The sequence below is a fragment of the Gadus morhua genome, chromosome 23, assembly GCF_902167405.1.
Source record: "Gadus morhua chromosome 23, gadMor3.0, whole genome shotgun sequence".
NCBI lineage: Eukaryota > Metazoa > Chordata > Actinopteri > Gadiformes > Gadidae > Gadus > Gadus morhua.
In genome coordinates, this window is record NC_044070.1 from 3,744,559 (window position 1) to 3,816,647 (window position 72,089).

General features: G+C 41.4%; 1 protein-coding gene and 1 long non-coding RNA gene across 2 annotated transcripts; one reads left to right on the top strand and one right to left on the bottom strand.

Annotated features, from left to right (window-relative positions):
• Nucleotides 1-2,670: 2,670 nt before the first annotated feature.
• On the bottom strand, nt 2,671-24,223 carry LOC115537571 (uncharacterized). The gene is made up of 12 exons (XM_030349576.1): nt 24,082-24,223; nt 23,161-23,187; nt 21,985-22,074; nt 21,064-21,090; nt 19,918-20,013; nt 18,997-19,023; nt 8,659-8,754; nt 7,738-7,764; nt 6,584-6,673; nt 5,663-5,689; nt 4,501-4,596; nt 2,671-3,606 (listed from the first exon to the last, which is right to left on the bottom strand). Exons 1-12 carry the CDS (start codon nt 24,151-24,153, stop codon nt 3,511-3,513), a joined length of 771 nt encoding a protein of 256 aa, XP_030205436.1. The 5' UTR covers nt 24,154-24,223; the 3' UTR covers nt 2,671-3,510.
• A 35,418-nt stretch (nt 24,224-59,641) lies between these two features.
• On the top strand, nt 59,642-68,569 carry LOC115536851 (uncharacterized). Its single transcript, XR_003974725.1, has 3 exons — nt 59,642-59,683; nt 65,657-65,751; nt 68,249-68,569. It is a non-coding gene; the product is annotated as an uncharacterized LOC115536851 (long non-coding RNA).
• The last annotated feature ends 3,520 nt before the right edge of the window (nt 68,570-72,089 follow it).

Here is a 72,089-nt window from a genome sequence, read left to right on the forward strand (position 1 = left end):
TACGCAATACACACAGGGTTTAAAGTAAAAACGTACCTTTGATGGGGCTGATGTATTTCGAGACACACAACGCGCTGTCCTTCTTCTGCCTCACTTGATGTTGTGCTGCACAAATCGGGTCTATTCTGCCTCGCCTCACTGCAAAATATCGTGTCAAGTTAGTCCTTACAAATATATAGCATTATCAGAACTCATTTTAGCTGTGGCCTAAAAAGATATTATGTTAGTCACCAACACAGCTTAAAGGTGAACTGAACTGAAATTGGAAGTTTAGTTGATATAACAGATGTATTGTCCACCTTCTCAATGGTACAATTACTAAAAAGGGCTGAACTTACTAAAAGGGATTCAGTTGTACAATGTTGACATTTGCTTCAATCTTAGACCTGAGGGATATAACAGACAGGAGATTCAATAAACTCTGAGTCTAACCCTGAACTCTGAGTTCACGCTCAGATACAGGGATTCACCATAGCAATGGGTAAATTAAAAAAAAGGACCCAAAAAAGGACCCCCATTAATGCATGTTTATGCTGACAGTGCACATTTAATTATGGGTGGAATGTGAGTGTTTGTTAAAGTTAGCTGAAATAAAGTCACTGATTGCTTTTGAGCCAATATCCAAATAATTATGTAACATTTTTAATTTACTGTATTTTAACCTCAACGCCTTTCTAAATGCTAATCACCAAACACGTTACTGGATCATATTGTGAGATTACAAACATGCCGCATGTCTGTGATCTATATATTCTTTAAATCTTCATCTATATGTGTCATCTTCAGTTATTCCTAGGGCGGCCATTTCCTTCACATCAAAAAGGAGCACACTTTTCATACACAGGGACACGCAAGCAGATATTTGTTTGATATGATCCAGTTTTAAATGTTAATGTTCTGCCACCAGATTACATATAGATGCATACCACATAGCTAAATATACAAGATACAGCTCATGACAACGTGCCCTTCCAATTCAGATTACAGGGGTCTAATAAACATCATACAGAAACTGTTCTTAATGTTTTTATCTGGATAGATAAAGGCTAACATAAGTTCTCTGTCGCTGAGAGCTTGATTGACAGCCTGGTGGTAGCAACTGCCGCGGCCCATCAACAAATGGCTCATTTGAATATTGAAATTAGCCATGTGCTTATATATTGCGACACGAAAATGTAATCAATGAAATTACTGCTCTGACTGAGTCTGTTGTTTTAGAAATTGGTCGCTTTTAGCGATAAAAACAGAATACAATGTTCATCAATGCACTAATAAAAAATAATAGGGATGTTATACATCTATCGAATCAGCCAGACCTGGTCTAAAATCTGTACAAAGCTCATAAACGATAATTCGGGATTATAGAGCAACAATATTTTATGCAAACAACACAACCTACCCATCGAATAAAAGTGCAGCCTATCGCTAGTAAAGAGCCGTTTACACGAGCTCTGGTCCGGCTGTAACAGTCGTGATGCCAACAACGGGAATTCTCACAAAAAGGTGCTGCGTTTGTTTTAAAACAAAGCAAATTAACCCTCTCCCACAAACCTAGCTTCACAGCGGAGTGTTTTCAGGCCAGGGGAGGGAACTACTGGAAGTCAAACGTTGGGTTCAAGATCATCTTGTTAAACGGCTTAAAAACACAGACAGGATTTGAAGCGATATTTCCGTCTCAATCATGTTAACGCTTGTTATTTTCCTTTGACGGTCAAAAATCCACGTTCACAGACAGTCACACAAAGACACACAAAGAGGCTGCAAGGGCGCCAAATATGTTTCTAAGCAGGGCAATTCCTGATATCGACATAACAGCGTCACTCTCTTCATCGCTAAACGACGACAAACATAATAAATATATTAACAGTGTGTGTAGTTATCAGATATCTCCCTAAGGTTTTAGAGTAGGCCTAACCTGTTAGTTAGCAACCAGCATGAACCTTAATTCATGCTGGCAATAAGATAAAATAAGATAAGACAAGACAAGACAAGACAAGACAAGACAAGACAAGACAAGACAAGACAAGATAAGACAAGATAAGACAAGATAAGATAAGATAAGATAAGATAGAAGAGCAGCAATAAGAAGAAGAATAGATAACAATAAATAATAAGTACAAAAAGCAGTCTTACTTTTCCAAGTTCATCCCGCTCGCTAGTCCGGCTGGTCCGCACTGCAAGCCCACTGCAGTACCCGCGTTGCGTATATTTTCGCGGGAAATTGTGTATGTTTTCGCGGGATTGTGTGTAAAATGCAATGTCACTTGCAGCCTGTGGTGGCGCTGTCCGACACACACGGCATGGTCTCACAAACACGTCCTGGTTTGTGAGACCAATATGTGTGAACGTCAGAAAGGCAGGGGGTGGGCCATAACAGTATAACAACTATATTAACTCATAACACTAGCAAATATGTAATCACACATATATTCAAAATGACTTAAACAATTAATATTCAATAATTATAACAATACAAAGTTTTAGGTTTACGAGACCATCAAAATTGGTCTCTTAACCCGATTGGTCTCGTAATGCTGGTGAGTAACCCTGAAAATTGGTCTTGTAAACCATGTATGCCTACACACACACACACACACACACACACGGCTGCATTGGGTCGAGGGTTGACGTGATGAAAGTACGACGGCTGGTTCACATCTTGATGGTGGATGAAACACAGTAGCCTTTCAAAATGAACGGCGCTTCGAGGGAAATGTTGACGGCCAGACTCAAAAGAACCCATCTGTGGTGGAAATATTAATCATGACTATAATACACAATTATAAACATTACAGTAACCTTGTTTGTCGTTTAGATTCTCCCTGGAACTTAAGATACCTCCATTCCCCTCTAACTGAGAGAGGTTAAGATCATTCACATTTGCACTCCCAGTGCAGCCACTAAGTGTGATACTGAGGCCAGGCCAATCGACTGACTGTTGTGTAGATTCCTTTAATGGTCTTGCCGCCTTGCCGACGGGTCCACTTCCCCCATAGTGTATTGCAGTTTAACTTGGCCTCTCCCGTCAATCCTAAACTCTCCACAATGGTCACTCCCACTTATCTTTGTTACCTGTGTATTCACTACCCACAATGCAAACGTTTCCCTATAAGAATATCGTTCACCCATTGTCTCCCTGAATGTATCCTTGGTAACTTTCCCATGATCATGCTCTAATATCAAATCAAATATTTTGCTGGCCGACAATAAGTTTCTCTTCATCACTATCTTAGGAAAACATTGAGTAATTGAAAGAACTTCTTAATAAAAATTATCTTGACAACCTATCCTCTTCTTCAGACCGCTTTTATTTTCGCTTGTTTGAGTCAAGAAAGGATTCAAACAGCTAACAATACCATGCAAATCTTGAATAAGTGCGTAACCAAACCTTTCAATGAGATACAAATATGGTAGGCATATAAACAAACAATTAAAACTACTCATCGATAATGCAAATTAAAAGGAAGGCATAACTTTTCAATATTTGAAGACCAGAATGCAGCTCTGATGCTAACTGAAATGATGTGAACCAGAAACCAGCAACGTGGATGGGTGTGTTGATGTTGTGATGGAACTCACCTCTTTACCGCTCATAACTCTTCCTGCCTGGTAAAAAAACAAAAACATTGGGGAGAACAATTGTACTCACATTAGTATGATTGGCGTCCTGCTAACACATGATCTAGACTGCTTCGCGACCGAGCCACCTCTACTGCCCACCCGTACACAGATAGCCCTGTTCATACATGATCTAGACTGCCAAGCCCTCCACATAGAGCCCAGTTCAAGGACACACGAGTCTGATCGGATTGTCCTGACGCTGAGGAACCCAGCTGGGGTTAAATCACTTCAGCTCACTTTAAAAGTTAACACACTTCTGGAGAGAAAGAGAGGCTAATGCTTACAAAGATGAAACTTGGTGAAACCGAAGCCATCCGAGTTCCGCACCATTTAAAAACACGCAGGTAAGACTTATGATCGCATGAATAGGGCCCTCTAAGGAGGGACTCCACAGAGAGCCCTATTCATGCGATCATAAGTCTTATCTATCTATCTAGTCGTATCTATCCAGAACCTTTAAGACCAGATGCGACACATGAATAAGGGGCGCTCTCTACGGAGTCCCTCCATGGAGTACCTATTCATGTGAACAAGAGTCGTATCCGGACTCGAATGTTCTGGATACGGAACCGGACGGTGGGAACACAATTGACCGACTTTGACGATCGATTACGGTGATTTTAATGTTTGTTTATCGGCCTTACCGTGGCTCGGGTCTGTGGCGGACCCATCTCCTCTCCCTCCCAAGGCACATCCATCTAACCTACTTATCTACCAGTTGCCAAATGACTTAATTTGTTGTTTTTGCTGCTTACCTCGAGCAACGTGTTGTCACGACCTAACCAGCTAGTTGTGTTGCATCAACCTAGCCTGCCAGCCTATCAGAGGCTGGTGTCATAGTAGCCACAGTAGGATTGGTTGATTAGCGTCAGGGCGTACCTGGGCTGGTCGGCCCGTGCTCTCCATGCTGCTGCCGCTGGAAGCTGCCGTTGCCGGACGCTTTGCCGACATTATCGGCAGACGAGACAACGCGTTCTGCAAACACACACACACACACACACACACACACACACACACACACACACACACACACACACACACACACACACACACACACACACACACACGGCTGCATTGGGTCGAGTGTTGACGTGATGAAAGTACGACGGCTGGTTCACATCGTGATGGTGGATGAAACACAGTAGCCTTTCAAAATGAACGGCGCTTCGAGGGAAATGTTGACGGCCAGACTCAAAAGAACCCATCTGTGGTGGAAATATTAATCATGACTATAATACACAATTATAAACATTACAGTAACCTTGTTTGTCGTTTAGATTCTCCCTGGAACTTAAGATACCTCCATTCCCCTCTAACTGAGAGAGGTTAAGATCATTCACATTTGCACTCCCAGTGCAGCCACTAAGTGTGATACTGAGGCCAGGCCAATCGACTGACTGTTGTGTAGATTCCTTTAATGGTCTTGCCGCCTTGCCGACGGGTCCACTTCCCCCATAGTGTATTGCAGTTTAACTTGGCCTCTCCCGTCAATCCTAAACTCTCCACAATGGTCACTCCCACTTATCTTTGTTACCTGTGTATTCACTACCCACAATGCAAACGTTTCCCTATAAGAATATCGTTCACCCATTGTCTCCCTGAATGTATCCTTGGTAACTTTCCCATGATCATGCTCTAATATCAAATCAAATATTTTGCTGGCCGACAATAAGTTTCTCTTCATCACTATCTTAGGAAAACATTGAGTAATTGAAAGAACTTCTTAATAAAAATTATCTTGACAACCTATCCTCTTCTTCAGACCGCTTTTATTTTCGCTTGTTTGAGTCAAGAAAGGATTCAAACAGCTAACAATACCATGCAAATCTTGAATAAGTGCGTAACCAAACCTTTCAATGAGATACAAATATGGTAGGCATATAAACAAACAATTAAAACTACTCATCGATAATGCAAATTAAAAGGAAGGCATAACTTTTCAATATTTGAAGACCAGAATGCAGCTCTGATGCTAACTGAAATGATGTGAACCAGAAACCAGCAACGTGGATGGGTGTGTTGATGTTGTGATGGAACTCACCTCTTTACCGCTCATAACTCTTCCTGCCTGGTAAAAAAACAAAAACATTGGGGAGAACAATTGTACTCACATTAGTATGATTGGCGTCCTGCTAACACATGATCTAGACTGCTTCGCGACCGAGCCACCTCTACTGCCCACCCGTACACAGATAGCCCTGTTCATACATGATCTAGACTGCCAAGCCCTCCACATAGAGCCCAGTTCAAGGACACACGAGTCTGATCGGATTGTCCTGACGCTGAGGAACCCAGCTGGGGTTAAATCACTTCAGCTCACTTTAAAAGTTAACACACTTCTGGAGAGAAAGAGAGGCTAATGCTTACAAAGATGAAACTTGGTGAAACCGAAGCCATCCGAGTTCCGCACCATTTAAAAACACGCAGGTAAGACTTATGATCGCATGAATAGGGCCCTCTAAGGAGGGACTCCACAGAGAGCCCTATTCATGCGATCATAAGTCTTATCTATCTATCTAGTCGTATCTATCCAGAACCTTTAAGACCAGATGCGACACATGAATAAGGGGCGCTCTCTACGGAGTCCCTCCATGGAGTACCTATTCATGTGAACAAGAGTCGTATCCGGACTCGAATGTTCTGGATACGGAACCGGACGGTGGGAACACAATTGACCGACTTTGACGATCGATTACGGTGATTTTAATGTTTGTTTATCGGCCTTACCGTGGCTCGGGTCTGTGGCGGACCCATCTCCTCTCCCTCCCAAGGCACATCCATCTAACCTACTTATCTACCAGTTGCCAAATGACTTAATTTGTTGTTTTTGCTGCTTACCTCGAGCAACGTGTTGTCACGACCTAACCAGCTAGTTGTGTTGCATCAACCTAGCCTGCCAGCCTATCAGAGGCTGGTGTCATAGTAGCCACAGTAGGATTGGTTGATTAGCGTCAGGGCGTACCTGGGCTGGTCGGCCCGTGCTCTCCATGCTGCTGCCGCTGGAAGCTGCCGGACGCTTTGCCGACATTATCGGCAGACGAGACAACGCGTTCTGCAAACACACACACACACACACACACACACACACACACACACACACACACACACACACACACACACACACACACACACACACACACACGGCTGCATTGGGTCGAGTGTTGACGTGATGAAAGTACGACGGCTGGTTCACATCGTGATGGTGGATGAAACACAGTAGCCTTTCAAAATGAACGGCGCTTCGAGGGAAATGTTGACGGCCAGACTCAAAAGAACCCATCTGTGGTGGAAATATTAATCATGACTATAATACACAATTATAAACATTACAGTAACCTTGTTTGTCGTTTAGATTCTCCCTGGAACTTAAGATACCTCCATTCCCCTCTAACTGAGAGAGGTTAAGATCATTCACATTTGCACTCCCAGTGCAGCCACTAAGTGTGATACTGAGGCCAGGCCAATCGACTGACTGTTGTGTAGATTCCTTTAATGGTCTTGCCGCCTTGCCGACGGGTCCACTTCCCCCATAGTGTATTGCAGTTTAACTTGGCCTCTCCCGTCAATCCTAAACTCTCCACAATGGTCACTCCCACTTATCTTTGTTACCTGTGTATTCACTACCCACAATGCAAACGTTTCCCTATAAGAATATCGTTCACCCATTGTCTCCCTGAATGTATCCTTGGTAACTTTCCCATGATCATGCTCTAATATCAAATCAAATATTTTGCTGGCCGACAATAAGTTTCTCTTCATCACTATCTTAGGAAAACATTGAGTAATTGAAAGAACTTCTTAATAAAAATTATCTTGACAACCTATCCTCTTCTTCAGACCGCTTTTATTTTCGCTTGTTTGAGTCAAGAAAGGATTCAAACAGCTAACAATACCATGCAAATCTTGAATAAGTGCGTAACCAAACCTTTCAATGAGATACAAATATGGTAGGCATATAAACAAACAATTAAAACTACTCATCGATAATGCAAATTAAAAGGAAGGCATAACTTTTCAATATTTGAAGACCAGAATGCAGCTCTGATGCTAACTGAAATGATGTGAACCAGAAACCAGCAACGTGGATGGGTGTGTTGATGTTGCGATGGAACTCACCTCTTTACCGCTCATAACTCTTCCTGCCTGGTAAAAAAACAAAAACATTGGGGAGAACAATTGTACTCACATTAGTATGATTGGCGTCCTGCTAACACATGATCTAGACTGCTTCGCGACCGAGCCACCTCTACTGCCCACCCGTACACAGATAGCCCTGTTCATACATGATCTAGACTGCCAAGCCCTCCACATAGAGCCCAGTTCAAGGACACACGAGTCTGATCGGATTGTCCTGACGCTGAGGAACCCAGCTGGGGTTAAATCACTTCAGCTCACTTTAAAAGTTAACACACTTCTGGAGAGAAAGAGAGGCTAATGCTTACAAAGATGAAACTTGGTGAAACCGAAGCCATCCGAGTTCCGCATTATTTAAAAACACGCAGGTAAGACTTATGATCGCATGAATAGGGCCCTCTAAGGAGGGACTCCACAGAGAGCCCTATTCATGCGATCATAAGTCTTATCTATCTATCTAGTCGTATCTATCCAGAACCTTTAAGACCAGATGCGACACATGAATAAGGGGCGCTCTCTACGGAGTCCCTCCATGGAGTACCTATTCATGTGAACAAGAGTCGTATCCGGACTCGAATGTTCTGGATACGGAACCGGACGGTGGGAACACAATTGACCGACTTTGACGATCGATTACGGTGATTTTAATGTTTGTTTATCGGCCTTACCGTGGCTCGGGTCTGTGGCGGACCCATCTCCTCTCCCTCCCAAGGCACATCCATCTAACCTACTTATCTACCAGTTGCCAAATGACTTAATTTGTTGTTTTTGCTGCTTACCTCGAGCAACGTGTTGTCACGACCTAACCAGCTAGTTGTGTTGCATCAACCTAGCCTGCCAGCCTATCAGAGGCTGGTGTCATAGTAGCCACAGTAGGATTGGTTGATTAGCGTCAGGGCGTACCTGGGCTGGTCGGCCCGTGCTCTCCATGCTGCTGCCGCTGGAAGCTGCCGTTGCCGGACGCTTTGCCGACATTATCGGCAGACGAGACAACGCGTTCTGCAAACACACACACACACACACACACACACACACACACACACACACACACACACACACACACACACACACACACACACACACACACACACGCAAATGTGGTTTACGAGACCAATCTTGCAAATTCATGCGTGGCGGTGGTTTATGAGACCACACCTAACGCAGCATCTGGGGAACTTCAAAGACATATCAAAATTTTTCATTTTATCTGCAGAACACAAATCTGACTTCAAAATGATCATTTCTCTTTTAGAAAAAAATGTGACTTACAACAGGCTTACGGGGTCACACAAATCGTGGTTTGTGAGACCAACAGTGTTTATGAGGCCTGATTACATATTACACACAAACACAAACCAGGTTATGGTATGCGAGGACTGACCAACATTACAAGGCCTGTTTACATATAACACACAAACACAAACCAGGTTATGGTATGTGAGGACTGACCAACATTACAAGGCCTGTTTACATGTAACACACAAAAACAAACCAGGTAATGGTATGATAGGACAGACCAACATTAAAAGGTCTACAAGAATATAATACTACATTTAATCTCTTAAAAACCCTTTTAAAGTCCCACTCCAATCCTCCTTTTTAGCTATTTCATTCTCAATGGTCTTTAAATTGTTGTTATGAAGTTTTTAGCCTAAATAATAAAACCTGTGCCATTTTCCAAGACTCTCCTTCTGCTGATCGCCAGTTGCTCATTAGCAATGCGACTCTGAGTCGTAGGGCTTTGACTCCGAACTTCGTGATTCGAATATAATTCGAATATCAAAAAATAAATCAAAATTCGAAGGAATATTAGGCAGCCCTTAATATTCAAACCTGTTATGGGCAGGCCAAGAGGAAGAAACGTCGGAGAACCCGACGCAGTATATTCATAATATTGTAATGACCACGGAAGAGGCAGTGAATGAAGTATTGATTAGACAGCGATTTATTAGAAACCTAATAAACTGTTGGATCACGCAAGACCGGTAACCATAGCAACGCCGGTAAACAAACCTCGCAAAGCCCAATCCAGGGCTGAATCCGAATACTCATACTTATAGTATGCATTTTGTAGTACGCCACAAATATAGCGCGTACGAATGCTCAGTACGCATTGTGTAGTACGGAAAACGTTTCCGAATGCGTACTACCGCCAGTATACAACGGTAGGTCACTACACTATCCCACAATGCAACCGGAGTCTGGTAACAAACGAAGAAGAGATGGCTGACCCGACACTACCAACAGCGGCTTAGAAAGACGTTGTAGAAAGCGGCGAAAAAAAGAGACATTAAAAAGAGTAAAAAAGTAAAGTAAGTAATTAAGTAAAAAGAGCATTTTTAATTTAATAGCAACGATGACAAGACGGAAAACAGGTAACTTATCAAGGTAATTTTGCCGGCATCTGAGGGGAGATGCGTCATCTCCAAACATCCGGTGGAGTTTCGGCGATGTTCGGAAGCGTTCGGAGGCGTTCTACGCATAGCTGTAGACCGTACTACACTGTCAAGTGTAGTACGGTCAAGTAGTAGACACTGAACAGAAATAGTATGTACTAAGTATTCCGATTCAGCCCAGGTCTTACTGAAGTCATTTAATGGTCAAAATATTATTAATAAATATTTGAATATATTCGAATATTAATATTAATAAACAAACAAACTCCGAATATGATTTTTGGGCAAAAGTCAAAGTGAGTCTTTGGCGGAGGTGGTGCTGCTGCTCTGCACCCTCCCCCTCACACGCCACGTATCAACCGAGGAAAAAAATAATAAGTTAGTAGCAAGTTTAGCATAGTTTACAAGTCAAAGCAATCTGATCCCTGCATCCGATGCTCTCTGCTGTTGTCCCCCTGGCAGGGGAGCCTTCTGCCTGCCTACTGCCAGCCTGCTCTGGATGCTGAGCAGCGATCAACCAAAACTGCAAGCTTTGGTTGCTGCTATAGTGTCAGTACAAAGAATACATACAAAACTGCAAGTTTTTAGTATCGCATGGTAGGTTGAGGTAACTGGAGTGAGAGGTTTGATATTATGTTGGATGGAGAACAAAGGTCCTGAGTAGACTCAATTCTGTATATTGTAGATGTGTTGGATCTGTCCATATTTGGGCATGGCTCAAACTTATGACATTATCTGTGTGGTGGTTTCCCCAGAGGCCAGACACTTCCGAATGAATGAAAAATAATGAAAGGAGCATCAGAACATAACGTGTACTGATCATTCAGTCACGTCTCCTGGATCAAGTAAATAAACCTTTTCAACGCAAGACATCCTGGACTCCCGTCTACTCTCTCCACTGACATATGGGGCTGCATGATTAAAATCTCTAACAGCACGTAAAGTAATAGTAATTGTGCTTCTTGAATGGATTGTTTATTTCTTCTGATTGTTTATGGAAGCTGATAATGCAGTATTAGTATTTTTCCTTTATGATTTGTTAAGGTTATGAATTTGAGACTGAACCTCCTTCTGAATTAACAAAAGAAATTAAGAAAAGAAAAGGAAAACGAACTGAGTTGTCTGCGCGTCATCTATTGTTTTCTACTACTTCCATGTTTGGCATGTTGAGGAAGAGTAACAAACACAAGCTGTTGTATGACACCATAGATATATTCTAAAAAGACAACACAAACAATGGAGTTCAAATGCAGCAGTTGTTGGTGTTGGAGCCTTACTCACCCATAAAAATGTGGTGGACGTTAGAGGTGGATGTTTTGGGCCGATATCCGATACCAATCACAGGGTCTATTTAAAGCCTTCAATTTTTTGTGCAGCATTACATATTGATGTAACTATTCTAAAGAACATTAACTATCACAATAAAATATTTAAATCTCAATAAATTTATTCCATCGGGGTAACGTGCAACATCGAACATATATATATTTAAAAAAAACGTTAAACATTAAAAACACTAAACGTAATAATATATGATAACAATCAAGAACTGAACAAGTTGAACAACGCTGGCTAGGTAGATATAGTTACTCAATTTGGTTGGCGGCGGCGCTTAAACGTCAGCCACTTATTTCTAACAAAGTACCTGATATTTTGGATCGTTCTTTTTTTTAGTGCTGGCTCACATTCTTTGCAGAGGGAACACTCCTGCTTGGACGCCAAATTGCCTTTAATTACATGAGACTTGAAGTGTCTCATCACAGCATTTTCTTCTGCTTTTGTCCATTGTCTTCGTGTATTGGCTTTAGGGACTGAAAACAAACAAGATGACATAATTGTTTGTTAGTATGGCTAACTTCATTTGATGATGACCTTTCTCTATAGGCCTAGAAACTGCCGAAGGTTATGCACTGGAAATTATAAACTTGATATGTATTAAAATTCAACTTGATCGTACCCTTAAGTACAGGAAGGAGTCTGTCACCTTCAGGAGTGTACATGTCTGAAAAATGTGTAACAGGAGAGCATAGTAGATGCATTTTAATAAATAGTATCTGTTGTTCAATTTTGTAATGCAATATATTGAACATTATTTACAGTTGATTATTTTGTAAATATTATTGAGCAATTTCAATAACACTAATTTCCAACATCAGTTCGCTCAATGAAAGCAGAAATAGATCAGACAGGTTAAATTGTATTGAAAGCTCATATCCTGATCCAAGAAAAGTTTCAGGGTTCTATTTTCAGTCAAAAATGTGTCTTTAGATTTCTGTTTCACATTTATCTGCAGCCTTCAAAGAAGATATGTTATGGCCATTTCCACTGTTCATCGTTTATTCTTGGTTTCTGCTAAAATAGATTTATTGGCATCAATGTTCCAAAACGTCATTACTTTTATTATACTGTACATTTTACATTGAACTCTAGGGATCAGCCTCTGTCTGAAGAAAAAAATAACGTCACATTTTACAATGCGGTAACCGAGTTACTAACGCAATTACTTTTTGGGAGGAGTAATTTGTAACTATAACTAATTACTTTCTTTACACAACACTGGTTGTATATGATTCTGCCTTGACACTTCAAGACATTTGCTGATGATGGAATGGGTAATAAATTAATCAATGGAGTGTCTAGAGCTAGTTTCCAGTAGTATGTAGTTTGTACTATGTGTACCAACATGCTAGATCACATTCAAAATACATACCGTTCAGTTCACGAGGACAATCTTCCACTGCTTTGTTGTCAGTGGTTTGTTCCTGCTCACTCTCATCGTCATCATCATCTGTGAAATCTGGACGAATAATGGGAAAGTGCTTTAATTTGGTTATAAAACAAAAAAGGTTACATCATGTCATGAAGATCCCATAAAACCACGATTTCTTTAAATACATACTATAACCCCTTTAAGTCTACATTTTACAAAAAGAAGATGAGAATTAAAATACCTTCAATTTCATCAAGAGATTTTCCTTTAAGCTCATGCATCTTTCGCTTTTCCAGTGCAAGGAGCAACTTGGAAATTCTTGCACTCTGTATGGTAGGCTCTGACAGACGGTAGAACTCTCTATGTACTGATATATATCGTGCCCCATAAAATCAGCAAGGCAATATTTAAAGTCATGCAAAACTGATGTGACATACTGCATTTTACTGTATGACCTTGTATGCCTAACTCTGTCCTTATAAACCATCACTGGGCCACACACAAACACACACAAGTCTTTGTACTAAAGAATTGGTTACATTGTTTCACTGTTGTCCTCATATGCCAAACACTGGCCTCGCAAACCATGATCATGCAAACACAAAAAACACACAAGCCATACTGAATCCTAGTCACATACAGAAGCAGTATTTAGCATTGTTTCATGTCACTGTAAAGCACTTCCTGTGTTTGGATCTACTCTGACACAGCGTACTGACAAATATCTTTGGGCAAGATTGTGGGGGACACAAAATCTGACCACAATTGACCAAACACTACTGAAACTGACCTAAAAATGGCCTAAAACTGACCAATAACTAAAAAAAAGCTAATTAATAAGATAAAAGCTTATTGTGATTTGGGAGCCTTTACGAATTGGCTCCAATGCAAACACACCACTTCCTATCAATAAATAAATAAATAACAGTTGATGAAAACAAGCGTAATAAAAAAAGTGAAATTATTAGATGAAAATTTGAAATGATGGTAAAAAATGTGTAACAGGAGAGCATAGTAGATGCATTTTAATAAATAGTATCTGTTGTTCAATTTTGTAATGCAATATATTGAACATTATTTACAGTTGATTATTTTGTAAATATTATTGAGCAATTTCAATAACACTAATTTCCAACATCAGTTCGCTCAATGAAAGCAGAAATAGATCAGACAGGTTAAATTGTATTGAAAGCTCATATCCTGATCCAAGAAAGGTTTCAGGGTTCTATTTTCAGTCAAAAATGTGTCTTTAGATTTCTGTTTCACATTTATCTGCAGCCTTCAAAGAAGATATGTTATGGCCATTTCCACTGTTCATCGTTTATTCTTGGTTTCTGCTAAAATAGATTTATTGGCATCAATGTTCCAAAACGTCATTACTTTTATTATACTGTACATTTTACATTGAACTCTAGGGATCAGCCTCTGTCTGAAGAAAAAAATAACGTCACATTTTACAATGCGGTAACCGAGTTACTAACGCAATTACTTTTTGGGAGGAGTAATTTGTAACTATAACTAATTACTTTCTTTACACAACACTGGTTGTATATGATTCTGCCTTGACACTTCAAGACATTTGCTGATGATGGAATGGGTAATAAATTAATCAATGGAGTGTCTAGAGCTAGTTTCCAGTAGTATGTAGTTTGTACTATGTGTACCAACATGCTAGATCACATTCAAAATACATACCGTTCAGTTCACGAGGACAATCTTCCACTGCTTTGTTGTCAGTGGTTTGTTCCTGCTCACTCTCATCGTCATCATCATCTGTGAAATCTGGACGAATAATGGGAAAGTGCTTTAATTTGGTTATAAAACAAAAAAGGTTACATCATGTCATGAAGATCCCATAAAACCACGATTTCTTTAAATACATACTATAACCCCTTTAAGTCTACATTTTACAAAAAGACCATGAGAATTAAAATACCTTCAATTTCATCAAGAGATTTTCCTTTAAGCTCATGCATCTTTCCCTTTTCCAGTGCAAGGAGCAACTTGGAAGTTCTTGCACTCTGTATGGTAGGCTCTGACAGACGGTAGAACTCTCTATGTACTGATATATCGTGCCCCATAAAATCAGCAAGGCAATATTTAAAGTCATGCAAAACTGATGTGACATACTGCATTTTACTGTATGACCTTGTATGCCTAACTCTGTCCTTATAAACCATCACTGGGCCACACACAAACACACACAAGTCTTTGTACTAAAGAATTGGTTACATTGTTTCACTGTTGTCCTCATATGCCAAACACTGGCCTCGCAAACCATGATCATGCAAACACAAAAAACACACAAGCCATACTGAATCCTAGTCATATACAGAAGCAGTATTTAGCATTGTTTCAGGCCATTTTAAAGCACTTCCTGTGTTTGAATCTATTCTGACACAGTGTACTGACAAACCACTTTGAGCAAGATTGTGGGAGACACAAAATCTGACCACAATTGACCAAAAACTACTAAAACGTACCTAAAAATGCTCATGCTATTGTGATTTGGGGGCTTTGATAGACAAGACATCAGACATGATCAAATCTCAAATCAAGCACTTACAGTACGCAATACACACAGGGTTTAAAGTAAAAACGTACCTTTGATGGGGCTGATGTATTTCGAGACACACAACGCGCTGTCCTTCTTCTGCCTCACTTGATGTTGTGCTGCACAAATCGGGTCTATTCTGCCTCGCCTCACTGCAAAATATCGTGTCAAGTTAGTCCTTACAAATATATAGCATTATCAGAACTCATTTTAGCTGTGGCCTAAAAAGATATTATGTTAGTCACCAACACAGCTTAAAGGTGAACTGAACTGAAATTGGAAGTTTAGTTGATATAACAGATGTATTGTCCACCTTCTCAATGGTACAATTACTAAAAAGGGCTGAACTTACTAAAAGGGATTCAGTTGTACAATGTTGACATTTGCTTCAATCTTAGACCTGAGGGATATAACAGACAGGAGATTCAATAAACTCTGAGTCTAACCCTGAACTCTGAGTTCACGCTCAGATACAGGGATTCACCATAGCAATGGGTAAATTAAAAAAAAGGACCCAAAAAAGGACCCCCATTAATGCATGTTTATGCTGACAGTGCACATTTAATTATGGGTGGAATGTGAGTGTTTGTTAAAGTTAGCTGAAATAAAGTCACTGATTGCTTTTGAGCCAATATCCAAATAATTATGTAACATTTTTAATTTACTGTATTTTAACCTCAACGCCTTTCTAAATGCTAATCACCAAACACGTTACTGGATCATATTGTGAGATTACAAACATGCCGCATGTCTGTGATCTATATATTCTTTAAATCTTCATCTATATGTGTCATCTTCAGTTATTCCTAGGGCGGCCATTTCCTTCACATCAAAAAGGAGCACACTTTTCATACACAGGGACACGCAAGCAGATATTTGTTTGATATGATCCAGTTTTAAATGTTAATGTTCTGCCACCAGATTACATATAGATGCATACCACATAGCTAAATATACAAGATACAGCTCATGACAACGTGCCCTTCCAATTCAGATTACAGGGGTCTAATAAACATCATACAGAAACTGTTCTTAATGTTTTTATCTGGATAGATAAAGGCTAACATAAGTTCTCTGTCGCTGAGAGCTTGATTGACAGCCTGGTGGTAGCAACTGCCGCGGCCCATCAACAAATGGCTCATTTGAATATTGAAATTAGCCATGTGCTTATATATTGCGACACGAAAATGTAATCAATGAAATTACTGCTCTGACTGAGTCTGTTGTTTTAGAAATTGGTCGCTTTTAGCGATAAAAACAGAATACAATGTTCATCAATGCACTAATAAAAAATAATAGGGATGTTATACATCTATCGAATCAGCCAGACCTGGTCTAAAATCTGTACAAAGCTCATAAACGATAATTCGGGATTATAGAGCAACAATATTTTATGCAAACAACACAACCTACCCATCGAATAAAAGTGCAGCCTATCGCTAGTAAAGAGCCGTTTACACGAGCTCTGGTCCGGCTGTAACAGTCGTGATGCCAACAACGGGAATTCTCACAAAAAGGTGCTGCGTTTGTTTTAAAACAAAGCAAATTAACCCTCTCCCACAAACCTAGCTTCACAGCGGAGTGTTTTCAGGCCAGGGGAGGGAACTACTGGAAGTCAAACGTTGGGTTCAAGATCATCTTGTTAAACGGCTTAAAAACACAGACAGGATTTGAAGCGATATTTCCGTCTCAATCATGTTAACGCTTGTTATTTTCCTTTGACGGTCAAAAATCCACGTTCACAGACAGTCACACAAAGACACACAAAGAGGCTGCAAGGGCGCCAAATATGTTTCTAAGCAGGGCAATTCCTGATATCGACATAACAGCGTCACTCTCTTCATCGCTAAACGACGACAAACATAATAAATATATTAACAGTGTGTGTAGTTATCAGATATCTCCCTAAGGTTTTAGAGTAGGCCTAACCTGTTAGTTAGCAACCAGCATGAACCTTAATTCATGCTGGCAATAAGATAAAATAAGATAAGACAAGACAAGACAAGACAAGACAAGACAAGACAAGACAAGATAAGACAAGATAAGACAAGATAAGATAAGATAAGATAAGATAGAAGAGCAGCAATAAGAAGAAGAATAGATAACAATAAATAATAAGTACAAAAAGCAGTCTTACTTTTCCAAGTTCATCCCGCTCGCTAGTCCGGCTGGTCCGCACTGCAAGCCCACTGCAGTACCCGCGTTGCGTATATTTTCGCGGGAAATTGTGTATGTTTTCGCGGGATTGTGTGTAAAATGCAATGTCACTTGCAGCCTGTGGTGGCGCTGTCCGACACACACGGCATGGTCTCACAAACACGTCCTGGTTTGTGAGACCAATATGTGTGAACGTCAGAAAGGCAGGGGGTGGGCCATAACAGTATAACAACTATATTAACTCATAACACTAGCAAATATGTAATCACACATATATTCAAAATGACTTAAACAATTAATATTCAATAATTATAACAATACAAAGTTTTAGGTTTACGAGACCATCAAAATTGGTCTCTTAACCCGATTGGTCTCGTAATGCTGGTGAGTAACCCTGAAAATTGGTCTTGTAAACCATGTATGCCTACACACACACACACACACACACACGGCTGCATTGGGTCGAGGGTTGACGTGATGAAAGTACGACGGCTGGTTCACATCTTGATGGTGGATGAAACACAGTAGCCTTTCAAAATGAACGGCGCTTCGAGGGAAATGTTGACGGCCAGACTCAAAAGAACCCATCTGTGGTGGAAATATTAATCATGACTATAATACACAATTATAAACATTACAGTAACCTTGTTTGTCGTTTAGATTCTCCCTGGAACTTAAGATACCTCCATTCCCCTCTAACTGAGAGAGGTTAAGATCATTCACATTTGCACTCCCAGTGCAGCCACTAAGTGTGATACTGAGGCCAGGCCAATCGACTGACTGTTGTGTAGATTCCTTTAATGGTCTTGCCGCCTTGCCGACGGGTCCACTTCCCCCATAGTGTATTGCAGTTTAACTTGGCCTCTCCCGTCAATCCTAAACTCTCCACAATGGTCACTCCCACTTATCTTTGTTACCTGTGTATTCACTACCCACAATGCAAACGTTTCCCTATAAGAATATCGTTCACCCATTGTCTCCCTGAATGTATCCTTGGTAACTTTCCCATGATCATGCTCTAATATCAAATCAAATATTTTGCTGGCCGACAATAAGTTTCTCTTCATCACTATCTTAGGAAAACATTGAGTAATTGAAAGAACTTCTTAATAAAAATTATCTTGACAACCTATCCTCTTCTTCAGACCGCTTTTATTTTCGCTTGTTTGAGTCAAGAAAGGATTCAAACAGCTAACAATACCATGCAAATCTTGAATAAGTGCGTAACCAAACCTTTCAATGAGATACAAATATGGTAGGCATATAAACAAACAATTAAAACTACTCATCGATAATGCAAATTAAAAGGAAGGCATAACTTTTCAATATTTGAAGACCAGAATGCAGCTCTGATGCTAACTGAAATGATGTGAACCAGAAACCAGCAACGTGGATGGGTGTGTTGATGTTGTGATGGAACTCACCTCTTTACCGCTCATAACTCTTCCTGCCTGGTAAAAAAACAAAAACATTGGGGAGAACAATTGTACTCACATTAGTATGATTGGCGTCCTGCTAACACATGATCTAGACTGCTTCGCGACCGAGCCACCTCTACTGCCCACCCGTACACAGATAGCCCTGTTCATACATGATCTAGACTGCCAAGCCCTCCACATAGAGCCCAGTTCAAGGACACACGAGTCTGATCGGATTGTCCTGACGCTGAGGAACCCAGCTGGGGTTAAATCACTTCAGCTCACTTTAAAAGTTAACACACTTCTGGAGAGAAAGAGAGGCTAATGCTTACAAAGATGAAACTTGGTGAAACCGAAGCCATCCGAGTTCCGCACCATTTAAAAACACGCAGGTAAGACTTATGATCGCATGAATAGGGCCCTCTAAGGAGGGACTCCACAGAGAGCCCTATTCATGCGATCATAAGTCTTATCTATCTATCTAGTCGTATCTATCCAGAACCTTTAAGACCAGATGCGACACATGAATAAGGGGCGCTCTCTACGGAGTCCCTCCATGGAGTACCTATTCATGTGAACAAGAGTCGTATCCGGACTCGAATGTTCTGGATACGGAACCGGACGGTGGGAACACAATTGACCGACTTTGACGATCGATTACGGTGATTTTAATGTTTGTTTATCGGCCTTACCGTGGCTCGGGTCTGTGGCGGACCCATCTCCTCTCCCTCCCAAGGCACATCCATCTAACCTACTTATCTACCAGTTGCCAAATGACTTAATTTGTTGTTTTTGCTGCTTACCTCGAGCAACGTGTTGTCACGACCTAACCAGCTAGTTGTGTTGCATCAACCTAGCCTGCCAGCCTATCAGAGGCTGGTGTCATAGTAGCCACAGTAGGATTGGTTGATTAGCGTCAGGGCGTACCTGGGCTGGTCGGCCCGTGCTCTCCATGCTGCTGCCGCTGGAAGCTGCCGTTGCCGGACGCTTTGCCGACATTATCGGCAGACGAGACAACGCGTTCTGCAAACACACACACACACACACACACACACACACACACACACACACACACACACACACACACACACACACACACGGCTGCATTGGGTCGAGTGTTGACGTGATGAAAGTACGACGGCTGGTTCACATCGTGATGGTGGATGAAACACAGTAGCCTTTCAAAATGAACGGCGCTTCGAGGGAAATGTTGACGGCCAGACTCAAAAGAACCCATCTGTGGTGGAAATATTAATCATGACTATAATACACAATTATAAACATTACAGTAACCTTGTTTGTCGTTTAGATTCTCCCTGGAACTTAAGATACCTCCATTCCCCTCTAACTGAGAGAGGTTAAGATCATTCACATTTGCACTCCCAGTGCAGCCACTAAGTGTGATACTGAGGCCAGGCCAATCGACTGACTGTTGTGTAGATTCCTTTAATGGTCTTGCCGCCTTGCCGACGGGTCCACTTCCCCCATAGTGTATTGCAGTTTAACTTGGCCTCTCCCGTCAATCCTAAACTCTCCACAATGGTCACTCCCACTTATCTTTGTTACCTGTGTATTCACTACCCACAATGCAAACGTTTCCCTATAAGAATATCGTTCACCCATTGTCTCCCTGAATGTATCCTTGGTAACTTTCCCATGATCATGCTCTAATATCAAATCAAATATTTTGCTGGCCGACAATAAGTTTCTCTTCATCACTATCTTAGGAAAACATTGAGTAATTGAAAGAACTTCTTAATAAAAATTATCTTGACAACCTATCCTCTTCTTCAGACCGCTTTTATTTTCGCTTGTTTGAGTCAAGAAAGGATTCAAACAGCTAACAATACCATGCAAATCTTGAATAAGTGCGTAACCAAACCTTTCAATGAGATACAAATATGGTAGGCATATAAACAAACAATTAAAACTACTCATCGATAATGCAAATTAAAAGGAAGGCATAACTTTTCAATATTTGAAGACCAGAATGCAGCTCTGATGCTAACTGAAATGATGTGAACCAGAAACCAGCAACGTGGATGGGTGTGTTGATGTTGTGATGGAACTCACCTCTTTACCGCTCATAACTCTTCCTGCCTGGTAAAAAAACAAAAACATTGGGGAGAACAATTGTACTCACATTAGTATGATTGGCGTCCTGCTAACACATGATCTAGACTGCTTCGCGACCGAGCCACCTCTACTGCCCACCCGTACACAGATAGCCCTGTTCATACATGATCTAGACTGCCAAGCCCTCCACATAGAGCCCAGTTCAAGGACACACGAGTCTGATCGGATTGTCCTGACGCTGAGGAACCCAGCTGGGGTTAAATCACTTCAGCTCACTTTAAAAGTTAACACACTTCTGGAGAGAAAGAGAGGCTAATGCTTACAAAGATGAAACTTGGTGAAACCGAAGCCATCCGAGTTCCGCACCATTTAAAAACACGCAGGTAAGACTTATGATCGCATGAATAGGGCCCTCTAAGGAGGGACTCCACAGAGAGCCCTATTCATGCGATCATAAGTCTTATCTATCTATCTAGTCGTATCTATCCAGAACCTTTAAGACCAGATGCGACACATGAATAAGGGGCGCTCTCTACGGAGTCCCTCCATGGAGTACCTATTCATGTGAACAAGAGTCGTATCCGGACTCGAATGTTCTGGATACGGAACCGGACGGTGGGAACACAATTGACCGACTTTGACGATCGATTACGGTGATTTTAATGTTTGTTTATCGGCCTTACCGTGGCTCGGGTCTGTGGCGGACCCATCTCCTCTCCCTCCCAAGGCACATCCATCTAACCTACTTATCTACCAGTTGCCAAATGACTTAATTTGTTGTTTTTGCTGCTTACCTCGAGCAACGTGTTGTCACGACCTAACCAGCTAGTTGTGTTGCATCAACCTAGCCTGCCAGCCTATCAGAGGCTGGTGTCATAGTAGCCACAGTAGGATTGGTTGATTAGCGTCAGGGCGTACCTGGGCTGGTCGGCCCGTGCTCTCCATGCTGCTGCCGCTGGAAGCTGCCGGACGCTTTGCCGACATTATCGGCAGACGAGACAACGCGTTCTGCAAACACACACACACACACACACACACACACACACACACACACACACACACACACACACACACACACACACACACACACACACACACACACACACACACACACACACACGGCTGCATTGGGTCGAGTGTTGACGTGATGAAAGTACGACGGCTGGTTCACATCGTGATGGTGGATGAAACACAGTAGCCTTTCAAAATGAACGGCGCTTCGAGGGAAATGTTGACGGCCAGACTCAAAAGAACCCATCTGTGGTGGAAATATTAATCATGACTATAATACACAATTATAAACATTACAGTAACCTTGTTTGTCGTTTAGATTCTCCCTGGAACTTAAGATACCTCCATTCCCCTCTAACTGAGAGAGGTTAAGATCATTCACATTTGCACTCCCAGTGCAGCCACTAAGTGTGATACTGAGGCCAGGCCAATCGACTGACTGTTGTGTAGATTCCTTTAATGGTCTTGCCGCCTTGCCGACGGGTCCACTTCCCCCATAGTGTATTGCAGTTTAACTTGGCCTCTCCCGTCAATCCTAAACTCTCCACAATGGTCACTCCCACTTATCTTTGTTACCTGTGTATTCACTACCCACAATGCAAACGTTTCCCTATAAGAATATCGTTCACCCATTGTCTCCCTGAATGTATCCTTGGTAACTTTCCCATGATCATGCTCTAATATCAAATCAAATATTTTGCTGGCCGACAATAAGTTTCTCTTCATCACTATCTTAGGAAAACATTGAGTAATTGAAAGAACTTCTTAATAAAAATTATCTTGACAACCTATCCTCTTCTTCAGACCGCTTTTATTTTCGCTTGTTTGAGTCAAGAAAGGATTCAAACAGCTAACAATACCATGCAAATCTTGAATAAGTGCGTAACCAAACCTTTCAATGAGATACAAATATGGTAGGCATATAAACAAACAATTAAAACTACTCATCGATAATGCAAATTAAAAGGAAGGCATAACTTTTCAATATTTGAAGACCAGAATGCAGCTCTGATGCTAACTGAAATGATGTGAACCAGAAACCAGCAACGTGGATGGGTGTGTTGATGTTGCGATGGAACTCACCTCTTTACCGCTCATAACTCTTCCTGCCTGGTAAAAAAACAAAAACATTGGGGAGAACAATTGTACTCACATTAGTATGATTGGCGTCCTGCTAACACATGATCTAGACTGCTTCGCGACCGAGCCACCTCTACTGCCCACCCGTACACAGATAGCCCTGTTCATACATGATCTAGACTGCCAAGCCCTCCACATAGAGCCCAGTTCAAGGACACACGAGTCTGATCGGATTGTCCTGACGCTGAGGAACCCAGCTGGGGTTAAATCACTTCAGCTCACTTTAAAAGTTAACACACTTCTGGAGAGAAAGAGAGGCTAATGCTTACAAAGATGAAACTTGGTGAAACCGAAGCCATCCGAGTTCCGCACCATTTAAAAACACGCAGGTAAGACTTATGATCGCATGAATAGGGCCCTCTAAGGAGGGACTCCACAGAGAGCCCTATTCATGCGATCATAAGTCTTATCTATCTATCTAGTCGTATCTATCCAGAACCTTTAAGACCAGATGCGACACATGAATAAGGGGCGCTCTCTACGGAGTCCCTCCATGGAGTACCTATTCATGTGAACAAGAGTCGTATCCGGACTCGAATGTTCTGGATACGGAACCGGACGGTGGGAACACAATTGACCGACTTTGACGATCGATTACGGTGATTTTAATGTTTGTTTATCGGCCTTACCGTGGCTCGGGTCTGTGGCGGACCCATCTCCTCTCCCTCCCAAGGCACATCCATCTAACCTACTTATCTACCAGTTGCCAAATGACTTAATTTGTTGTTTTTGCTGCTTACCTCGAGCAACGTGTTGTCACGACCTAACCAGCTAGTTGTGTTGCATCAACCTAGCCTGCCAGCCTATCAGAGGCTGGTGTCATAGTAGCCACAGTAGGATTGGTTGATTAGCGTCAGGGCGTACCTGGGCTGGTCGGCCCGTGCTCTCCATGCTGCTGCCGCTGGAAGCTGCCGTTGCCGGACGCTTTGCCGACATTATCGGCAGACGAGACAACGCGTTCTGCAAACACACACACACACACACACACACACACACACACACACACACACACACACACACACACACACACACACACACACACACACACACACACACACACACGCAAATGTGGTTTACGAGACCAATCTTGCAAATTCATGCGTGGCGGTGGTTTATGAGACCACACCTAACGCAGCATCTGGGGAACTTCAAAGACATATCAAAATTTTTCATTTTATCTGCAGAACACAAATCTGACTTCAAAATGATCATTTCTCTTTTAGAAAAAAATGTGACTTACAACAGGCTTACGGGGTCACACAAATCGTGGTTTGTGAGACCAACAGTGTTTATGAGGCCTGTTTACATATTACACACAAACACAAACCAGGTTATGGTATGCGAGGACTGACCAACATTACAAGGCCTGTTTACATATAACACACAAACACAAACCAGGTTATGGTATGTGAGGACTGACCAACATTACAAGGCCTGTTTACATGTAACACACAAAAACAAACCAGGTAATGGTATGATAGGACAGACCAACATTAAAAGGTCTACAAGAATATAATACTACATTTAATCTCTTAAAAACCCTTTTAAAGTCCCACTCCAATCCTCCTTTTTAGCTATTTCATTCTCAATGGTCTTTAAATTGTTGTTATGAAGTTTTTAGCCTAAATAATAAAACCTGTGCCATTTTCCAAGACTCTCCTTCTGCTGATCGCCAGTTGCTCATTAGCAATGCGACTCTGAGTCGTAGGGCTTTGACTCCGAACTTCGTGATTCGAATATAATTCGAATATCAAAAAATAAATCAAAATTCGAAGGAATATTAGGCAGCCCTTAATATTCAAACCTGTTATGGGCAGGCCAAGAGGAAGAAACGTCGGAGAACCCGACGCAGTATATTCATAATATTGTAATGACCACGGAAGAGGCAGTGAATGAAGTATTGATTAGACAGCGATTTATTAGAAACCTAATAAACTGTTGGATCACGCAAGACCGGTAACCATAGCAACGCCGGTAAACAAACCTCGCAAAGCCCAATCCAGGGCTGAATCCGAATACTCATACTTATAGTATGCATTTTGTAGTACGCCACAAATATAGCGCGTACGAATGCTCAGTACGCATTGTGTAGTACGGAAAACGTTTCCGAATGCGTACTACCGCCAGTATACAACGGTAGGTCACTACACTATCCCACAATGCAACCGGAGTCTGGTAACAAACGAAGAAGAGATGGCTGACCCGACACTACCAACAGCGGCTTAGAAAGACGTTGTAGAAAGCGGCGAAAAAAAGAGACATTAAAAAGAGTAAAAAAGTAAAGTAAGTAATTAAGTAAAAAGAGCATTTTTAATTTAATAGCAACGATGACAAGACGGAAAACAGGTAACTTATCAAGGTAATTTTGCCGGCATCTGAGGGGAGATGCGTCATCTCCAAACATCCGGTGGAGTTTCGGCGATGTTCGGAAGCGTTCGGAGGCGTTCTACGCATAGCTGTAGACCGTACTACACTGTCAAGTGTAGTACGGTCAAGTAGTAGACACTGAACAGAAATAGTATGTACTAAGTATTCCGATTCAGCCCAGGTCTTACTGAAGTCATTTAATGGTCAAAATATTATTAATAAATATTTGAATATATTCGAATATTAATATTAATAAACAAACAAACTCCGAATATGATTTTTGGGCAAAAGTCAAAGTGAGTCTTTGGCGGAGGTGGTGCTGCTGCTCTGCACCCTCCCCCTCACACGCCACGTATCAACCGAGGAAAAAAATAATAAGTTAGTAGCAAGTTTAGCATAGTTTACAAGTCAAAGCAATCTGATCCCTGCATCCGATGCTCTCTGCTGTTGTCCCCCTGGCAGGGGAGCCTTCTGCCTGCCTACTGCCAGCCTGCTCTGGATGCTGAGCAGCGATCAACCAAAACTGCAAGCTTTGGTTGCTGCTATAGTGTCAGTACAAAGAATACATACAAAACTGCAAGTTTTTAGTATCGCATGGTAGGTTGAGGTAACTGGAGTGAGAGGTTTGATATTATGTTGGATGGAGAACAAAGGTCCTGAGTAGACTCAATTCTGTATATTGTAGATGTGTTGGATCTGTCCATATTTGGGCATGGCTCAAACTTATGACATTATCTGTGTGGTGGTTTCCCCAGAGGCCAGACACTTCCGAATGAATGAAAAATAATGAAAGGAGCATCAGAACATAACGTGTACTGATCATTCAGTCACGTCTCCTGGATCAAGTAAATAAACCTTTTCAACGCAAGACATCCTGGACTCCCGTCTACTCTCTCCACTGACATATGGGGCTGCATGATTAAAATCTCTAACAGCACGTAAAGTAATAGTAATTGTGCTTCTTGAATGGATTGTTTATTTCTTCTGATTGTTTATGGAAGCTGATAATGCAGTATTAGTATTTTTCCTTTATGATTTGTTAAGGTTATGAATTTGAGACTGAACCTCCTTCTGAATTAACAAAAGAAATTAAGAAAAGAAAAGGAAAACGAACTGAGTTGTCTGCGCGTCATCTATTGTTTTCTACTACTTCCATGTTTGGCATGTTGAGGAAGAGTAACAAACACAAGCTGTTGTATGACACCATAGATATATTCTAAAAAGACAACACAAACAATGGAGTTCAAATGCAGCAGTTGTTGGTGTTGGAGCCTTACTCACCCATAAAAATGTGGTGGACGTTAGAGGTGGATGTTTTGGGCCGATATCCGATACCAATCACAGGGTCTATTTAAAGCCTTCAATTTTTTGTGCAGCATTACATATTGATGTAACTATTCTAAAGAACATTAACTATCACAATAAAATATTTAAATCTCAATAAATTTATTCCATCGGGGTAACGTGCAACATCGAACATATATATATTTAAAAAAAACGTTAAACATTAAAAACACTAAACGTAATAATATATGATAACAATCAAGAACTGAACAAGTTGAACAACGCTGGCTAGGTAGATATAGTTACTCAATTTGGTTGGCGGCGGCGCTTAAACGTCAGCCACTTATTTCTAACAAAGTACCTGATATTTTGGATCGTTCTTTTTTTTAGTGCTGGCTCACATTCTTTGCAGAGGGAACACTCCTGCTTGGACGCCAAATTGCCTTTAATTACATGAGACTTGAAGTGTCTCATCACAGCATTTTCTTCTGCTTTTGTCCATTGTCTTCGTGTATTGGCTTTAGGGACTGAAAACAAACAAGATGACATAATTGTTTGTTAGTATGGCTAACTTCATTTGATGATGACCTTTCTCTATAGGCCTAGAAACTGCCGAAGGTTATGCACTGGAAATTATAAACTTGATATGTATTAAAATTCAACTTGATCGTACCCTTAAGTACAGGAAGGAGTCTGTCACCTTCAGGAGTGTACATGTCTGAAAAATGTGTAACAGGAGAGCATAGTAGATGCATTTTAATAAATAGTATCTGTTGTTCAATTTTGTAATGCAATATATTGAACATTATTTACAGTTGATTATTTTGTAAATATTATTGAGCAATTTCAATAACACTAATTTCCAACATCAGTTCGCTCAATGAAAGCAGAAATAGATCAGACAGGTTAAATTGTATTGAAAGCTCATATCCTGATCCAAGAAAAGTTTCAGGGTTCTATTTTCAGTCAAAAATGTGTCTTTAGATTTCTGTTTCACATTTATCTGCAGCCTTCAAAGAAGATATGTTATGGCCATTTCCACTGTTCATCGTTTATTCTTGGTTTCTGCTAAAATAGATTTATTGGCATCAATGTTCCAAAACGTCATTACTTTTATTATACTGTACATTTTACATTGAACTCTAGGGATCAGCCTCTGTCTGAAGAAAAAAATAACGTCACATTTTACAATGCGGTAACCGAGTTACTAACGCAATTACTTTTTGGGAGGAGTAATTTGTAACTATAACTAATTACTTTCTTTACACAACACTGGTTGTATATGATTCTGCCTTGACACTTCAAGACATTTGCTGATGATGGAATGGGTAATAAATTAATCAATGGAGTGTCTAGAGCTAGTTTCCAGTAGTATGTAGTTTGTACTATGTGTACCAACATGCTAGATCACATTCAAAATACATACCGTTCAGTTCACGAGGACAATCTTCCACTGCTTTGTTGTCAGTGGTTTGTTCCTGCTCACTCTCATCGTCATCATCATCTGTGAAATCTGGACGAATAATGGGAAAGTGCTTTAATTTGGTTATAAAACAAAAAAGGTTACATCATGTCATGAAGATCCCATAAAACCACGATTTCTTTAAATACATACTATAACCCCTTTAAGTCTACATTTTACAAAAAGAAGATGAGAATTAAAATACCTTCAATTTCATCAAGAGATTTTCCTTTAAGCTCATGCATCTTTCGCTTTTCCAGTGCAAGGAGCAACTTGGAAATTCTTGCACTCTGTATGGTAGGCTCTGACAGACGGTAGAACTCTCTATGTACTGATATATATCGTGCCCCATAAAATCAGCAAGGCAATATTTAAAGTCATGCAAAACTGATGTGACATACTGCATTTTACTGTATGACCTTGTATGCCTAACTCTGTCCTTATAAACCATCACTGGGCCACACACAAACACACACAAGTCTTTGTACTAAAGAATTGGTTACATTGTTTCACTGTTGTCCTCATATGCCAAACACTGGCCTCGCAAACCATGATCATGCAAACACAAAAAACACACAAGCCATACTGAATCCTAGTCACATACAGAAGCAGTATTTAGCATTGTTTCATGTCACTGTAAAGCACTTCCTGTGTTTGGATCTACTCTGACACAGCGTACTGACAAATATCTTTGGGCAAGATTGTGGGGGACACAAAATCTGACCACAATTGACCAAACACTACTGAAACTGACCTAAAAATGGCCTAAAACTGACCAATAACTAAAAAAAAGCTAATTAATAAGATAAAAGCTTATTGTGATTTGGGAGCCTTTACGAATTGGCTCCAATGCAAACACACCACTTCCTATCAATAAATAAATAAATAACAGTTGATGAAAACAAGCGTAATAAAAAAAGTGAAATTATTAGATGAAAATTTGAAATGATGGTAAAAAATGTGTAACAGGAGAGCATAGTAGATGCATTTTAATAAATAGTATCTGTTGTTCAATTTTGTAATGCAATATATTGAACATTATTTACAGTTGATTATTTTGTAAATATTATTGAGCAATTTCAATAACACTAATTTCCAACATCAGTTCGCTCAATGAAAGCAGAAATAGATCAGACAGGTTAAATTGTATTGAAAGCTCATATCCTGATCCAAGAAAGGTTTCAGGGTTCTATTTTCAGTCAAAAATGTGTCTTTAGATTTCTGTTTCACATTTATCTGCAGCCTTCAAAGAAGATATGTTATGGCCATTTCCACTGTTCATCGTTTATTCTTGGTTTCTGCTAAAATAGATTTATTGGCATCAATGTTCCAAAACGTCATTACTTTTATTATACTGTACATTTTACATTGAACTCTAGGGATCAGCCTCTGTCTGAAGAAAAAAATAACGTCACATTTTACAATGCGGTAACCGAGTTACTAACGCAATTACTTTTTGGGAGGAGTAATTTGTAACTATAACTAATTACTTTCTTTACACAACACTGGTTGTATATGATTCTGCCTTGACACTTCAAGACATTTGCTGATGATGGAATGGGTAATAAATTAATCAATGGAGTGTCTAGAGCTAGTTTCCAGTAGTATGTAGTTTGTACTATGTGTACCAACATGCTAGATCACATTCAAAATACATACCGTTCAGTTCACGAGGACAATCTTCCACTGCTTTGTTGTCAGTGGTTTGTTCCTGCTCACTCTCATCGTCATCATCATCTGTGAAATCTGGACGAATAATGGGAAAGTGCTTTAATTTGGTTATAAAACAAAAAAGGTTACATCATGTCATGAAGATCCCATAAAACCACGATTTCTTTAAATACATACTATAACCCCTTTAAGTCTACATTTTACAAAAAGACCATGAGAATTAAAATACCTTCAATTTCATCAAGAGATTTTCCTTTAAGCTCATGCATCTTTCCCTTTTCCAGTGCAAGGAGCAACTTGGAAGTTCTTGCACTCTGTATGGTAGGCTCTGACAGACGGTAGAACTCTCTATGTACTGATATATCGTGCCCCATAAAATCAGCAAGGCAATATTTAAAGTCATGCAAAACTGATGTGACATACTGCATTTTACTGTATGACCTTGTATGCCTAACTCTGTCCTTATAAACCATCACTGGGCCACACACAAACACACACAAGTCTTTGTACTAAAGAATTGGTTACATTGTTTCACTGTTGTCCTCATATGCCAAACACTGGCCTCGCAAACCATGATCATGCAAACACAAAAAACACACAAGCCATACTGAATCCTAGTCATATACAGAAGCAGTATTTAGCATTGTTTCAGGCCATTTTAAAGCACTTCCTGTGTTTGAATCTATTCTGACACAGTGTACTGACAAACCACTTTGAGCAAGATTGTGGGAGACACAAAATCTGACCACAATTGACCAAAAACTACTAAAACGTACCTAAAAATGCTCATGCTATTGTGATTTGGGGGCTTTGATAGACAAGACATCAGACATGATCAAATCTCAAATCAAGCACTTACAGTACGCAATACACACAGGGTTTAAAGTAAAAACGTACCTTTGATGGGGCTGATGTATTTCGAGACACACAACGCGCTGTCCTTCTTCTGCCTCACTTGATGTTGTGCTGCACAAATCGGGTCTATTCTGCCTCGCCTCACTGCAAAATATCGTGTCAAGTTAGTCCTTACAAATATATAGCATTATCAGAACTCATTTTAGCTGTGGCCTAAAAAGATATTATGTTAGTCACCAACACAGCTTAAAGGTGAACTGAACTGAAATTGGAAGTTTAGTTGATATAACAGATGTATTGTCCACCTTCTCAATGGTACAATTACTAAAAAGGGCTGAACTTACTAAAAGGGATTCAGTTGTACAATGTTGACATTTGCTTCAATCTTAGACCTGAGGGATATAACAGACAGGAGATTCAATAAACTCTGAGTCTAACCCTGAACTCTGAGTTCACGCTCAGATACAGGGATTCACCATAGCAATGGGTAAATTAAAAAAAAGGACCCAAAAAAGGACCCCCATTAATGCATGTTTATGCTGACAGTGCACATTTAATTATGGGTGGAATGTGAGTGTTTGTTAAAGTTAGCTGAAATAAAGTCACTGATTGCTTTTGAGCCAATATCCAAATAATTATGTAACATTTTTAATTTACTGTATTTTAACCTCAACGCCTTTCTAAATGCTAATCACCAAACACGTTACTGGATCATATTGTGAGATTACAAACATGCCGCATGTCTGTGATCTATATATTCTTTAAATCTTCATCTATATGTGTCATCTTCAGTTATTCCTAGGGCGGCCATTTCCTTCACATCAAAAAGGAGCACACTTTTCATACACAGGGACACGCAAGCAGATATTTGTTTGATATGATCCAGTTTTAAATGTTAATGTTCTGCCACCAGATTACATATAGATGCATACCACATAGCTAAATATACAAGATACAGCTCATGACAACGTGCCCTTCCAATTCAGATTACAGGGGTCTAATAAACATCATACAGAAACTGTTCTTAATGTTTTTATCTGGATAGATAAAGGCTAACATAAGTTCTCTGTCGCTGAGAGCTTGATTGACAGCCTGGTGGTAGCAACTGCCGCGGCCCATCAACAAATGGCTCATTTGAATATTGAAATTAGCCATGTGCTTATATATTGCGACACGAAAATGTAATCAATGAAATTACTGCTCTGACTGAGTCTGTTGTTTTAGAAATTGGTCGCTTTTAGCGATAAAAACAGAATACAATGTTCATCAATGCACTAATAAAAAATAATAGGGATGTTATACATCTATCGAATCAGCCAGACCTGGTCTAAAATCTGTACAAAGCTCATAAACGATAATTCGGGATTATAGAGCAACAATATTTTATGCAAACAACACAACCTACCCATCGAATAAAAGTGCAGCCTATCGCTAGTAAAGAGCCGTTTACACGAGCTCTGGTCCGGCTGTAACAGTCGTGATGCCAACAACGGGAATTCTCACAAAAAGGTGCTGCGTTTGTTTTAAAACAAAGCAAATTAACCCTCTCCCACAAACCTAGCTTCACAGCGGAGTGTTTTCAGGCCAGGGGAGGGAACTACTGGAAGTCAAACGTTGGGTTCAAGATCATCTTGTTAAACGGCTTAAAAACACAGACAGGATTTGAAGCGATATTTCCGTCTCAATCATGTTAACGCTTGTTATTTTCCTTTGACGGTCAAAAATCCACGTTCACAGACAGTCACACAAAGACACACAAAGAGGCTGCAAGGGCGCCAAATATGTTTCTAAGCAGGGCAATTCCTGATATCGACATAACAGCGTCACTCTCTTCATCGCTAAACGACGACAAACATAATAAATATATTAACAGTGTGTGTAGTTATCAGATATCTCCCTAAGGTTTTAGAGTAGGCCTAACCTGTTAGTTAGCAACCAGCATGAACCTTAATTCATGCTGGCAATAAGATAAAATAAGATAAGACAAGACAAGACAAGACAAGACAAGACAAGACAAGACAAGACAAGACAAGACAAGATAAGACAAGATAAGATAAGATAAGATAAGATAAGATAAGATAGAAGAGCAGCAATAAGAAGAAGAATAGATAACAATAAATAATAAGTACAAAAAGCAGTCTTACTTTTCCAAGTTCATCCCGCTCGCTAGTCCGGCTGGTCCGCACTGCAAGCCCACTGCAGTACCCGCGTTGCGTATATTTTCGCGGGAAATTGTGTATGTTTTCGCGGGATTGTGTGTAAAATGCAATGTCACTTGCAGCCTGTGGTGGCGCTGTCCGACACACACGGCATGGTCTCACAAACACGTCCTGGTTTGTGAGACCAATATGTGTGAACGTCAGAAAGGCAGGGGGTGGGCCATAACAGTATAACAACTATATTAACTCATAACACTAGCAAATATGTAATCACACATATATTCAAAATGACTTAAACAATTAATATTCAATAATTATAACAATACAAAGTTTTAGGTTTACGAGACCATCAAAATTGGTCTCTTAACCCGATTGGTCTCGTAATGCTGGTGAGTAACCCTGAAAATTGGTCTTGTAAACCATGTATGCCTACACACACACACACACACACACACACACACACACACACACACACAATAAAAAAACATACACTTCTTGGTCAAATATAGGCAAAATCTCCAATGATTGTGTCCTGCATATGTTTGTCAGAAGGGGGGGTTTCTCAGTCTCTGTCTGTGAGAATGTGCAGTGGCTTGTAAACACTGAATCTTTGTTTTGTTTTTTTGCATTGATGCAGGCAATTACCTAGCTAGGGCACTGAGTTTGACAGATTTACTTTCCTTTGCGTATCAATCATTTAATACACTAATAAAATAATGTAAAGTAGTGTTATAATAATTGAATACACTATAATAATACACTATAATAATTTACAATGATAATAATAATTATAAACCTGCAATATGATTAGATGATGCATGATTTACACACACCTCAAGTTGCATACTAGCAGTTTCAGTTGACTGATTGTCCATGAGCACTTAACTTATCCATCTTTCTATTTTCTAGATGTTTTCTCTTTCTGTCAGACTCTGCGTGATCACAATAAAAAGGAATCCTCTCCACATGTCGGAATATATATTGGCAGGTAATCTGGTTCAAGATTCCGTCTTTGTGAATAGCTCTTTTAGCAGGAGCGGCAACTTGGAAGTTTTATTTAACAATGTTTACCTATGCCTTCTATTTTCAATGGGTGAGTTGAATTGCACATACCTGGACATAATTTGACTTTAGAGATTGCCATTTCATTGCCGTTTCCTTCCTCCTGTGAGTGCCATTTGGAGGCCCAGTAATGGAACGCCTGGTCTGAAAAGTCAGGCGCCTGGTGCGGTGATTGACACCTGCTTCCCTTTGCTTAAATTACAAATGCCAAAAGTGAGGGGTGAAGCTGTCAACCACAAATGTGGGAAGGGACTTCAGGGCTGGTACCCATGTAAGCTAGAGGGCACAAGTTGAAGCTGTTGAAGTTGTGATACAACTGCATACGTACACGCATGCATACACACCCACACAGTACAAAAGTTTGCATTGCCAGAGCTTAGCTTGTCAGACAATCTTTGCTTGCCGGCCATTCACTCTCCGACATGTAGCTAGTCAGCGACACCCAAACCCCCGACACACACAACCACTCCTTTTGGGACTTTCTGCAAATGTTATCGTCAAAACAGAACGTTTTCTCTGATTGCACCAAATCACTGGGAGACATTCCCTGAGAGAGCTCCTGGGGAGAGCAGCTGTGACATTGCGGCACGGATGGCTGTTTTTTTTTTTTATGCTAATCCACGCCCTTGCGAGATGTTCTCCAGAAAGACGTGATGTTATTTAGAGTGCCAATCATTACCTATGTAATCACGGCATAACTATTCTGTTTGGAGTTCAGAGAAAAGCATGGGTGAATCTGAATAACTGGATAAGATATACTTCCCCATGAAACAACTTGTATAGCATCTGTGTAAAACTTAGAGAGACGCAAAGAGAAAGCAAACCGCGTAGCATTTAGGATGATGCGACGGTTGGCTGGGATTGAAGTGAGAACCTGCTGTTCCAGTTTGTTCTTTGACTATAAAGGAGTGAGATGTTGCTTGACAGGCTGCCGTAGCTTAAATAAAGTGGTCACACAGTCAGCCATATAATTATTTAATATCGTCTCTAAATTTTCCAATTGTTTTATTATAAATATTATATTTGCTGTGTTATAGTTGCTTTGATCATTATTGTTTAGGACATTTTTCATGGAAGTTAAATATCTGTGCATTGGTAAGAATTCTAGTCACACTGTTACATGTTTCCCATTTCAAGGACAGCTTGTGTTTTAGTTAGGCTTATAAGGAAGTGCACAATATTAAGACTTATTGTAATCTCCCCTTTCTTATTGATGAGCCTGGGCGGGAAGCAGCCGTCGACTGATTTCCAGTTTAATTAAAACGGCCCATCAAGGACACGAGACGCAACCCTGCTCCATTGAGTGGAGCGCATTGTCCGCTTCCTGAGTTCCGTCATCATCACCCTGCAGCCTGCTGATGGATCACTGCATGTCAGGGGGGGGGGGGGGGGGGGGGGCACAGAGTTATCTCATAGCCTACTCAGGTTTCCATTGCCTCATCCAACCCCTGACACACACACACACACACACACACACACACACACACACACACACACACACACACACACACACACACACACACACACACACACACACACACACACCCTTCCTCCCCGACTACATTTCAGCAAATAAGTTTAATATCTGTGCCCACATGACTATTAGTTCAAAGAGGCCACTGGAATTTACCTTCCTGATATGAAATGGCAATTGGACATACACCGTTTTCTTAAATATTAGTCCATGCATGGTTGATGAAAGTCAAAAAGCATTAAATAAGCTTGGCCCCAGAATTTGTTGGATTTTTTTTTTTTAACACAATATTGAGTAAATTAAATTAAATTAAATTGAATATAAAATGGTGACAATTAGACCATAAAGCCAACTTGTATTCTAAGATATTTTACATTAAAGGATTACATTTAGAGATGAAAAAATACATTATTTGTGTAAAATAAATGAATTCACAAACAAGCCCAATTTACAATGAGAAAAGGGGAAACTTTACTGATAAATAAACATAGCTTGTAATATTTACATTTGCATTATTCTTTTATTTAAAACAAATGATTTGGATATTTAATTGCAGAGATGAAAACGTACTACACAAGCTCTAACAAAATGCTTTCTTTGAACTTGACCAAGGGCCCTAGACCCTTGGCCCCTGAGATCATCATCACCCCTGGCAACCACAGGTCATCAGGGTCATGCAGATGAGGTCACCATCAGCCAGCACTAAAAGCACACATAATTCATTAAATGCTGTGTAAATAGTGCAGTAGGTTCAGCCCCAGACTACTTACATGTTGACACATGTTGACACGTACTCTCTAAGATGCAGTCCGTCTTTGTGACTTTGGGGGGGTTAGTGAGTTTTTTTTTTATTTCTGCTTCCGAGAATGCCACATGCTGCCATGGAGCTTACCTTCCGTTCCTTTACATCGATACTCTAACACATACAAATACAAAACAACATTTTAAAGGAAGGTAAAGGTGTGTAGGTTCAGTTATTAAGTGTATCAATGTTGAAGTTCTTGCAATGGTTAAAAAATCTTGAAAGCATACAGTTCAACTGGTCATAAAATAGGCAGGGAGACAGAAAAGCATGCAGCGATAGAAAGGGATTCATAATGAAATAATCCACAGTTGTACCTAAAGATCCTACTCAATAATCGTCCCCTGTGTAATTCTTTTTTGTGTAAACATTTTATTCAAAATGTATTTATCCTGAGCTAAAATGAATGTATAAAGATAAAAGATTGAAGTTTGTGCAGGTAAAACGTGTTTTCGTCAGTTACAAATTTCTTATTGGTAACCAAAAGAAACTCCTGTCCATAACTAAAATCTAGGGCTACACAGTAAGATTACCAAATGCAGCTTCATTCCATTGTAAGACATCTTCTCTTTCATCATCAATATAATTTCATGACATAATTTTTGTTATTATTTAGACATTTTACAGTGCAATGGTATTTGGTAATGTTGATGGTATATTTCCGCTCATTTTCAGCATGTCTATTACAGCATTACAGTATCACATTAAAGAATGGGTCATGCCCTGTGACCGGGGGAAAGGTTGGAATAAAACCTTTGAAGGTTTTCTCTCTCTCTCCTTTTGTCTCTGTCTCTCTTACGTCAATCGTCTCCCCCTGTGACCCACAGACACCACCTGGTGTCACTATTGGGTGCTGAGAGCGACACAACAATGGGCCAGGGAGTGGGGGATATATGGGCAGGATGGACACACACACACTTGCTTTGCTGAAATAGTGGCTCAAAAAAAGACAGTCAGCAAGAAGTATCATTATAAGAATATTAGAATTCACATCAGTTCTGTACCGCATGCATCAATAGTCACTCTGTGTCTTCATTAGTCGTTCAGCTTTATCAAACACTCCAATTAGCCAATGTTGTGTTTGATAGTTTGCAAAATGAGGTGCTCTGCATTCCCACGATGAAGCTACTCACTTGGACTAGATCAGATGCATTATTTGTGTGAGTGATGTGTGTGTGTGTGTGCGTGTGTGTGTGTGTGTGTGTGTGTGTGTGTGTGTGTGTGTGTGTGTGTGTGTGTGTGTGTGTGTGTGTGTGTGTGTGTGTGTGTGTGTGTGTGTGTGCTAGCAGTATTCCAGTTAATGCCAGTAATCATGGTGGAAGAGAGAGATGTGCTTGTCCTGTTCACTTTAATCATGCGTGAACCTTGGCCAGCCTTCATATGCAAGAGCCCCCACAGGATTTGTGTTCCTCCAGAAATCCATATCCATCTGGGCCAGGTGAATGGAGCCCTGACTGTGACAAGAGGGTTTGCAGAGAAAGGACCGTGGCGTGGACTGAGTGGCGTTGATTTAATGTTCATTGAAGAACAATGTTTGTGCTCCAACGACCCCTAGCAGAACTCTGGCTACGATGGCAAACTTCTGATTGCCTGTCTTTGCAAATCAAACATGCATGTCTGCTGCAGCAACATCGGGAAAACGTGAGAGTTCTATTGAATGCAATTCATGTAGATAATATTGAATTCCACAGCACATCATAAACTGACTAGATTCTCAAAGTCAACCCTTTCTTCTTAAAGAAAAATAGGAATAACTGTCAGAACTGCTCCTCAACAGAAAGAAGAAGGCAATTTCACAGTGCAAACACAGGGGTCTTTCAAATGCTTCCATACATACTTTAACACAATCATGGTGCTATGCACCACAGGGCAAATACTTTTGTGTAAGTCTGAAAAAAGTATCCACCATGCCAGCTGTCAACCTATTTCCTTGACGGTTGTATAGTATCCAGGGCAAGTGTTATATCATTTCACTCAATCAAATCTGAAATGTATTCATTTGAAATGAAGTTGAATCATTTTTTGAAAAAAAGAATTCATGAAAAAAAACACGAGTTCTGAATTCACACTTTCGTAAAGTTTGAGGATGTCTAGCAGCAGTTTTGAACAGATGTCTATACATATCACATTTTTTGGGGTACTTAAGAGCGACAGGCATGTGAATGGGTTGATAAGATATCAACTTTTTGTCAGATTTGACTCAACATCGACGAATAAATCCCCTGGTGAAGTGAGACATCATGAAACATTCATATCCCACTGTACACCTCCCAAACTGGGATTCAACGCCTGGTTGCAGTAATACCAGACAATTCATTTCTCTATGTTTGTCTTATGAAACAATGCATCCATGCTTTAAATGTCTCTGTCTTGCCGCATTCCTTCATGTTGGGTGAGATAAGGTACTTCTGCATAAAGCCATATCGCCCTTGAGTCCCTATTCGAAACATTCTTCACAGGGCTCCTGGCACTTCCCTAACAAACGACCCTAGGAGTCAGGACCCTGGAAAGGCCATACTGAAAACAGATTAGAGCTGGAGGTATGAGGGGATAATGATGTAGGATTCTCGGTCATCAAGGTGTGTGCATTGCTTACCATCTCATTACAGAGGTTATAAGGAGGAGATTCTTTCACCCTCAAGGGTCTCCCGGCTCCACCCTCCCAACCAACACTCCCTGTTTGGATTCATTATATAGGACTTTTAGATGGATTTAAAAAACTTCTATATTATGTATGTATATATATATGTATATAGATACATGTTATTTCCATGTATGTCTATGTCATTGTTAGTCAGTGTCTACATAATGTATGTATATATATTTGTATACACAAATTAATTCTTTCCCTACATGTCTATGTCATTGTTAGTCAGTGTAAATGATGAGGCCGCTGATCAAGTGCCCTCAACTCTTCGGATGCAGTCAAATAAAGCCAACAGGAAACTGATATTTATAGCAACCGCTGGACTTTGCATGGTAAGATCATTTTCAGAGATTGGAATGCACGGCGGCACCGGTCGGCTGGCGTGAAACACGCAGCGGTGTCTGATTTCACTGAGCTCATGTGTCCGGATCATCATTCCGCACAAGCGTCTTGTCAATATTATCAACCTGAGATAATTAGGTGCCATTCTCTCGGTAATGAAAGCTGCAGACCGGTGGAAATGGCTGTATCGATGTGCAACACTATTGACTTTTCCAGTAAAGGGGAGGATTTACCAAAAAATAGATAAATAAAAATAAACATTTGTTTGAAGTCTACACCATCCGTCCTGGTCCGACTGTTTATTTCCTTTGGTCGTATTTGTTTGAAAGAAGTGTCATTTCATGACTTGTTTAGTGGGTAACATCATTATGTTTACCACTTGAGCCAAGCTTAGATAAGACCACCTAAGTATCCCCCAATAGCGTGTGTGCGTCCATCTGCATAAACCAACATGGTCTCACAGGAATCCGTGAAATGACGGGAATCCGTGTGTGAGCCACGGAACATCAGCGTCATTAACTTGCATTGGAGCGAATTCTGTGGCCACATCACGGAAATCGGCGTGTTTCCGTGATGTGTCCACGGATTACGAGTTAAGCGTCCGACCGTAGTCATTTCACGGATTCCTGTGAGACCAGGTTGGCTTAAACACACGCAAACTAAACACGTAACGCATAATACAGTCCATGGCAATGTATATTAACGGGGGGACACATGCATATTAGGAACACAAGTCGATAACGATAATGCATACAATACTGATAAGAAACAATGTTTATAATGTATTGCGTATATCACTAAATAGAACCACAGTTACCGCATATCATATGTGTGTTAAGTTTTCTTTGCGGAAATGTATTTGCGGACTCAGTATCTCTGAAGTTGTGGAAGAAAACCTTATTCCATGTGTGAATTAGGCCATATTATTTGGCCATAAACTCAAAAGTACGCAAGTCATTTTTGCGCAGGTAAAATAGCGACATCGCCATAGAACCGCCCACAAAGCTACTTGCGCTTGGCGCTTCTCACTTGCGTTTCAGACCGTTAAAATAGGGCCCATTGTGTGTTTGTGTGTGCGTGTGTCTGTGTGTTTGTGTGTGTATGTGTGAATAGGTGGGTCCGGATTTTAATTCATGCATATGAACCTGTGCTGTGTGACTGTGCATTTCATCTTAATGCATGAATAATGGGGGCTGGTTGTTCCATATACATGCAGGCGTGCATTTGTGGCCCAAATGTGACCCCTTATTTACTGATCCATCCAGCCCCTCCATAAAGCCCAACCTTGTCTCTTCAACTGAGTAGCCTATACCTTTAGAGTCCAAATCCTTGGTTCCGCCCCCACAGTGATGCATTGCCATTACCATGCAACCTGTTTAGCTGATTGGCTCAGGGAAAAAACTGTTTCATGATCCAATGAAGGCCCAGCAAGCAGCTTTCCAGCAACGCCAATACCATCAGTACCATCACGTGAAGTCCTGATTAAATCATCTCTTTCTGTATTGAACATTTAAAACAAAAAAACGTGCGAGACACTCTTGTTTCCCTGTCCTTACATTAACTCAATAAGTGATAGGATAGGTTATTGTGATCAGCATGCCCTAAACTCCTGTGCTCCATAAGATGTGGGGTGTGTCTGTGTGTATATGTAGTATCTATCTGTAGTGCATATGTAGAATATAGTCCATATAATTTGTGTAATATCAATTTTTTATATAACTCTTTAGTTATAGTATAGTTTAATGTTTATCTGTAGTGTATATGTTTAGTGTATAGAGTATGTCTGTGGTATATATCATAGTGTGCATCTATAGTGTATATCTTTACCGTATATCATATAGGGATATGAGTAAACCCCTGTCCAGAGAGAATATGTTTTGCAAAATAGTTTTCCTCCCTTCTGACGTTTTTTCATAAATTCTTGGAAGTCAAAGGGGCTGCCAGTCACAGTCACAGAGGTGGGGGAGGGGGTGGGAGTTTTCTCAATGTTTAAGCAAAATATGTCCAAAAAGTTCTACTTACTAATAATTACAGGCTGGCAATTAGGTAATAGGCTTTACTTATTTTAATTAAGATTATTTTCTTTTTTGTTTGGCCGATCTGTCATCCAGAATGGTGGGTGTGATTTTTTTCTATACAAGCTCTTGAATAGCACTACTGCTGCACTGCAGTTTCATTATAACTTTGCACAATGTACAAACCACCTTTTTGATAACACTTGCCAGTGCTATCCATTATATTGTACACAGAACAAGACCTACAATTGAGTCTTCTGACAGGTTTTGTGACTTCTCCTGCCTGATGTTGCCGATACAGTAGTTCTATATTTTCTGATACTTGGTTCAATTAAAAACTAATTTGACAGTTTTAGAAATTAAATTGGAAAACATGAAGACGTCAACTTAATGTCTGCATGGCGCGACAGCCCTGCTTTGTAATGCACATTGGTGGATAGTAACATGGTGGTGAAGCACCACTATCATATCATATCATCTACCGTTACACTTCTACTGTACATCTGTTTCTCAATGTGTATGTTTCTCCATTTATAGCATGTGGTGTTATATTCCCTCTCCTCTCAGCCACTGTGGTTCATAAAACCAATGCAACTTTCCCTCCGCTTTTTTTAGAAAGATTTGTCCAAGGCTTGTCCTTTGAGGATTGTGAGTCTGCAGCGTTTATTCTCTACCTCAGCCTGTCTGGCTGTCATCGGGCTCGCCCTAATTGTGCTGACCGCAGGATATGTTGCTAACAGACACCTACAAGCTGTGTGTGTGTGTGTGTGTGTGTGTGTGTGTGTGTGTGTGTGTGTGTGTGTGTGTGTGTGTGTGTGTGTGTGTGTGTTGGGGTTTCTGGAATCAATGCGTTTTTCCTTTTGGATAGCTTTTGTTGTAGTATGAGCAAACATTCAAACTCCATCTTAGTATTGGCAATGTTTTATTTTCTTATTATTATTCTTCTAGATATAGATATTCTCCTATATCTATTTAAAATTATAAACGATAGGAACAATCAGCGCTAGGGGGAAGGGATTTCCGGTAATGATGACCTGCGTGTCGCAGTCAGAACACTGTTTGATCTGAAGTAGACCTAATAACGATGTTACGAGATGAAAACAGATATGCACAGAAGACTTTTTGCTAGAGAGGGAAAGAGCATCACTTTTCGAAATGATGAAATCTGATTGGCTGGATGAAAATTACAGAAAAGCAGACAAAATCAGAACAAGCACAATCCCCAACAGAGAATCCTATTCAGTGGCAAAACAAAGTGCTCTCAGGGAAGTCAATCGAAGTCTATAAAAGCCCTTACTTTCCTAGAATTCAACCTATAAAACTTTGACCCCCAAATTAAGGGAAAAATAGGGGCAAAATTTCTGGCATGGCATGGAAATGAGCAGTGGAGGTAGCTTTACAAATGAGCATCTTGGAGTGGAGAGTGGGGGTGGGGGGAACGGGGGGGTTACATTCAGCATATACCTTTTTGTGTCTATAATCCCGGCACAAATCAGTTTTCTCGGCGATGCAGAAGGAGGATAATTGCAGACGGAGATCCTGATAAGCCCTTGTAATGGAACTCTGTCAATCAAGCCGTGCACACATGGCCTGCTGTCCTCCGGGTGTTAGCTCCGACTGAATGAGGGGATCTGAGGGGCCGGCGACATTTGGTCCAACGCAATTTCGATTGTGGGGAAAGAATGTTTTGATTTGATTTCATTAACTGGGCGAAAGTAAAAGCAAATTTGCCGTATGAAAAGCAATTATCACACTGCTGACTGGAGTCTTCTGAAGACTTAGAGGAAGTCCTGCGGCCAGGTGTCCAGCCTCCCTCTCTCTCTCTCTCTCTCTCTCTCTCTCTCTCTCTCTCTCTCTCTCTCTCTCTCTCTCTCTCTATATATATATATATAGTCCCAGCACATTGGATGATGTGGTTTTCCTTGAGAAGAAAGGGTGGTGGTCACGGTCAGTCACCTCATTATAAAGATCATTATATCATCATTCAGGGCAATCATCATGTTGTTACAATGCAGGGTATTTTTCTTCATTCTGCGATGGTTGTAATGCGAAAATGCAAAGTTGGCCATGGAAATATTTTGAACTTCTAAAGGAAACTAAGCTAACCTACTGGTCAAACACAACACATATAAAAGCTGAGGATTGTACTGGGTTGACAGCCTTACGTTATATAGCCTCTGTTAAGGTTAGTACGCCTGCATCGAGCGGCAAAGAAGTTAAACCCCCTGTGAACGACGAAACTGAGAAATCGACAACTTCATCGCCTTCGTCAGGTAATTTATTAGCGAGTTGGATAAGTTGTTTACACACACGCATTTCAATTTAATTAGCATGCGTTTCTTTTTGCTAGGCGTAATGTATATATTTCTAATCATAAATATTTGAATGATGCTCCTGCATTGTGTTGTTTAAACTCTTGCTTTCATTGACATTGTCCCCTAGTCCCAATCCCACGTGGTGTCACAGTGAGAGCCCCAGAGGTTGCAGCCCTCACCCCGCCGCGCAACACGTCATCGCCCGCCAGAGCCACTCGCTGCTCGGACTCCTAGGTCTTCGGCAGGCTATCACATGTGCGGAGACCCACGGACAGCACTGTCACGGTGACAGGCTGGAGGTTGTAGTGAAGAGAGGGAGGTAGGGAGGGGGGTTTGTCTTGTGTTGTGTGTAAAATGTAAAATTTAAAGTGAGAAGGTTGGATTTATGCTTTACAAATTCAATTACATTTGTGTTATTACAGAGCAGAACACTGAAAGGTATGGGTACCGACTTGGGTTCAAATGTGAACGATAACCCTGCCTACCATGCCTGCAATCCCTTGATCATTAAAGCTCTATCTTCTCTGATCTTATCTTAATAGACTAACAATCCCAGCTTTGCATCCATAGACGGCTGAAATAGGCTCTACTTTATCCATGAATGCATTAATGCGATGTCTACACCGTTCAGCACAGAGCCTAAAGATCTGCCAGAAGCCTGGTGCGGCCTTAATACCACTGTCCTCTCGTAGGCTATCCTATTGGTAGTGTTTTGAAGTTGTTCAACCCCTCCCTTACGTTTGCTCACTTATTGTATACAGATCTGACTGGAATTACATATTGAGATAAGACGCATTTCTGCCATGTTTCCCTCATGCTTTGACCAAGACAGGATCTATTTGTCTAAATATCTATCTATCTGTTTATCGATATCAGCTGTCTGTCTGTATGTGTGTATATGTCCGTTGTTAATACTATATTCCTTTCTAGAGCAGGTCGACCCCCCCCCCTCAGCTCACAGACAAAAGCAAGGCTGTAACCGGGGGGGGGGGGGGGGGGGGGAACGATGCTGCTAACATTCCTGAGAAGAAGGTTGTATTCTTTATATCTACCAATATTTATTCCTGTGCTTCGTTCTCTGGATTTTGTATCAGTGTGTAATCCTGCAGTCCGTATGCAACAGACATCTTTAGACAGGATTAAACAGCAGGGATGCAGATGAATGGATGTCATTGTTGAATGAAGGGCATACAGTAGGGCGCAGTAGAGGTGTTTATTTGATAGTGTCTGTGAATTTCATGGCATAAATCTGTTACATCATTGGTGTGCAGCCGACACCGAACAATGACAATATTCGCTTCTGTAATGCATACGGAGATGATGAAGGCTAGTTTACTCTGTTTTATCGTACTGGTGACATTTCCTAATGAAACAACTGCCTAAAATGCGTTCTTGGACGACAAAGGTCTTCAACAGAATCTATATTCCAATTTCTAGGTAACATTTGGGTAAACACCCAACATCAGCAATGTCTAGACAAACTTTTGAATAATAGCAATTTTTTCGCTGTATGTATACTCCAGCCCATGCTACCTGGGATAACATTTGTAGAATCCAGGGCTCTAGTACTCAAGACGTTTTTTTATTGTCTCGTACTTGTCTTGGACTCTTTCTAGCATCACACAAAATGATAAATAGGTAATTAAGTATTCTTGAAGAGGTTCATTTTTTCTGTCTCGGCCCTGACTGTTAGCCTGGCTCCGCCCGCCTAAGTACCTCTGCTCAATTTGAATTTCCCTTCAGTTCTGTATAAATGAAATGAAGTACGAGAGGCTGGTAGGACCAGGCTACCTGACTTGACTTGGACTCTAACCTCTTGAACGCGGTTTTGATTGGACTCGAACCTCTTTGGACTTGGTCTTGACTCGGACTAGAAAAGCCCTGGCCTTGAACTCGTCAAAGTTGGTTTTTGACTATAGCTGTGGTAGAATCCCGTCTATAGATCGATGGGGTTAAATCCTTTTTATGAAAAAGTAAAAAGTGTGCCTCAGCAACGATTCAGAGATAAACCCAATTCTGGGCTCAGCACCCCCAGCATGCCTCTGGTTCTCTCCTGTTGAGCGGGGGGTACGCCACACCTCCCTGCACCCATCAGCACCCCCTTCCCACAGGGCTGAGCCGAGGAAACCAGCTCTCTGTGAACTTGGGAAGTAGGCTAATATGACACCTGCCTCCACCAACACCACCCACCCCCCGCAGCCCACTCAAGACTTCTTGCAGGTGATTAAAGGTGCAAGACAAGAGGAAGAAATGTAAAAAGAAAAGACACAAGGCCGCTTTACCAGCAGGGCTGCTATTCCTATTAATCTGCCCTCCATCCCCCTATCAGACGCACACATTATTTACCTTCCTACCAAACGTGATGCATTGACCCGTTACAAAAATAAATGAGGACCGAGGGGATGGAAGGGTCCAACGGAAATGGTGTGAGGTCAACACTGAACAAGTTTTGAGGAGCTATGGTGAAAACTGGCAAAACCGGTCAAATGTTAAATAAGCTGCTGTGTTATAGAATCTGGAGATGTTTCATGAACCCATGTGGGACTGATGCATATTCATGCATTGTTAATGCTATTCTTAATATATTGAAATGTTACTGTACAAAATAATAAGCATGAGGAATTTCGATTGGTGAACAAACATTCATGTTCCACTGTGATAGGACTGTAATACAACTTAGTTTATATGTGTGCCAGATCTAGAAGATTCCTAACAATTCTGTGTATCAACATCCCGTCCACCCCTGGCATGTTCAGTCACAAAAGCACTCAATCCACTCCACTGCCACCCTCCTACCTCTTCCTTCTGCCAAGCCCAATGCTCTGCACACAATGTTTTTTAGCGGATGCTCATGTATTACATTTCAATGGAAGCCTGACAAGGATTCTGGGCAAGAGCCGACCGCGCCAAACTACAGGGAAATGGAGCCATGCTCTTAACAGAACTCATTTGCAATGCAAGGCTGAAGGAAAAATATTTGGATGCATAAATGGGATGATGGGGGAGGGATCCAGCAAGGGGTTTTAATGCCACTGCCTTTCCAGCAGAGCGAGGCCCCACAGGGGGAGAGCTCTGAGTGTGTGATGCACGGCGCCCTCTTTTCTTCTCGTGGCCAAACCCCCCTCTGAGGTGGGAGAATGGGGGTCCACATGCTAGAGGTCAGCTGCGCGATAGGACACGAGCCAGGCCTGTGTGTCAACAGCACAACACTCCTGGTCCTCCAGAGCTGGATGAATAAAGGCTGGAGGGGCCCCCACAGCCGGTGCAGTCAGAGCGGCCCCCGCTGCTCCTAAAGTGCCAAGGGGGACAATGGTACGCGCGTGTGTGTGTGTGTGTGCGCTCATTTGTGTGTGCAAGCGTTTGTGTGTGTGTGTGTGTGTGTTTGTGTGCGTGGCGTGTGTGTGTGTGTGTGTGTGTGTGTGTGTGTGTGTGTGTGTGTGTGTGTGTGTGTGTGTGTGTGTGCGTGTGCATGCGCTCATGTGTATGTGCCAGCGTGTGTGTGTGTGACTCTGGTATGGTTCTGCTGCAGGCTATAAATACCCGTTATTGATCTTGGAGGCTCATAAGCATACGAGTGGATTCAACCTGCTGCTAAATAATGAGGCTGATGCTTACTGAGCCTGAGTGACACAGAACAAAGTAAAGAAGGTTCTTAGCCAGGTAGGGAGATGGGGGCAATTTATGATTTTTTTTTGTCAGGGTCCAAGGAATTAGTTTGACCATCACAGTCGTGTCGAGCGTTGGGTTGTGTGAAGGCAATACTTTGGACAGTAAACACGTTTATTTTAGTTAGATAAAACTCTTTTCCCTCCTTCTTCTTCCTATCACAATAGCCGGTATTTCTCTTTTAGTTTTGTAGACGTTCATTGAGTTTAGAACAACTGCTCCAACAGCCGTTACTGCAGAGCTTCACGCCAGAAAGAATCTCTTCCATCTGCCGTGCTTCCTTATTTTAAAGCATCTTGTTAAATTTTGGCTGGCCCAAACGTCCCGCTAGCTTGCATGCATTCACAGTAGCAAAGGAAATTGAACGCATATGGAATAGATTAACAGATTATCCAAAACTACAAATACCACCTCTGTTGAAATAAATGCATTGAATAAAATACATTTAATACACCAAGCGACAGTAAACCTGAGTCAAACCACATGAGGTTTTACCTTTTAGGCATTGGCTCTCCTGCTATGGTGCCTGGGACCCCAGTAGATCTTTATGTTCTAAATGTTTAGTTACATTTTCACACTTAAGTGTCAGCACGTCACTGCAAGCCGGGGGCAGAGTTTCATCCTCATAATGAAACAGCAACAGAATATTTAACACGTAAGTAAATAGGACAGAGGCCCCCCTCCCCAGGGGCCTAAACTGAGGCAGGTTTGGCTGGTCCCTGCATTCCCTCCTCCTGTCTCATTAATAACACGGGGAAATGTCACTGGATGGCGAACTGTAAAAAGAGTTAGACCCAGCGCTGTGGAGGAAGCGACGCATGACCTCCAGCTATATGGTGAAGTAATGAGGATCCCCTGCTGGGCAACGGGCCTACACACCCGTTTCAGCCACTCGTTTGCAAAGTGGTCTTATTTCAAGTACATCAGGGATTGTTGTGCTTGCACATGTACCCTTCCACGGACATGATGCTCTTGGCCGGCTTCTTTTGTTCCATGTGCGCGTGTGTGGGAACATGGATGTGTGTATGCGTGTGTGTGTGTGGGCAGGTGAATGTGTGTATGCGTGTGTGTGTGTGGGGGCACGTGGATGTGTGTATGCGTGTGTGTGTGTGGTCACGTCGATGTTTGTATGCGTCTGTGTGGATGTGTGTATGCGTGTGTGTGTAGGCAAGTGGATTTGTGCATGTGTGTGTGCACATGAATGTGTGCGAGTGTGTGTGGGGGCACGCGGATGTGAGTGTGTCTGGTTTTGTGGGTGGGCATGTGGATGTGTGTGTGTGGATGTGTGTATGCATGTGTGTGTGGGACCGTGGATGTGTGTATGCGTGTAGGCAGAGAGGGAACAAGTGAGTTCTGGACACAGATTTAAGTGACATTACATCACTCTATTTTAACTGAACTGTGCATCTCAAAACACAAAGAAAGACTGAACGACATTTTCAAAGTGGTCCGTAGTGAACTGGGCGGGAAGGGCCAATGGGCTGACAGCATGCGTCTCCTTACACCGCTCTTATAACGAGATGCGCTCAAGAGCCCTGCACAAAGAGCAGCCTCTAGAGAGGGAGCGAGACACAGTTATGAATTCTGCTACTTTGCCTGGCGGCTCTGTTACATCGCTCATGTCACATGACAGGTGTGCCCGTAACGGTTTTCAGGCAATCACAGGTGAAGTGTCGCAACCAGTCTTGTCAAAAAAAAAGAGGAAGGAAGGAGAGGGGCCATCTGTTGCACACAGACACACATAGGTTGGTACACATTTTCAACGTTTGTTAGCTAGGTACATTGGTTAGCTTATGTTTCTTTCGTTGGTATCTTCGTCTGTGTTACGGCTTGTTATACTCAGTGGGCTAGTAGGGTGGGGTATATTTTGGGCAAGTGTTTTTGCCTAAAAGGCCCACAGAGGAAGTGAGCTGGAAGGGCAGGTCATCAGTGGGCAGTTAGCATTCATTTGGGCGGTAGGAAGCAACTGAAGAAGGCCAGCAGTTGTCAGAGTGTGCCACTTATAGAGGTCAATGCTGACAAACACCAAACAATCAATTCCTTTTAAAGGGGTGATATCATGCTTGAAAAAGCTTGTTCGCACTCAAACTTTGCTTCCGCAACAGTGTGACGTCAGACTGCATGCAGTAGGAGGGGCTGAAGTGCAGAAGTCCCGCCTCCCGGCAACTTGCAATGTTTACAAATTCTCTGGGCCATGAATTTGCCAAAGCACCCAAAAAGCTTTCGACCAATCATAACAGAATGGGCATGCTGACCAATTACAGCAGATTGGTATACTTGGGAGGGGGGCCTTAAAGCCACATGATACAAAACAGAACGTTTTTGAAAGAGGCTGCAATTGGTTTTGCAGATATGACAGTGTGTCAATAATAAGGGGTATTTTATAGAGCTGTCAGTTAAACGCGTTATTAACGGCGTTAACGCAAACCAAATTTAACGGCGTTAATTTTTTATTGCGCGATTAACGCAATTATTGTATTAAAAAATATATATATATATATTTTTTTTTTCTTTGGCTCAAAACAAAGAAGCAGTAGCCTGACTGCTATGTTCAAATGACATTTGTTCAAAGCAGTCGTTTAATTGCACTATAGGCTCTTTTTTTGTATCGTCCTGTTTTGATCAGTGTATATGCCAATGTTGTTATCAATAAAAAATCATTTGCACAAGGCAAGCCGATGCACTTCACCATGTTGATAAGAGAATTAAAATTAGAAGAATTATGGGACAAAAAAATCAAGGGATATTTAGCATAGAAAAATAATTTGCGATTAATCGCGATTAATTAGAGTTAACTATGACATTAATGCGATTAATCACGATTAAATATTTTAATCGCTTGACAGCTAAAGTATTTTAACATACATGCATGTAACCCTATTCTAGTAGTAGTACCCCAAAATACAATTATTAACCCTAAAAAAGCATGATATGGGATCTTTAACAACCAACACAAAATGCAACACAGTGCCTTTCTCATCCTCTAACAAAGTAAATACACTCTTGCAATTAATAAGGTCCTTCACCCCTCCGGAACAAAGAGGAAAAGAGAAAACGATGCCTCTGCCATTCAGATGACGCTATGAAAGACTGTTAGAGACCTCAGTCCGCCTCTTACCTGTCTGTCAAAGCAGGTATTGTGAGATTGGTTTCAGTGGTGTTTGTCAGCCATGGGGAATGGGCTGAGGATGTCCGCTGGCACCTTTAGGTGCCAGCACAGACAGGTGGTCAATGACTTGGAATATATAATTAAAGAGTTCTAGCAAAGAAACAAACTGCAACCGCCCGGGGGAGTGGCCGTATAATTACAATGGGATGGGACAGGCAGACAGGAGCACTAAAATGAGGAAAAATAAATCTGTTAAAGATATCATCAGTTAAATATGTATCTTTGGATTTGTAAGAATGTTTTGAATGACTAAAAGCTGTTAAAAGTGTTAGCTAATGTTGGTTTTCATTGTGTTGTTTCAGCACATGTAAAAACACAATGTGGGATGGGTAGAATATAGTCAGTAGAATCTAAAAACGATATGGCTCACACCATGTTTTAAAGTTTTAAAATAAATCACGATCTCCGGGCTCTGATCAAGCTAAGGATTGGAAGTCGCCGGAACCTGTTTTATTAGATCTGGTTTGATTCGTAGTGCTTGGGTACTTATTTTTTCATTTTTGGCCCCAGAATGAAATGGCAGCACATTGTCTTTCTGCCACTGTTAGCGAGGTATTCCGTTGTTGTCTGTTGACTTCAATAGCACACACCAAAAAGGATGTGGTCATGGAAAGGTTGTGACATCAGGTGTGTGTCTGTGTGCACGCGTTGTGGCAGACAAGGGGAATTTTTATTGAAGGGAGATATCGGGCAGGCTCCGACCCCAAGCCTTAAAAGGACTTCCTATCTTAACAAGGTAAACCCGAGGATCAATAAACAGGAGTTCTCCGGGTTAAAAGGGAGGGCAGGCTGCCACATTGGGTGGCTAGCAAACTACAGAAAGTATGTGTGTGATCTTCTGGGAGTACTGTACCGCCGAAATGAGAGAGACCGAATAGGATTGATTACCCGTTGTGACCTGGGCCATCTGATTACAATGGACACTGGACACTGGACAAACAGACTGATTAAGGCTCGTGCTTTGAATTAGGGAGTTTACCTCCCCCCCTTCCCCTGGATGTAAATTCCCCCTAAATAAGCTACCATTGACTTTGAACTAGGCGCTGGTTTTCTATTCAACCTAGTGGCTTGGAAAACCCTCGCACTAGCCTCCTACAGTGTGTGTGTGTGTGTGTGTGTGTGTATGTACTGGATGTGTGGCATGTGAGTGAGTTTTTGTTTCCAGGAGCACATGTTAGCAGCGAAAAGATTAGAGGCACAGTCTATAGCTCTGAGGCGCCGACAAATCTCCCTTTGAGGTTGCTAATCCACTCCATCTCTGACTCCCAGATGCTGGGGTGTTGAAGTCCCTTTAATCAGTCATAATTAAGGCTGAATGAGGGGTGTGTGGGGGGAGCAGCAGTTTGTCCCCCCAGCTGTGTATCTCTCTCCAGATCTAGGACATGGGCGGGGGCGGGGGCGCGCTCGGGGGGGGGGTGTCTATTTGATATAATAGGTACGCCTAATATTAAGGTTAATTTCCTAATTACCATTAATTTTTGGTTTTATTTATGGCAGAATGTATAGACGGATCCTCTTAAACACACCCACACCCATCCCCGACCCGCACCACAAAAGCAATGTACGAAGAAACATTGAGTCTGCATGGATTAGTAATTATTAATTTAATAATTAATATTAGTGCACTTATTATTATTAAATGAATCACACTGTTCTGAAGTGTTGCTGATTTATGGTTGCATGAACCTTGGTCTGAAGCTGAAACTGGTGATAACTAGGTGATAACATATGCAAAGTTTCGTACAACACTAAGCGAGCTGAAACAGCTTGTTCTTTTGATTAATTTTCATATTGTAAAAATATCACCAGAAATGGTGTGCTCTTATTATCATCTTGATTAGAATACACTAGAGGACATATCTTGCTCAAAGTGGGGTGTGTGCATAAAGAGTCTCTTTCAAAAGGCATGCTTCATAGTTCAGTCCATTATTTTCTAAACATACAGCCCTGGGCAGTTATTCTAGATTCCAAAGCAGGTTATTCCAGGTTCTTCAAATAATGCGTGTTGGTGAAAAGTCTGGCCTGCACCATAACATTTAATCATCTTGAATGTCAAATACTGTAATAAGGCTTTTAATGTAATGCCTCAAACCCAAGGATAGGAACAGCCGAGTGTATGTGTGTGTGAATGTGTTTGCGTGTATGTGTTTGTGTGTGTGTGAGCTTGTGTGGAAAGCCTAGAGGAAGCTTTCCCTGCTACATTAAAACAATGTTTTAACCATCTCCAAATGAAAATGTTTCCCGCCCTCCCCACTGCGCTCTATCCCCATGTACATGGGGGGTGGGGGGATTAACTTGATGAAAGAGAAAAGGATTGCAGGGACAGCTCACCTAAGTCAGGCCCCTTTTATAGCTCAAGAAATACAGACACTGTTTATCTATGTGAAATAATAAAGTTAATAGTATTATTACTAATATTATAACAATAAAACAATTGTTTAATGATACTGTGTATATTGCCTAATTCTGTTATCATTATTTTAAGATATTTTCGTTTGTTTTTAAACAACATGGACTCCTAGGCTGGGAAGAAAATGAACAAACCTGATACTTATGAACATGTTATGCATGCATGTAGAAGCTACATGACCAAATAAATCAGTGTTCCAGTGTTCTCGCCTGGTTGGTAATCAGTGGGCGGGGCCACAACAGGTTAATACATACCCTGGTTGGTGCTCTGGGTCAGGGGGCAGGGCCACAGAAGGTTAATTCATGTCCTGGTTGGTGATCTGGGTAAGGGGGCGGGGCCACAGCAGGTTCAGGTTCATTCATGTCCTGATTGGTAAGTCCTCCTCCACCATGTGTGCTTGTGTTTGTCCTGGAAATCTCACATCAGGGTTAGGTGTTTGGTGCAAAGTGTAGCGGCAGCACGCTAATCCACATTAATTATCCATGGAGTGTGTTCTCCACAACTCGACCCTGTTGCCATCCATGCTATTAAAATGATTCCCCACGACATCCCCATCCCATCAGGAGTAAATGGCAGATCTAACATCTTTTCCATGAGCGGCTGTTGGGAACGGGATTGGATCATATTACATTTGCATTTGTGGGAAGACACACACACGCACACGTGCAAATGCAAAAAACTGATTTAGAAGCACACGTTTTCATTTTATTGATGTTGCATGGCATGGGAGCTTTTATGCATGAGAGCTTTGTGCGCCCATATACGCACACATGCACGCACACATGGACACTCATACATAATGTTCTTGCTGCCTCTAGCATTATAATTTATCTCAATTCAGCACCTATATTACTCTGTCCTCTCTCTATCTCTACCTACCGGTTATTGTTATTTATGGCGTCTTTTTCTTTCAATGTGCCCCATGTGGCTAACACCAGTGACCTTGTCATGAAAATGTTAAAAGAAAGAAGTATTAAAGGAGTTTCCTTTTCTACAACCTCTTCTTTGGCAACTGTCATTAGGAACAAAAATGTAATTGCAAAACAAAAGAGCAATAATCAAATAAAATCACCATTATTAATTCTGATTTTATTTGATTATTAATTTGATAACCGTTCCTTGAAATGTCCTCTAAATACAAGCCTGTTCCCTACCGAGTTTATTCTATTTCACGGTTTGAAAAAAAAATTAAGAGGGGAAATGATTATCTTTGCACAGAAATGTGAGGCTCCAGCTCTAGTGCAAACTCACCGGAATCGCAGCTGGTGGATTATTTATCATTTGAACCACCCATAGGGTAAACTCCGATATAAATCCAATGTTGCTTTCGGCTCCCAATAATTTAGTTCTTGGACTAAGGATTTGCCAGATTTTGACATTTTGTATTTCTCAGCAAATCTAATCCAAGGGTTCTTATATGTATGTTTACACAAAAAGTATTTTTAGAATCTGCATCTGAAAATCATCCCAAAATTGTGTTTTTAGTTTTCTACGATCTTAAACATAGTAATCTTTGCCATTTTAATACTGTTACTAAAGTAATAGCATGATTCAGAAAAAAAACTAGCTGGCGTAAAAGCCTTTGATTTTGCCAGTGTCTTCCATCCCGTTTTTGAATGCTCTAATCTGCTCCAATTCTTTCCACTCCCATTATTTTTGTGACTTAAAAGTAATGTTTTGGAGGGATAGTGTCTACATATTTTATAGTGTTATAGTGTTGCTTTATCCTTTATCAACCCTAAGAAACACATGTCATTGTTGATGGAACACAATTTTACAAAATCAACTCTGATGGCTCAGCATATCCCCCCCAAGACATTAATGCAATAATTGTTTATTTTTTATAATTGAAATCATTCCATATTCTGCAATGACGATTAATATTTAGGAGTAATTTTGCTCTTATCCAAAGTTGCTCACAGGGAATACCGATGCATGTCATTAGGGAGAAAGTTTGGGGTTAGGCATCTTGCTCAGAGTTGCTTACAGCTCGGCTGAGCTCCTTGGGGAACAAACTCTTGGAATCCCAACGCTGGGAGTCAAGCAATTGATGGTAATGTGTGCAGATGATGCACATCATTCAGTTTATTGTCAGACATGATTGGATTGCCTTTGGATGGTCATGGTTTAGAGTCTGTGGGATTTTCAACCATTGCTCATGAAGCCATGATGAAGGCCACTATTTAAAACGGGCTTCATTTTTTGTAGGACATAATGATGTGTTTATATTAGGGACTGCATGTTCACGTGATGTCTTTGTTGAGTAATGACATAAGCAACGAGCTGTCTTAGACAGTGGGGCAGGTGAGCGAACAGTGAATAATATTATGACATTTAGTGAATGTTATAGCAGTGACACACTCCCTATAGTTAAATTATGCATACATCACAAACAATTAATTTATTCAATAAAGTATCCTGTTAACAAGTGTTGTGAGTCCTGCAGCAATTTAGTTGCCACTAGCATCGTGATAATAATAATAACAAATCTCTAATCTCACCTCTGTTGCAATGTGAAGCCAGGCTGGCGGCTGTGTGAAGAGACGACAGGGCAAGCGTGCGCTAGCAGACATCAACCAGCGCTCGGTGACATGATCAGCACTCAGGATCCTGCCCCAGGAGGCCTTATGCCGTTTAAATATATCCCACCAACAGCTGCCATGCTACCTCCAAGTCTGACATCGCCAGTTCAAAGAAGTAGGTTTACATGCAACTTGTGCCTCCTTGCCATCCCCCAATTTCTTGAGGTATTTTCCCCTTAAAGGAGCAAGTCAAAACACTCTCTAGATATGCTTCCACATTGATGTCATTAAGTAAGATGTTTAATTTTAATGTATTTGTTTTCCATACTGTAACCTGTAGAAAGAATGGGGGGCTACTGGTCCGGGGGACATCTTCTCCACACACGTGATGATCCCCCATGTTAAGGCCCAATCCCATTTCTACCCCTTACCCTTTCCCCTTACCCTGTCAAAACAAGGGGGAGGGGTAAGGGGAAGGGGTAAGGGGCGGAAATGGAATTGGGCCTAACTCAGCCTCTGTTTGAGATTCATGTCAGGCCTCTGATGCCGGAGCACGTAGCATCACACGCTGGCTCCATGAGCACACTGTAAAAACATACTCATCCCTTGGAAATATTCATCAAGAGAGGGCACTTATTCAGGACGCGGAGGCCGGGCTAAGCAGTCAAGGTCATGCACATGTTGGCAAATATAGAGGTGAGCATCAGTGTTGTGTAATGGAGTACAATGTCATCGTAGAAGACAGACAGACATTAGTAGCCGGTACAGGGTACCGGCTACTAATGTCTGTTGCATACTGCACGACGAAGCTGAACCTCACAGACTGTACGACTGAAGGGGAAAAAAGGTTTATATTGGACTTCTTAAAAGGAGACTAGTATTAATATTACTAGATTTTTCTCCACCTCTAGTCGTAATTAACAAGGGTAATTGTTCAATGGGAAGTAGAGTATACTATGCATGCAAGTCAATTATTAAATCGCTTTTATAGTTATTCAGGGCCGATAAGTGCATTGACATTTTAAAATGGAAGGCAACTACTATTGAGTTGAAAATAATAATCATCATTGAGATTAAACATCTCTTCCAGTGTCCTGGCCAAGACAGGCAGTAATAGCCTAGTCACACATAGCATTCGCACAAAACCTAAGAAAAATTAAACAACTAAAACAGTCCGCAGGGGGGAAGTGGGATATCAATATCGCAAGACATTTCGGGAGGCTCAAGGAGGAGAGTAAAGTGTAGCCATGTGGTGGACTCTATAGATATAATTCACCATAGCCTACTGTGTTATTGAAATTTTTTCGTTGCGTTATAGGGACACTGCCTCTTTAAGATCACCTGACTTGTATGCCGGTCCAGAGCTATAGAGAGAGAGTTGCGACACGCTATGATCTCGCCGACAGGGTGGTCACGTGGTTGTCACGTGGTTCATGTAAGCCTCAATAGTTCCAAACACGCCGCGCTTTCAATGTTATTCTATGGGACGACAGCAGAGATTTCAATTTTAAATGGTAAATATGAATGAAAAAATCACATACAAGTATTTGTCTGACTGTTATTGCATTATTGCATATTTGTAAATGTCAGTTTTACATTTAGAGCGGTAGGGGGGCAACTGAAAGCTATCTATAAGTTCTATTACTTAGATACGTTTTTAAGTTTTGGAGGGAAAGCTTCACGTTCGTGTTAGCATACTGGCCTAACCTTAACTTTTACCTTGCATCTGTGTTGAAATCAAAGTATTCAAGATGTTCTATCATGATCATTTAAAGATATAAGCCACACAAGGTATCAAATATATTAAAGAATAACAACTCATTACGCTTGGATGAATGAAATTGTATTTTTTTTTATTAAACAATTAGTGTGACAAGAACAAGTGATTGCGATTGTGTGAACAGATTCAACAATGGACACAGCAGGGAACACTATATACTTAGGGCAAACCATTAACATATAACGTTGCAAATATACTATACTTTATGCCATTACAATACTTGGAATAGCCCTGAGCAAATTCAAAATGGGTTTAGGAGGGAGGATCCTCGTTTGGTCATGAACTCTGACCTCTAACCTATTCTCAAAAGTCGGGGCATAAGTGGTTGAGGAACAGTTGTTACCCGCTCTGTGATCTTCAATGGTGTCATGGTTAATTGGTTACAACTAACATTTTATAGATCAATGGTCATACCATGGTTGGCTGTGCAGCATTTGGATGCTCCAATCGGTCCGAGAAGGGTTATCACGGCTTCCCCAAGGACCAAGAGCGCAGGGAGAAATGGATGGCAATGGTCAGCCGTCAAAACTTGACAGTCAGCAACAGTCAAAAACGATGTAACGTAATGTTCAGATCACTTGCTAGCATTTCAAAGGGCATAATAATTCTAAGTGTAGAGAGTTATGACTTTCCAATGATATTTGAAGTGCAATGGAAACTGATCTTACAAGCCTACCTACAGGTACACTTTGAAAATGACCAATTCAAAGCCACAAAAGTAGATAGGATGTTGAAGTTGAGGCCCGATGCAGGCCCAACAGTTTTCATCCATCGCCCTAAACCGAAGAGGAGGAAACCCGCTTCTGTGAGGGTGCCTCCGGAACCAAGTGCAACGGACCACACATGTTGCGCCAAATTAAACTTCGGTATGATCCATGCAGCTAACAATATTCCCCATTTCATGTAATTCAAGGATAGACTACACTCCTAATGAGATTACATAATTCATATTTGTACATTCAGTTTAAAAAACAACCAGAAGGCAGGGATTCTCTGAGGATTTGCACACAATGTAGATAATCGACACATTTCTACACAATTAACAATTGCCGGTAGATCCATTTATAAATTGTATTGTTTCTGATTGTGGCAGATGATTTAATTCACATTGCAGAAATGTTTTGCTTCAATTCATTTTCTTACATTGGAGATGACAGTAGTTGCAAATGCAAAGACAAAATACATATAACAGCAACATTACCTTGTAATTGTTACAGAGATTGAGGGAGAAATTTAGGTGGATTTCAAGAGCGTTGAAAAGGACATCACAGGAGACAGAGAGAGCAATCAAGAGGCCACATTGCCAGGGGCAGGTGATCCAGTGGCAGGTGATCCAGTGGCGGGTGATCCAGGGATTTGTGTGCCGAGGGCCAGTCAGTCAGGGGTCAACAGTGAAGGAATAACTTTTGCCAGGGCCAGCTGCTCCAGGGACCAGACTGCCAGGGACTGATGGGCGACTGTGGAGGACCTAATAAGGCAACTAGAAAAGGAAAATTAATGAGAAGGAGAGCAGAGAGTGCTATTGCAAAACAAAAAAGAATCAATTTGGCACTAAGAAAGAAAATCAATTTGGCACTAAGAAAGAGAAACAATTCAGTCAACAAGAAGTTAAAACGAAAAAGCCATACAGGTTAAATTGACCGCCCATCATAATCAGCATTGTTGAATCGGCGGCATCTGTAGGGCTTCATGTGCTGAACATCACCCTTTCCAGGATATAATTAAACAAAGTTATTTCTACTAGCTATCGCATCATAAAACCCGTCCTTAAATCAACCTAAATTATCCTAGTAATCCAACATAAATAACTAACTAAATAAAAGTTAGATTCACTAGTACTGAACTTTGTAATTGTTGGTGTAGATACCATCACATGGTGCAGTCGAGCTAACAAACTAGCAGGCAATCGGTCGTCTACCAAGATAAAAATATATATAATTACGCTGTGCATATACAAATAAATATCAATATATGCATCATAAAGGGCCTCTGATACAATATAGACAGTTGACAATTCAAAAGAGGTAGCTATTTAATCAATTTACCCCAGGAGATGCCTTCACAGATGGTGAAATCGAGCTAACAAACTAGCAAGCAATCGGTCGTCTACCAAGATAAATATATATATATAATTACGCTGTGCATTTACAAATAAAGATCAGTATATGCATCGTAAAGGGCCTCTGATACAATATAGACAGTTGACAATTCAAAAGAGGTAGCTATTTAATCAATTTACCTCAGAAGTTACTCGGCGGCCAGCAATGGAAATGAACGGTCTCCTACGCCGTAAAATGGTTGTTTGGAACTATTCGAGGCTCCATACCCCGGAAGTAGGCGCTACAACGGAGTCCAATGGAAGTGTCGCAACTCTCTCTCTCTATAGCTCTGTGCCGGTCGAAGAGGTGTTTGAATTTAACGGTTTTTATATGACAAAATGAACAACCTGCCGTTGCCTGTCGAGGTGAGAAATTGTCTCTTCCCTTATTTTATCGCAATTCATATAGTCTTTAGACAGAACGTATTACATGGGAGGGTTTGTCGACGGCGGAGCCGTTATGTTTAAAAACATACCTTCTTACCTGGGCGAGTGTCTCTGCGCTGTGTGCGCGTGCGTGTGTGTTCTTACCTGCACGTGTGCCGATGGCGGAGCCGTTAAAATTCGTACCTGTGCGTGTGTGCGCGCGTGTGCGTGCGCTTCCGTGTATGTCTCGGTGCCTTTGTGTTGACGTGTGGTGTGTGCGCGTGCTTGTTTGTGTGTGTGAGTGTAGTATGTGCGCATGTGTGTGCGTTTCTGTGTATGTTCGTGGCATGTGCTTGCTTGCGTGTGTGTTCTTACCTGCGCGTGTGCCGATGGCAGCCTCTAAACGTCTTACGTGTGCATGTGTTTGTGTGTGTGTGTGTGTGTGTGTGTGTGTGCGCTTCCGTGTATGTGTCGCTGCCTTTGTGTAGACGTGCGGTGTGTGCGTGTGTATGTGTGTTGTGTGTTTGCATGTGTGTGCGTTTCCGTGTATGTTCGTGCGCATGTGCGTGCGCGTGTGCCGATGACGGTGCCGTTAAACGTCTTAACTGTGTGTGTGTGTGTGTGTGTGTGTGTGTGTGTGTGTGTGTGTGTGTGTGTGTGTGTGTGCGTGTGTGCGTGTGTGTGTGTGTGTGTGTGTGTGTGAGATTCCGTGTATGTGTCACTGCCTTTGTGTTGACATGCGGTGTGTGCGCGTGCTTGTGTGTGTGCGCATGTGTGTGCGTTTCCTTGTATGTTCGTGCACATGTGCGTGCTTGCGGTGTATATGCGTTTGCGCTTGGCACATGCGTACTTGAGTAACTTGTGCGACAGGCCTGCTATTATAGTAGTAAGATTTCATGAAAAGATAAAATGTGTAGACAAAGTGAGGATTTGAGGTGTTGAGTGCTTATCAATTTGGGAATTGTTGCAAACTTAAAGGAATAAATCACCCCATCAATATAATATTCTAAAATCAGTTTATTGTCCTTTGTTTTTGCCAAATCTGCGTAAGTCCTCATTCTTAGGCTTCTAGAATGTTGTGCAACAAAGATGGAGAGCCCTCCGGATGTTCCTAATCGTACAAAAAAGTAACATTTGGACGGAAATACGATTTAGCCTATGATTACGCATATTATATAATATGGTGCGTTTCATATCTCATTGAGTGACCATTATAGATCGTTATTTAAAAAGAAAATGATTGAACAATTTTTAAAAATAATAATGTATATACATATTTAGAACACAGCCACTAAAATTTTACAAGAACGCGTGTTCTAAGTAATCTGCTTAACAGTCACTCTTAGGGTAGCCGAGGTTTAAAGGGGAACTATGCAACTTTGGCTACTTCTTCGCTGTTTTCTTGGTTTGAGTTCGCACGCATTGAGCTCGCATTGAGCGACCCCTACAGCTTCGGAGGAGATATTTGACGACCCTTCCCAATCCTTGTGTGTGTGTGTGTGTGAGCGTGAGTGTGAGTGTGAGTGTAAGTGAGAGAGAGAGAGAGAGAGAGAGAGAGAGAGAGAGAGAGAGAGAGAGAGAGAGAGAGAGAGAGAGAGAGAGAGAGATAATGTGATTCTAAAAGGGGTGAGTGTGTTACGACCAATCTATTTTGTTGGTAACTTCACTCATAAATCTATCTACAGTCAAGTATGCATTTAGACAAATACTTTTATGTGTGGTTGTTCAAGACACACTGAGGGCATGATGAGTATACCCACTTAAAATGGGCAGGGATGCATAATGTTAGTGTTAAACACTGTTTTTTAAGCTATCCATTGTGCCTCGCCTAACCAGGATGTCCAGCACAGAGTAAAGCATGCTAGATTACACCAATGGCAATAAATTGTAAAAAATAACATATATTATAAAAAAAGAACACAAATACTGTCTCCTTTCATGCATATGTTCTCATAACAAAGCTTTGCTTTGAGAAAGATCAAATAATATAAATGTTATCTTACCTAATGGTCTGCACACTGCTTGTGAAACTCTCGAGGGCCCTTTTGATGAAGACTGCATCAATGTCCTTCTTCTGGAGTTTCTGGTACAGAAGGTCGAAGTGCAACGCTTTTTTAAATTATTTTTGGTCTTGGAGGTCCTGATTGTTTTAATGCCAATTTATCTGAATTGGATCGTCAAATAAAAGGAACTTCTTTCACAGACGCAACGGAATTGCACACATTAGCAGCCATGTTGAAATTAGCAAGTGACTTGATCGAAGATATCCCTTTGCGCTCTTTGCTCAGTTGCGTATGGCGCAAGCACGTTAGGGCGAGGAGATCACATATCACATGATATAGGCTATACACTCTTAGAAAAATCTGAGGCATTCAAATAGCGGTCTAGTAATCTTAATAAACAAGAACCTGGATTCATGGATTTAGCCTGTATCTTGGGGACAAGACAGACAAACAGAAATACAACCATGAAAACAAATGGTTTGGTAGCAACCCAGTACGCTTACAACCCAGCAAGCAAGCAAGCTAGAAACATACATGGCTCACAACAAAACGGTCGAGCAAACACATTTTTAAAGAGACTATCAACATAAAGAAGCAACAATACAAAGGGGACAAAGTTCACCCAAGGGTACTTACAATTTCAAGAGCAACACGGCCATGGCAAGTCGGCATCCAATTTGCAGTCTTCTTTTTCTTTCAGTTCACGCTATTCCTGAGAAGCTCACCCAACGTTTACTCTTGTCTGGCCTCTCTGTTGGTCAGTCTCCCTTTTCTCTCGCCGACATTGGGGGACGCTGGGGGATAAAAAAATAAAATAATAATAATAGAGTTGAGTAATAATGGATTATTACACGGGTCTGCTCAATGCCGTGGAACGCTCCGTTCACTTGCATGGGCTCTTCGCAACTTCCAGCAGTGAATTATGTTTGATAATTCACCGACAGCTGTCAAGGAAAATAAAGAACTTTTTGCCTCTAATGACGTCTTTGGTATCACTCCTCAAGTAGTCTGGTAACTGGTAACCCCAACGTCTTCTGTTGCTAAGCGAAGTCAACGTCTTTGGCGGACTATTTCTCTGCTGATCAACACTACGAATGCTGGGTTAGACCCGAGACTCCCGCGAGAGTGGGCGACGGGTCGCCGGCAGAAACTTGCATGTTCCCTTTTTCCGCCAAGATGTGCGAGGGGGAGTCGAAACAGCGATCAATCGACCCATAAAGTGTTATAGAACCATCACAATGACTCTTAACCTGTTATGTTAAGGTAAATTAAGCCTGCATATTTCCCCTTTAAGCTATAGTAATTATAACGTTATAATGATGCTGATAAACCATAGAGAGCGGTTGGTTGAAGTGTGAGCACTTCTGAACAGAAACTTGGGTTGTGGCCATCACATGCTAAATTTGTGAAATGTTGGGTGTTGCTGTCTGAGTGATAAGGACTTCTGAACAGAGGATTCTGGGATTGTATCGTGCTCCCTGCCAGTTGTCAAATATTGGTATGCTGTTGGTATTCTGTATCTGACATCTGTATGTCATTCTTTAAATCCTACAGCAGGGAACACAAGAAAGGAGTGGAAACATACTGCCAAACTAACTTTGATTACCATTTTATGCAATAAATTATTAAATCTATGGGTGGTTCCTGACAGAATATATTAAATGCATTACATACATATTGAGATTGTACAGTAATGGTGAAACCAGATGGTAACCTATGTAATTTAGTCAGAACTGCAGATGCAGAATAATCTAGGGACTAGATAGTAACATATAAGTTAAAATGAGAATAAAGAGACACAGAGAGACACTCTCTCTGCAAGCTGATATATCTGTGGCCACGTCTTTTTCATTTTAGTAAACATGCTAGGGACATTTTGAATTACCTGATGCAATAGCTTTTTGAATCCCAGTTTAGTGGTGGGAACATAAATAAGACAGGGAATGGCAGCCAGGCAGTGTGTGTGCATGTTGGTGTGTGTGTGTGTGTGTGTGTGGTCCATAATGTCCATGCCCACGCATATGTATGGCTGAACGAGGTATGAAGAGCTTAACATGCGAGTTCTTGTGGCCCTCACCAGAGGCCTGGCCCCCTGGCCTCGGCATCACTGGGGCCCCTGTGTGCCATTTCAACATAGAGAGTCGACAGGGGATGAGGAAAAACATGTGTGAAAAAGAAAGAAAATGTAAATTACCGTTGTACGTTATTAATTGGAGCAGGTAAAGAACTGAGCAGTTAACAATAAGTGAAATGTACTAGCTAAGTATCTTAAGTAGAGCGTATGTTTTATATCCTTTGCTAGGGCTTACCCTGGTAGCACATGTTCACAGTTTATAAATGATGCGCCGCGCTCAAGGTTAAACTGACGTTGGAGGACGAGTGACAGGCGGCGGCTAGCGTCACCTACGTCTGTCACACTACCTCAATCGTAAAAAACAGAAGAAAATGAGGAATAGAGAATTGCTATGAATAAGAGATGATCCACTCATGAAAGATTTAGCCCTGTCTATATTGAGATTTTCAGCTTCTGACTTTGTGTCAGTTGCAATGTGCTATGGCTCTGATGATGGCCCTCAGCGTGGTCATCTGTTTTCTGCTTCTTTTCTGGTGCCGTAAGCAGAATCTGCACCTATACGCATCAGCGGACCAGGAGAACCATCTGGTTCGATGCAAAACTGTGTCTAGAAATTCAAGGCTGCAGTGAAGTTCCACATAGTTTCCAAAGATTACTGTGTTGGTGGTTTGCGTTACGGTAACCTAACCCTAACCCTAACCCTAACCCTAACCTGAAAAGGATATTTTTTAATTTTGAAGTTCATCACTCTGTGTGGTTTTTCCAACATTGTATGAGTAGTGTGCAAGGTTCACTCACACTCGCTAGTTGCTTATTAACAAATCACAGCCTTAAAAAAAATATTTAAAACCCTTTATAATAATCTCTTCTGCTTTCTGCACACCTACCGTGAATTCAAATAAACAGCATCGGAACTCATTAACGATATACTCGACTCCAACTTCACTGAGGCTTTTTGTGTCTAGGAGAATGTACCACCTGCACCCTCACCCAGTCCATCCACATTCCTTGTATCCAGTCTCTTGCACATTCAAACACTAGCATACCATCTCTTTAATATCCAACAGAAAAACATTCAAGCAAAGTGTATTTTTCTACATGTAAGCATGTCCTTACTCACACCTCATGTTTATTTCAATCCCTGGACAGCCGAACGCTTCTGCATTGTATTATGAATAGTCCAAGGTGAACAGCATTACATACAAGCTCAATAGCATCCAAGTGAATAATATTGACGATAAGTTTGGAGCGTAGACTGCTTTCCTTTAGATCACTATTTAACTCTGATTGCATGGGGTTTCATACCCATAAACCCCGGCCCCATGGCGAGGCTTGACCCCTGGGCTCTTCCTGTTGCCTCACACCACACCTCCACACAGCACACATCCGGCAGGGCTCTGGGACTGGTTTCTAAAGTGTGGCTGCAAAACAATGGCCCTCTTCTCGCCTAACTCCCAAAGTCCGTGGCATTCGCTGTAGAGGTCAATGCGTCTAATTTGTGATACCATTTTTTGTCAATAAAGAAATGGTGAGAAATGTCTGCTGATGAGTTGTAATGTCGGTGAGATTCAGTGTTTACCCGCGTGCGTCGGCATGGCACGCTTTGATGCAATTCGGAGGCCCGGCTCTCTCTAGCCGGCCTGTTTTATTTGCTTTAATCATAATCATGCGGTTATGAAGTGAATAGAATTGAATAAACAAAGCCTGCGGCGAAAGCGTAGATACTATTTACAGTGGGTAATTGGTGAGGGTGTGCATGGAGCAGAGCCCATTAGACACAGCTTAGCCGGCCACGCTGTCCCTGATACCATCAACCACATTAATCTGTGCAAATAATGGAATGGAAAAATAGACCTGAAATATAGACCTGGGGCTCATCGGCTCATTCTCTTTCAGAGAAGCGGACCCATGAAGAAAGAAAGGAAGCGTGAATAACCTGCAGAGATGACGCACGTGGAAGTGTCACTGGGGGGCGGAGGTCAAGTGCTCAGGTATTTGTCTCATCTTCTCTTTCTATCTAGACCCCACTGTCTGGGAACCTGTAAACAGAGCACAGCCTTGTCTGCCATTCATCTCCTAGTTTCTTCTACAGTTAGTTGCAGACATTCTCACACATGGATTCACAACTATGCCGATAATCTTCTACTAGAAGATTCCCTCTTTCCAACCCTGGTACTACATGTTCAATGTACAGGCCGGGAGTGACGCTAAACTATGACTTCAGCCATCAATGTCTTTTTGGGAACATCAGATAAGCTCCACTCTCCGATGAGCATGATGTTAGTGACAAGGTGTCGTGTCTGAAAAGGGGGAACCACAACATAAATTTCTAAAACCTTTTTACCCTTTAATTTCATTCAACGAAGTGCGAAGAGGTGAGAGAGCATGGGGACACTGACACTGTGTGTTTGCCAGTTATAGACTAAATATAGTTATGGTATTTGATTTTATGGTAACAGATTTTTGGCAGTTTAGACCTTCATAGGTAGCCTACTACTTGGCTAGACTTTTTTTTGAAAAGTATTTGGGTTTGTACTTTTATCGGCTAAGTCACTATTTAAGTTCTCGGATCAGTTCTGAAACATTGGTAAGTATGCTTCGCCAAGAAAACATAAACATGACATTGCTGGAACCCTTGTTTTTTGGTGATCAATAATGTTGGTCACGCATTTGCACTGTAACCCTGCAATGTACATCGTAATCATACAATAATCTGTCCGACCATTCACCCGTCTCTGAAAAAGCATCGTCAAGAGCAGTGGTTCCCAACCTTTTTCCGATGGAATTTGTGACCCCCATCCCCTTTTCCCGAAAAGCTATCAAAGGAAAAACATACATTTCAATTTTTTGTGCCTTTATTTAATAAATGTATTATTTTCATAGCTTAGAGTGCAAGGCATTAATAGGCCTACATTCATTAATGTGAACCTTGGGCTTGCATACCCACATCCAAGGCTGGAATGTCAGGTAATATGAGTGACAGCCAGTCTAAGTCTAAGTCGTTCACCTCCCGCCTGTTGCGCGCTTTGGTTTTGATGGCGACAAGTGCGCTGAATGGCAATAATGAATTTGCAGACGATGGGACAGCCCTGTCGCTAAGCTCCGCCTTTAGAACGCAGATGAGCCAATGACATTCCAGCCTCAACTATACTCGGACATTGGCTCAGACATCTCCATTCAAAATCACAGGGAGGAGGCATAATATAACAATTTAATGGTGGATTTATGTTGTTCGTGTAAAAAAAATATACATCGTCAAACGATGTGCTTTGGGTAAATGTAACACGGACAGTCGCTATCCCGAGAGGCTGCAGAATGGGGTATATTTCGTCCCTTTTCCCAAGCCACAACGTGACAATAGAAAGTGTGCAATGTGGATCAGACTAGCCACGTTTACATGGACACTTCTGATCCAATTAGAATGTGAAGAACGGAATGAACAATTATCATATATACGCCTCAATCGGAATACGATTCTCAGATCGGAATATAATTCAATGCGGAATAGAAGTGGTGGTGTAGTCCGCCATAATCGACATGTAGGCCTGTACACTTATCCCGATTGGTTTGGGGATGGTGCGGCTACATTTTAACTTGGAGAGATGGCATCAGCAGCTGCAGTAGTTCGTAATTGGTCCGTCAGTACTTTTATGCACACCGAACTTCACCGCTGGATTTTTTTGCCTGATTCACGTCTTTCTTATCACTCCGCAAGTAGTCCGTTAGCTTATCTAACCCAGCGTGTCCGGTTGCTAAGCGACGTCAACGTCTTTGGTAGACTATTTCTCTGCTGATGAACACTACGAAGGGTAATTATAAGATATTAGATATTTTTTTGTTTTGGCAAGTAACCATGTAATATGCGGGATAATGTATAGAACGTCGCCGGTCATTATCGAAAACAATACCCTTCAGGGCGAAGCAAGACACCTCCGCTCCGCGACGGGGTCCGGTTCTACCTGTCGGGTCTTATTTTCCCGATAATGACTGGCGTTCTGTACATTATCCCTTACATAACAGCACTGTTTGCGGCAGTATTGTTTGCGGTGGAGGAGGGGGTAGATATGTCCTCCTTCTTCTTAATTGAAGGAGCAGGCAGAGAAAAGCTCTCTCCTGCTGGGCTTTCATTAAAATCATCATAATAATTTTGCCGCCTGTCCAGATGTGCAGGTGTGCGCGAGAGACATACAAATGTACGCTTACCACTTTTGTAAATGCCATAGATACAGTACATTCGGATCGCATGATAGGAATAGATCTATTCCGATTAGAAATCTAATGGGAGAAGTGTCCATGTAAACGTGACTGTGCGGCAGGCCAGAATACCAACTGAAATTAAGCTTGTTACCATGTATTTAAAAGTTTTGAGTATACCCCTCCATAGCGTAATGTAGTCCCTTTTGATTGATCCTGGCAGAAATAAATCCTAAAACTTCTCCAAAACCTGCTATGACATATTGTCAGATGACATTTTTCAATACGTTTTAGTGATCCATGTCCATGGGAGATGCTGTACGCGGACGACATGTTGGCCATCGCTGACTCTCTGGAGGAGCTAAAGGTGTAGGTGCAGATGTGGATGTCGGTAATGGAGAAAAAGGGCCTGCGAGTCAACCTGGAAAAATAAAGAACATGGTGTCAGAAGCGAATATGGACCTGCTGAAGTCCGGGACGCACCCGTGTGCTGTCTGTTTTACAGGAACAGGCAGCAACGCAATCCTCTGTGGTTGCTGCTCTCTCTGGGTACACACAAAAAATGAAGTGGCATCAAGGCACCACTTCGCCCCGACCCAGACCACAAGTATGCTCGCTGTCTGGGCACAGCGCGTCCTATTGACAGAAGACCAATGGAAGTGGTGAGGATTGGCGGGGAGAGGCTGGAGGTCGTCGCAGAGTCTTGTTACCTGGGTGAAAGGCTCTCTGTGGGGGGGACGGCTTTCGGTTTGCAGCCGTCACCCGCCAACTCGTTCCATTGCTCACCAATCGACATCTACCGCTGACATCCTGGGGCCGTGTGTACACAGCCTGCGTGAGGAGTGCGATGCTGCACGCTTTCGAGACTTGGGCGGTAACAACTGAGACTATAAATCGCCTCTGATGCAACGACCGCGCCATGATCCGCTGGATATGTAATATCAAAGCCAGGGATGAGGTCAGCTCAGACTCTGTCCTCAAAATGCTTGGCATCCAGGACATAGATGTATTGCTGCGAAGAAAACAGCCTGTGGTGGTTCGGTCACATTGAGCGCTGGGAGGAGTCAGGCACGTGCCGTCCATATGGCCAGGTGGGACAGCGAACTACAAAAAAGCAAAAGAAAAAAAAAAAGTTTCTCAGTAAATCATTACTACAAGTCTATTTTTAATAATTTCATTGTCAGATTAGCTATCTATAGTTTCTGTAGGCTTTCCAACTATTTTTGATCTGTTGACATCAAATTTCGATGATGGTGGCGATTCTAGTTGAGTTGAAAGTGTCATGCAATGTTGGGGCAGGGCAGCTCAGCGACCACGTTCCTCCATATGTTTGTCGCATAACCCTGCAGGCTGCAATAAGAATTGCAATCTGCGCTAAAAGACGCCTATATGGTTGTAAAGTAGTCTGCCCCATGGACATATTCTAGAAATGTTGTTGTTTTAACTCCAATTATTCTGCCAGTATCTGTCGTTGTTTCTATATCAGATTCAGATATGGTGAGTGTTGTTACACCTGTGATTAACAGTGTTGTAGTTTCTGTTCAAATAAAACATTTGAGAAATTAAAATTGGAACACATGTTAGCCATCAAACATCTTGGCCCAGACAGACTGGACATGGACAGCACTGGACACCTTTATCCAACAAATGAAGGACAGGGTGAAAGCTTACAACAGAACTTCCTCCCGAGCATGGTAAGAAAAAAATAATGGCTTGTTGTTGCTCAAAGAGAAAGACTGTTTTTTGTTTCCCATGTCTACTCTAAAAGAAAGACTGTTTTTTGTTTCCCATGTCTACTTTTTTTTTGTGTGCACACAGGATAAGGGGATTTATGGACAACGGGTGTGAGTGATGTGAAGCATATATATATATATATATCATTAACGTGTATAATAAAAATAATATTTAAATTGTGGGTGTGGTCATACACCAGTAGTTTCTGCCCCAGTTGAAAATTAGGGTCGTTGCAGGCTACTGGGAGGAGGTAGTGGGGCAGGACCGAGTGAGGCTGGGCATGGATTCCACAGACGCCCTGAACCCCTCGCTCTGTGTGGAGAGGACTTTTACGACAAGTCAGGGAGGCCCCACGCTTGGAAGAGGAATAATTCCGGCCTGGATAAAATAAACTAGAAAGATGATGATGATGATGATGATGATGATGATGCGTGCAGTTCCATGCGTTAACAGCATCTTGGGGTTTACATTTTAGACAAGTGTGTGCCTATATTCAAAAAGGCGATGATTTCAACCAATGAGAAGGCGTGGTCGATCTTATACTCAATAAACAGACTCTTAGGGAGCCTATCATCGCAGAATGTACAATTCAATTCTGGCAACTGTTAAACTCTGGCAACAAGAAACTCTGGCATTGTTACACTTTGGCCTCTGCTGTATATAATTTATGTAACGTATAACATCTTTCTTTTCAATCCCCGGTTCCTATTAGCTGTGTCGGGGTGCCCTTGAGCAAGGCACCTGACCCTAACAGCTCCCGACGAGCTGGCTGTCGCCTTGTATGGTAGACTCTGCCGTTGTGTGTGAAAGTGTGCACGAATGGGTGAATGTTAGGCAATATTGCAAAGCGCTTTGGATAAAAGCGCTATATAAATGCAGTCCATTTACCATTTACTAAGTGCTGGTCACCCCTGGTTGACCCCTTACCTCCCAAAGAGCAGGATCAGCGTGACTGTGTACACAATTCAACAACCTTAATGTTGAACCAGCTCTAAGGCTGTGGCGGATATAAACACACACACACACACACACACACACACACACACACACACACACACACACACACACACACACACACACACACACACACACACACACACACACACAAACAATGAAATTGTGATTAATGTAGACCTCCCTAGCATTAGATATTACAATTCACAATATCTTATTTTTGATGTATTGATTGTTTTTTATTCCCTGTAAGGGCAAATACAATATGCAATATAACAATTTCACAATAAATATACATCTTGAGAATATATTGTCCATTTGTTTCTCCCCTCTCACTCAAGTATCTGAAGATATTTTAGCAACCCTGCTTTTATTCGCACATTGCCCCACACAGTTTGTTTGGATATAACTTATTTAGTCATTCTGTAACAGAGGTTACTGTAGGCCATAACCATGTCCATCTTGCACTATTTGATTGCCTCTTAAACGTATCTCGCTCCCCGTCACTGTCTCCTCAGCACCCCTTGTCCCTAATCTCAAGGTGGATTTAACCCAATGGGGTAGAAGAGTTAGCCAAGAGCTGGGCCAGTGTTCATATGTGATTAATATGTATTCTGTGTTTCATGTTAGTTTCTGTCATCGTTCTTTTTCGTCTGTTCTGCAGTATTTGTAAATTAAATCCCTGAATGCAACTCCAACACCTGTAGTGAACCTCAATTGGACCTCAAGATAACATTACCTTACCACACACAGATGTATCGGGATTGGTGTAAATGTTTGCAGATTTGAATCTTTAGACATGGTGTCAATTTATAAGTGTAATAACCTTTTTATTGATCCTCTACATTGGTGAATGAGCGTCTAAGTTCTTTATCTGATCACATCCATGTAAACACAAGCAGTTTGACATCATGTTCTGACATAAGTAGCTCCCCCCCATGCAGTTAATTGGTTCCTTTAGCTCATGGTTTTATTCAAAGGTGCTGTGGCCCATAGCATTGCTGGAGGGTGAGAAGCCAATCCCAAGGTGCAGCTCCAGTCCGAGGGATGCCACAATATAAATATATATAAATGTGTATATATATATATATATATATATATATATATATATATATATATATATATATATCCATCCAATCCTCTTTTTCGACTGCTAGCCATGAAAAAGATCAGTTCTTGAGGTCTACTGCACTATAAGGTGGTAAATACAGAGTCCAGTCCTTGACAAGCATTGACTACTATGGGGTTTACTTTTTGACCTTGAGCCTCGAGCTTACTCAGTGTGCTGGTTAAGACCCATCTAGCCTGCCGTTGGTCTTGACCCCATAACTAGAAATCGTTGGTGTTGCTGCTGAATTACACAACTATGACATTAACCCCTCCAAATGCTTCTAAATAGAATAATCTGCAGTATAAAACCTTGTGCTTCATTCCTTGTGTTATTTAG

Excerpts from the sequence above, each read along its gene's own strand:
- LOC115537571 (XM_030349576.1), bottom strand. The coding sequence starts at position 24,153 with ATGTCGGCAAAGCGTCCGGCAACGGCAGCTTCCAGCGGCAGCAGCATG. Across the intron at positions 5,690-6,583 it reads GCACGGGCCGACCAGCCCAG|GCAGGAAGAGTTATGAGCGG; the intron begins GTACGCCCTGAC and ends TTTTTTTACCAG. Across the intron at positions 4,597-5,662 it reads GAGTTATGAGCGGTAAAGAG|AACGCGTTGTCTCGTCTGCC; the intron begins GTGAGTTCCATC and ends GTGTGTTTGCAG.